Source organism: Sitodiplosis mosellana, unplaced genomic scaffold (genome assembly GCF_009176505.1).
Source record: "Sitodiplosis mosellana isolate CC-2019 unplaced genomic scaffold, AAFC_SMos_1.0 Smas_scaffold_1, whole genome shotgun sequence".
In the NCBI taxonomy this organism is placed as follows: domain Eukaryota; kingdom Metazoa; phylum Arthropoda; class Insecta; order Diptera; family Cecidomyiidae; genus Sitodiplosis; species Sitodiplosis mosellana.
Window position 1 is genome coordinate 4,560,705 of NW_022595244.1, and position 72,089 is coordinate 4,632,793.

At 37.2% G+C, this 72,089-nt stretch overlaps 4 protein-coding genes across 5 annotated transcripts in view; 2 read left to right on the forward strand and 2 right to left on the reverse strand.

Annotated features, from left to right (window-relative positions):
- The window catches only part of LOC129568284 (beta-arrestin-2), a 54,336-nt gene extending 53,801 nt beyond the window's left edge, over window positions 1–535 (reverse strand). The window contains exon 1 of the mRNA XM_055445978.1: window positions 1–535. This exon is cut by the window's left edge and continues 473 nt beyond it. The gene's annotated coding sequence lies outside the window, so the exon portion shown is untranslated.
- A 7,451-nt stretch (window positions 536–7,986) lies between these two features.
- On the forward strand, window positions 7,987–10,692 carry LOC129564649 (actin, indirect flight muscle-like). Its single transcript, XM_055438789.1, has 3 exons — window positions 7,987–8,141; window positions 9,311–10,251; window positions 10,403–10,692. Exons 2-3 carry the CDS (start codon window positions 9,327–9,329, stop codon window positions 10,606–10,608), a joined length of 1,131 nt encoding a protein of 376 aa, XP_055294764.1. The 5' UTR covers window positions 7,987–8,141; window positions 9,311–9,326; the 3' UTR covers window positions 10,609–10,692.
- A 2,595-nt stretch (window positions 10,693–13,287) lies between these two features.
- LOC129572682 (sorting nexin-13) lies at window positions 13,288–22,430 on the forward strand. Of its 2 annotated transcripts, none has more exons than XM_055452703.1 (16): window positions 13,288–14,469; window positions 14,690–14,817; window positions 15,740–15,883; window positions 16,019–16,738; window positions 16,841–17,013; window positions 17,104–17,214; window positions 17,353–17,602; window positions 17,673–17,788; window positions 17,868–18,794; window positions 18,896–19,111; window positions 19,958–20,030; window positions 20,134–20,210; window positions 20,292–20,403; window positions 20,520–20,619; window positions 20,729–20,841; window positions 21,002–22,430. In XM_055452703.1, the coding sequence occupies exons 1-16, from the start codon at window positions 14,357–14,359 to the stop codon at window positions 21,166–21,168; spliced, it is 3,540 nt and encodes a 1,179-aa protein (XP_055308678.1). In that variant the 5' UTR covers window positions 13,288–14,356; the 3' UTR covers window positions 21,169–22,430. The 2 variants fall into 2 exon arrangements, with proteins under 2 accessions (XP_055308678.1, XP_055308670.1); XM_055452695.1 differs by having other exon boundaries at window positions 13,300–14,469; window positions 15,503–15,883.
- Window positions 22,431–25,422: 2,992 nt separating this feature from the next.
- On the reverse strand, window positions 25,423–56,140 carry LOC129580552 (zinc finger protein rotund-like). Its single transcript, XM_055471077.1, has 2 exons — window positions 53,706–56,140; window positions 25,423–28,602 (listed from the first exon to the last, which is right to left on the reverse strand). The coding sequence occupies exons 1-2, from the start codon at window positions 54,096–54,098 to the stop codon at window positions 27,352–27,354; spliced, it is 1,644 nt and encodes a 547-aa protein (XP_055327052.1). The 5' UTR covers window positions 54,099–56,140; the 3' UTR covers window positions 25,423–27,351.
- Window positions 56,141–72,089: the final 15,949 nt, after the last annotated feature.

Genomic DNA, 72,089 nt, shown 5'->3' on the forward strand with positions numbered 1-72,089 from the left:
AAAGTGATTATTTATTATTGCCTCAACAAAAACATTTTCACGTTGGAATTTGATTAAGTTTTCCTCGTTCTGTTTCCAAAATTCGAAATGTAATGTTTGCAACGCAAATGAACAACACACTAACAAGCACTCCAAACACATGAAAATCCGTTACGATAACGTAATTTGATTCAAAAACACTTTTCACACAATCATCCATAAAAAATGAACATAATTTTTTTTCGTCGTTTGCATTAAATGTTCATATATTCAATTGTAATAGTGCAATGCGTTTGTCTAATTCAGCGGAAAGCGATGGAAAATGGATATTGCACTATGATAAGATTTTCAATTGGGATTTCCAGTGAGGAAACAACTTCAACACATATCAAACTCTACTAACGATAATTTAAATGTACATTGTACATGTATGCACCACATAAATATAATTCGGTGATGATTTGGGCGAATTCTGTGCTCCACGTGATTTGGTGAACTCCGTACAATGGATATTTATGTATATCATGTCGGGAAGGGAATCTAACATCGACTGAACGGAAAATCCCTGCAACATACAATTTTATACGCGGTGATGGTGAATGTGTCGACGAAGTGTCGATGTGGAAAAGGGGAAATGCTGGGGCATGGAGAATGCATGATATTCAACAGTGAACGACAACAGTTGTCGGTCCAACCAAATAAAACAAACTGTTGAACGTTACTGTGTGAAAAGCGGAAAATTCATTCCCCACTCTATTTTTAACCAAGGTTTTCCCCGTTTAGCGGACAATCCATCGACAACAGTCGCTTTGATTGGTCTCACTTTAAAAGTAAACACAATGCAAATAGTGAGCATTTTCCAACGAACATTTCAATTAATCGGAACGCTCTGTTGTTTACCTGGCCTAAATGCTGTTATCTTTGGCCCAAACCGAATTTAATCGGCATTTAATGATGACGCAAGTAGCGTGACAAGACATTTGCATTGCAAATAATCTGCATATCGCGTGTAACCTTCATAATATCCCGCCGCTTTCACCAGCTGCCACTTGCTTTTTCGAATCAATGACGTCACATCCACCATATTCACCAGCACTCGATATTCAATTTTACATTTACATACTTCATGCCGTGTTTCTTCTTCAATTAAACCAACGTCGTTACGTTCGATTCGGGGGCATGTTGCGACTGCTGTGAATTTGGCGTAAAATTAGTGAATATTACAAAGCAACTTTCGGCGTAGCGGTATGGATGGTTGATGTTGTTGTCATGTGAGAAAATCATTGGATTGAGAACGCGAAGGATGATATATATCATCTGAATACATATAAAATATGCAAAAGTTTTACTTTATATTCCGATAAAGAAAGAGCAATTAGGTTTTTGCCCAACATACGTACACATTTGATTCATTCACTGTTTCTACTTCCATTTATGGATGGCATTTCACATAAGACACAACCATAAAAAACGTTTTAAAGTTTTTCAATTACAATTTCATGTCGTTAGCGACAAAACCATTTCACTGCTGTAGTACGTGTTTAAAGATAGACATCATAAGAATAACAAACCAAAAACCCGGCTCAAACTTTTATTGCAGCGTTAAATGTAATTGCCGGTTGGTTGGTGTGCGCACGTATGACGAGAGAGAAGAAGAGAACAGTGCCTGGTTTGTGTGTGTATGCTTCGATAATTTGCAGCTTATGAACGTATGAATTAATTGGCAACGCGGTGAAATCTTAGTCTGATGTGAGCACGCTTCAATTACGTCTGCCGCACACTTGCTACACTCTTTACTCTTCGCTTGTATTTCATTTTTGGCCATAGAATAAATATGTACATTGTACATCATTAGCAAAATGTAGTCCATTTGTCGAATTCAAACGACTTCCTTGTGGTAGTTGTATGTGCGGAGCGGCGCAAAGCATCAAAGACATTGAGATTTCCCAAAATCAAATGCACACGCAAACAAATAGACTTGAACATGAAACTCGAGTTTCAGTGGAATCGAAATGACGTATGTTTACGAGTTGTCAATCTGTTCGTTTTTTCTGTTGGCTTCGAAAGTGGCAAGTGGAAATGTGGTTTTGTTTGGATTGCAATGGTTTTTCAAAAACTCAGCGAAAATGGATTTCACATGTTCTCGTAATTTAGAGATACTAAAACTCATAAATGCTCTGGCTTTTGCTACTATCAACAAGCACACATGCTCATTTCGTGTTTGAATGTGAAATATGGCTGAAATTTCAGACGCGCTCTCCATATTGAGTTTTATTTTTCATTAGTTTACATACGAGTTAATTGGCAGGGATTGCATTACAAAACAAACATTTGCTTGTTTCACGGTTTTAAAATCCGAAAACTCCGCTCACGGGATGAAACTGTTTTTCCACTGTGAAAAGCGTGCAAATGAAATACAATTCATGCTACCACAGACTCATCACACATACACTGATTCTATCCAAGCCTGTTTGACGGTGTTATTCAATACACGTAACAGTTGAAGCATGCTATAAGCTATTATTGCTGTTGATACGAATTGGTCAAGGTCGTCTCGCATCATTTTTTGGCAGCTGGAAATTCTCCTTGCAAAGCATTTACCATGCACATCAAACCAAATTTCTCCCGTAAATCGGATCATCAGATGAAATGTCGGTCTTAATCGCATTAATTTCACGTGTAAAATGGCCCGCAATATTCTTCTCGAATCAATTGCATATGTAACATGAAAATTGATGATGGACAAAATGATGCGGTATTTCGGCATCAACGTATTTTTGTCGCACAGTCGACTTTTTGGGTTGACTTTGTTTTTCGCTAGGTTTTTTCGTGTGAATTCGATTAAGAATAATCAAATAAGTTCTATGAAGGTCAAATTAGAGCCACAGGTAAATTCCATAGCATTCCTTCAACAATTAATTTCCCTTTTTTTCTTATGCAATCGATGCGAGTCTTCTCAAGTGATGATTCTCTCAATTATTTGCAAATAATCGTCTTTCCGTCGATTGTCGTGAAGAAGAGGTAATGTGAAACGTAAAGAACCGGTGTTTGTGTGTGTGATACTAAGAAAACGAAGCACATTGCCCTCTGAGGTGTATTCACTTGGAAAATATGATTGAAATAATTTGTGGGCGAACGAATAAAGGGTTATTCATTTTCAAAATATAACTCAGATCACGGTGATGAAGCTAAAACAACAATAACACGTATTTCCAATGTAAACATAAGACGTAAAGCTTACTGACACGACGCTTGTGGTGATAGTTGGAAAATTTCAATCACATAAGCGTATGCATGGCCAATAATCAAGGAGCCATTCGCGCAAACCGTATAAGTCCTATGCTAGCGTGTCTGTATTGTGTGTATATATTGACCGCTCAACGTGTATTGTGTGTATGACCACTAGAGGCAGGTTGAATGTTGTCGTCAGTATGTATTTCATAGCCGCGCTTTAGATGATGGAATGAATTTGGTGTGCCGACCACGATCACGGTGACATTCTTCTTTCTCGGCGAGACAGTTATCTAACCTATGGATTAGGTATTCGTTTAATTATTTCTGAAGAAAAACGTTCATTTTTAATGTGGATTATGTGATTGCAGACATAATATCATATCCGTTCATAGGATTTTAACCCATGCATTCGAAATGATTTCAATTTGGTATTCAATTTCGGTTTGTCTTTTATTTCGGTGAAGATCTAAAGAAGTCTTACGGTGTGCGAGCAGAAGACGAACAAGAAGAGCTGCCAATCTGAATATCAATAGGCAATCCAGATAGCGACGGGATGGAATGTAATCAACTTTTATGGCACGATTCAATGCCATGGAATAACCAGATTGTCAGTCGTTAATTTTATTAACGAACCGAATGAATGCAGGCAAATATCTCGGCCGCTGGAAAAATATCTCGCCAGCAATTAGAAAAAATGCGAGCTGATAAAGTTTGAGCATTAAAAAAAATTGAGCATAAAAAAAATTCGCCGATTTTTTTGTCCGAAAAACATAAACTTTTTAAAAAAACTTTAGCCATATCAAATTATTTTCTTCGGGGATACTGGAAAAGTTGTGGGATGGACAATCAACGAGTCGCATTGTCCATTTGCCGGTTGGTAAGGACTATGCAGAACATTTTGACTGGAATTTTTAATGAAAACAAAGTTATTTTTAGCAAAAACGAAGGATCCGAACAATATGGTGTTGGTGGAAAAAGCGTAAAGCAAAAACGAAAACCGAATAAAAATTGCGATAGAATCAATACGAGCTTTGCTGAAATGAAATGTAAATGTCACACATTCATTTTGCGACAAAAAAACCACTCTGTATCTGTTGTTGAACACATTTATGTGTGTTGCGCATTTGCACGTCGCAAAAGTGACAAAAAACAAGTTACGGCTGGATGAGGGGAAGAAAAATCAAATTTCGATTATTGAATTTTCTACTATATTTGATTTATTCACTTATGGATTTATGGATTTATCAAGCGGCAACAGAGGAACACGGGTATTCAATTCGCCGGCAAAGTGGTAACATTCCATGTTGATTTCATTACCTAAAGGTATAAGTATACTTATCGAACATTTATTTTTGTTTTTTTTATTCCATTTTTTATTTCGCCATGTGAATTTGTGCGTGAGTGTGTGTCGATAAGTTCCTATACAAATTCCGTAGTGTGATGAATTGAAATATTTATTATTGTACATACAAAAAAGCTCTAAAAATCGAATGGAAAGAAAAAAAACTGCCATTTTCTCCGAAAAAGGAAAACATTTTGATTTTTACACATACGAAACACCCTTCATCAGTTGAACGTATACATTATCGCATTTTACGATCCCGGTCGTCGTCGTCGTCGTCGTCATGTTTTTCGTCGTCGACTTCGTCGTCTTCGTTGTCTTTTCATGCATCATCATACCACGTACAATCGTGGCCCTTCATCAATTCAAAATAAGATTGCTCTTGAATATATGAATTACATGCATTGCTGAGGTGCAAACTTCTACCTTTCACATCTCTTTTTATCCTCTTAAAGGAGGGGAGTTAAAGAGGGAGAAACAGAAGCAAAAAAAAAACAATAAACGGAACGACAGTACCTTGATGTGAGTATCGTTGCCTACAAATCTCACGTTGGCTATAATGCAAAAGCTTCAGTAAGACCCTTGTATATTTCACCAAGAGACAATTCTGTCTCAAGTAACATGCAACTGCTAACATTTTCCCAGAGACAAGAGCAGAAGAAGGAGGAAAAAAGAGAAAACAAACACACAATAAGTTTCCAACCGAAGTGCAAACAAAGCGAGCGCTTCGTTGCCGTTCTGATTGTTTCCAGGTATTTCGATTTCAAAGTCAACGTAATTCGATATGCTTCACGTGTGCACCTATCAAAATGAATGTTCACATTCTGCAACGAATGTCAGCCAACTCATCTGTTTTTCTTCTTTTTCTCTTTGCGCGTCGTTGCTCTTCATACAATTTATAAGTAATAATGTGGAGCATGGCAAAACTTTCTGGAAAAAATGATAAAATGGAAAAACTTCTTCTTCAAACAAGAAAACCAAACAGAAAAAAAAGGAATGTCATGACTTTGCGTCATAGTTTTGTTTGCCTTGGGAATTTAAAATCGAAAAGTTTAGCTGGAGTGCAGTTTATTCGGTGGCTTTTTTGGTTGCAGTTTACCGTATCTACCCAAAATAAGTCTCGTTGCATTGCTGAAACTTTCTCTACTTTGTACGCTCAAGGCGAGAGCCACCAGGTTAAGTAGTGAATGGATTAAAAACAGTTTAAATATTGGAATGGTTTTCCCATGGATGTTGCAATCAAACCACTTGAGAGTAGAAAATGTGCTTTTCAACCGAATCAACTGCGGTAATTGTTGCGTTATCGTTCAATAGCTTCAATTGTTTAGGAAGAGGGGAGGAGGTTCCGCCAATTCTCTGAAGCATTGCTCTAAAATCAACTTCACTTGAACTCGTTGAAGTGTCGATAAATCTGTTCGTTCATTTAATCACCTCTAATTGATCAGACAACAGCAGAAAAACCGCAAGAGTATTCTGCTGCAACTGACGCACCCGAAGCAGACACCCACCGTTATGAAATATAAAGCGTCGATGGAACACTCCATCGATTTGTGCCCCGGTAACAGCACGAAGCGGTTTCCTTTTTATGTTCGCCTAAGTGAAAACTATTTCGCCCGGAACGGAAGGAACGTGCTGTATTTATTTCATTCAATTGTTGTGCATGTCTTACATTTTAACTCAATGTTGAAGTTGTTAAATCGCTTGTTATCGCATCGAACGTGTGTGTGCGCATCCGAGATGTGTATCCAAAAGATAGGTGAATATATCGAGCGTTACCAACGGTAAAAACGGTAACATACATTACACGGCGTGTTTGAGATTTTTCGTCTTTTTTCTCGCTGTTTATCATTTCGATCGATGCGGAATCCGCCCTTGACAACAGATCGCGGCAACTCATCACAACGTTTTATTTATTGAACATTTTCTCTCCCCGAGTGTGTGTGTGTGTGTGTAGCCTATTGTGTGAAAAGAAGTTGCTGGCACATTTTTATTGATTAGAATGATTTAACTAAGTGATGCGAGCTGTTTATCGATGAATCTCAGCAGGAGCAACACTGAGTAGTGCTTTTATATCCGTACAATTTTATTCACCATGAATTATTGCCATTGATTCATTTTCATTTAGATGCAGCCAGACAACAAGAACGCTTAAAGAATAATGGCACGTCACAATAGTTGTCGATAAAGTTAATACGATAAGAGCATATTGAGTATAGAATTTCCGCTGAACGATGAAAATAGCGATGACTTTGAATGGGATGTGACACAATACACGAAGTATTTTGCATGGTGGTGATGATGATAATAGGAAGATGTTATGTCGCTATTAAAGTAAATTTTCACATTTTCTTAAAAGACTTGAGAGACGAGATTTTGCACAAATAAATAGACAATATCGATTCAACAAAAGCGTATTGAATATTAATTCATAATGTTTCTCTTGGCATCTATCCGATTGTCACGCATGAAGACTTTCTGTTGACGAGTAAAATTCAATGGAACAAAAGCTTATGACAACACAGCAGTGATGGTTGGCAACCGAACGAGAAAAAAGAGTGGAAAACCAGGTGAGAGAGAAAAAATGGAGCTGAACGGATTCAATTGTACGGAATTTCATGATGTACGCCTGCAGTGTTAACAGTGAGACAGAAGCAACCTGTTCGAAGCACTTGTTGAATGTTGAGTGTATGATATGCTGTGAACGCCATAAGAAAAACTAATGGCATACGAAAAACAAAAGCGGCGCTACCTTCAAATCTCATTTGTTGCGGCTTGGAATCGATTTCATTTGTCTTGACACAATCGAATTTTCGCTCGATAACAAGAGGCAAAATCGGATTTTGTGTATATCGAAAGGCAATATCGATACTTGGGTTCGGTGTCGTCGTCTATAAATAACGATATCGGGAATTGGGATACAGTGCTGGCAACGAGGTGGGGGTAGAGAATTGAAATAAAAAGAACATTAAATGTCGACACATTTCTCTTGTTTTGTAAAGTGAAATTCGCATTGAATAGGCCACCCGATTGCGATTCGCAGTATTTTTTATCCGCCTGTGGTTGCGCTTATTTGTTTTTTTTTTCTCTTCTTTTGCTTGCTCGTTTCAAATGCGTTTCTATTATTGGCCACTGGCATTGTACATCAGACGTATAACGACATGTTAATAAATATCGATTCGCGACAATAAAATAACCGAATCGACGGGAATGCGATGTTCGTTGTATCGTCGCACTCAAAATGTGCAATGCCGATCCGTTTGTTTGCTTTTTTTCGTCTTTTATGCAAACGCTTACTTATTCGATCCTTCTATGGACTGTGTGCATCGCTTACAACGTAATCGGCCCCATGAGTTTTGCCGTGATTTATTACAAGACACGATTCTACAAATAGCCCAAACGACATTGCATTCAAAATCGAATGGCCGATTAACATACCGACCAGCAGAACTATAAATTGACGACGACATTTGTTATCAGTTTCATTTATTCGGTCAATTGTCGTCCGCATCACAGTGTTCGACTGGTCAAAATCGAGTTTTAAATTCAATTTTTCTTTTTTGTTCATCTCGTTGTTGAGAAGTTTTCGGTAAAAAAAAAATCGATTGAATTATAGCAACGATACCCTTTTTGTGTTGAACAATTTTTTTCTTCTGAATTTTTTTTTTCAAGAGAAATTTGAATTCAGTTGAATCTTTGAAATTTTCGTGTTTTTTCTGCGATTCCGTGTAGTATTATTGTAGTTTTATATAACATCATTTTATGTGAAGTGATTTAAATCGTTTTGCCATTTTATGGATTCAGTAAAGTAATGAAATTGCGTCGCAAGTTTCATAAATTCTGTTTATCTTCTGAAAGTCTTCTTCAAGCCAACGAAACGCTTTACTTTATTTCTCACGCAAGTTATCGTTCAACTGAAGTGAGGAAAGTTTTTGAGGGAAACAGCTTTGGATCCTTGATTCAACAATCAATTGTCTGATCCATTTGGTTGGTTCAAGCAAAGACATGTGTGAAACGATTTGCCACATTTTGAACTTGACTCCTGTAAAATTGGTCATTTCAACATTCTGACCCACAATCGAAATGTATCCATAGTATGGATTCCATACCCAGAAAAAGTGATTTAATTTGAATTAAACTTTAGTTGTACGATTTCCGTTTCATAATTAAATGCACAAAAATCAAATAATTCAATGCAACTGCATTCGAGTGAATGTAAAATACGCAGCTGCTGCAACATGAACTTTAAATCAATGGCTTTACAAATAAATGCACAGAACACTTGAACAAAACTCAAACAGCTCACTGGAGCTATGTTCATTTGCACATTTCCATTCTCTTTGCTTACCTCGACACTTCATACAACGTCATCTTGACAATTGGCAAAAGTTTTTTTTTCTCGAGCAAAGCAGTATTTCTTACAGCGTAACTTTGTATGCGAGGGAAGGAGAGAAAGATAGGAAAAAAAGAGTAACTGCTGCAACAACTACGAAACTAATGAACGAATAACAACTAGAATGAAGCTCATATTTACGAGCAAACTTCTTTTACTGCATTCATATTTCGAGTGTAAAGTAGCTGAGTTAAAGAAAACATAAAACCGAATCGAAACGCAATAAAAAAAACAGCACGAAGAAATGCAAAAGTGAAACTTTGTCGCATTTTTGCCATTTAGAAAAATGCGATTCGGAAATGTTGTCGCATTAAGTGGTTTTTCCATTTAATTTTGTTTCATCGTTTTCTTTTTGTCGCCTGCAGATTTTAATACGTCAAGATGTGTGATGATGATGCCGGAGCTCTTGTCTTTGACAATGGAAGCGGTATGTGCAAGGCTGGATTCGCTGGTGATGATGCGCCACGTGCCGTGTTCCCATCGATTGTCGGTCGTCCACGTCATCAGGGTGTGATGGTTGGTATGGGTCAAAAGGATTGCTATGTCGGCGATGAGGCTCAAAGCAAACGTGGTATTCTAACACTTAAATACCCAATCGAACATGGTATCATCACCAATTGGGATGACATGGAAAAGATTTGGCATCATTCATTTTACAATGAATTGCGTGTGGCGCCCGAAGAGCATCCAATTTTGTTGACTGAGGCACCATTGAATCCAAAAGCTAACCGAGAGAAAATGACGCAAATTATGTTTGAAACGTTTGCCAGTCCAGCTGTCTATGTTGCCATCCAAGCTGTGTTGTCATTGTATGCTTCCGGTCGTACGACTGGTATCGTTTTGGATTCTGGTGATGGTGTCACTCACACCGTACCAATCTACGAAGGTTATGCATTGCCACATGCCATCCTCCGTTTGGATTTGGCCGGTCGCGATCTTACCGAATTTCTCATGAAAATCCTCACCGAACGTGGCTACTCATTCACCACCACGGCTGAACGTGAAATCGTTCGGGATGTCAAGGAGAAATTGTGCTACGTTGCATTGGAATACGAACAAGAAGTTGCAACAGCAGCCGCTTCATCGTCATCGGACAAGTCATATGAATTGCCAGATGGTCAAGTGATTACCATTGGTAACGAACGATTCCGGGGACCGGAAGCTCTCTTCCAACCAGCCTTCCTCGGTATGGAATCGTGTGGCATTCATGAGACTGTCTACAATTCAATCATGAAGTGTGACGTTGATATTCGTAAGGATTTGTATGCCAACACTGTACTTTCGGGCGGTTCAACTATGTTCCCAGGTAAGTTTCCCTATTCAATTTTGATGTTGTATTGAAAAGTTGGAAATTAGTTCAGAAAAGCAGTACAAAAAGACTAGAATGGATTTTGAAGAAGAAAAAAACGAATGGTAGATAAATACATCCACTCACCAATGGTTTCATTCTTCTTCAGGTATTGCTGATCGTATGCAAAAGGAAATCACTGCTTTGGCTCCGTCAACAATTAAAATCAAGATCATTGCTCCACCTGAGCGTAAATATTCGGTTTGGATCGGAGGTTCAATTTTGTCATCATTGTCTACCTTCCAAACAATGTGGATCTCGAAGCAAGAGTATGACGAAAGCGGCCCATCAATTGTTCACCGAAAATGCTTCTAATTTAAACACTTGTCTTTCTCTCTCTCTTTCTCTTTTTTATATTTGTTGAGTATTAAAAGCAAGAATTTGAAAATCAATCCACAACGACTATTGACTTTTTATTTCACTCCTGTCTGTTGTGACTTTCGATGACTTCACACTTTTTGATGGAAAATAATTGTTTGTTGAGTTCATTTTATTTTGAAAGTTATCTCAAACCTTGACCTCATCAATCACAGTGGTTTCTGTGATTGCTTCCATTCAGATCAAAGCAACTTTGTTGAAAGTCGTTAAAAGTTAAACAGTTTGACTGCAAAACCAATTCAACATTTCAACAATTTAAGCAGAACAACGAAAAAAATCCTGAAGGGTCAGAGAATACAATGTGAATGCAATCAACTAATTTCGTCGGTTCATGGATGGACGCGTGATGAGCGATTGGAAAATCAATACTTCAGAATGTGAACAATTTCATTTAGTCCTTGTTATCAATCGGAATACGAAGCGCGTTCGCTTTTTTCAGTAGATGGTTTCTTGTGATGCTTGAATCAGCGCCAAACTTCTTGATTTACTTTTTATTTCAGTCTTTTAGCACATTTTTTTCCTCTTTTTTTGCCACCATTATACGGACGGAGATAACAACAAGTGGCAGAGCAAAAAAGCGGTGCAAAATACCCAAGAAGTAAACAACTTTGCTCGCCACTGATTCATTCTCGCTGGTTAGCACTGCGTTATTCAAGAAATAGTTTTTCCTAGCTTGTCATTATGAAAATACAAAGCATTCGGAATGGAATGTTGGGCAAAAAAAGTTTGAAAAGAAAATGGATTTTGTTTCAAAGACAAAAAAATGAGGGAGCAATGCAACAAAATGACAATGTTTTTGTAGCTTTGGCAATCATTTGGAAAAGTTTTATTTTTTATGATTATTTCCAACTCGCAAATGCTAACACTTCGAATGAACTGGGATGACAATGCAAATGTGCCAATGCCAATTCAACAGTTGCCGCAACGAACAAAAGAAACGGATAAAAAAACACATTTTCGATTTTTTGTGCGCAAAACTTTCGGAGTTGGATTTTCGCAATTTATTAATAATTGGTGCTTTCTATGAATTGCGGTGGGAAATAAACAGTTACAATCAACGAGAAATAGTGTACAATAGAACATTGATTTTCAACGGTATCATTGTAATATTTATTCAATATTGACAATATTAGTCATAGAACAATGCAACAAATATTACAATGATACCGTTGAAAATCGATGTTCTATCCACCACAACACCACCATATCATTCACACCCTTGACATTTATTGGCAGAACAGTCAACTAATTTATTGAACTGAGTTGGGGATTTTAATGTGTTTAAAATGGTGGTAAATATTGAAGCTGATATGGGAAATGAGATTCGGTAGAAAATTGCACAGTAAACAATACACACACTCACATGCATTGTATACGGTATGCTATAAAATCTGCTCATAAAACCGTTCGTCCACATCCATAGGAAAATTATCAACAACTCAAACAGATTATATGCAACTGGCATTTGTTTACTTTCGATTTAAAATTCACTATTGATTTACGTGTCATTATGAGAGCTGGTTGAACTAGCCTGGTTCAAATGCGTATTTTCAAGAGAAAAACAAATTCAAACTGGGAAATGTTTTCATTTCAAAATGTATTCATTTTGCATTGGATATGTGATTACCTACCAAACACATTTTGTGTGACATTGAGCAAAAAAATCGATAACGGCTTTGCATATTTTGCATCCGTGAATAAGTGAGGAGTTTAAATGTTTGCTTCCAGTGATTTTTAAGCCATTTTAATTCGCGATTTGTTCACTTCCGCTCATTATGTGTGTGTGTGTGCTCAGTTGCAACGAACAACGGACATTGAATTTTAAATTAAATTTCTGCTGACGGCAAAAAAAAGAAGTTAAGCAAACATTTCGCATTGTTTATATTTCTCTTATCAGATGTGGCCCATGGAAAGCGTCCATGGTGCCGGCCAATCGTGTTTTTTTGTCTGCAGTATTTCAGGTCGACCTTTTCAACGGTCCATTCAATGCACATGTATTATATTACGTGTTGCAATTATGGACAATTATAGAAATTCTATGAAACGAGTATTATGTTCAGTGACCGAAATTTAATATGTATTGAAATCATTTATTATTTATAATTGATTAAAATTAGTAACTACAACGATATATGTGATAAAATTTATCGAAGGCTATCAATGTAAAAATGTGATTCAAAACTAGGCTATTTATAGAGGGAAATATCGTTTTTCACATTGAGGCATCACAATATATTTACATAGATGATGATTTTATACAGAAGAAATTTGTTTTTAAAGAAGAAGAAAAAATTTCTATTTTTCCATTGTTAATTTTCTCTACTGAAAATCGATCCTTCTGTGTCAGTAAAAAACAACGTATGTGAATGAATTTTCATGGCAGTTCTTTCTTTTCTACACGGTAAAATGTTCCATTTTTAAATATTCACATCAAAATATCATATTTTCATCAAATCAATGAAAAATGAGCTATGGTTATTGAATCATCCGAAAGTTGAAACATTTTCAGTTATTTGCAACAAATGAAGCAGTTTCAATTCAAAAATTCCATTCACCAATTCCGCACGCCATCTGTATGATTCAAGTGAAATGACATGGCTCAGGCTCAGCTGTCATCGTCAAAACAACTGTCAACAGCGAATTGTTTTGTATGTGTTTTTTTTTCTTTTCTCTCTGTTTGAGGAGAAGAAAACGAGCGAATGTAGTGTGTAGCGTTAATTTGGTGTTGATTTTCATTTATTTTGATTTTGATAAGAGTATAAACCGTGCCAGGGGAATAATGAACAAAATTCAAGCTATTTAATAATAACGCCTATGGTGTTTGCCGAGAATTAACTGGATAAAATCACCTACATGGACTAATTAAATGTGTTTTAAGGGTATTTTTGAGTGGAAAATTCCAATCTGTGAGCGACGAAAAAAAAACAATCACCAACACAAAATCAATCAGTCGATTCAGTTATCGAATAATAACAGAAAATATCAACAAAGCATTTGTTCACTCGGTGTGTTTCATTCGGTTTGCAAAACAATCGTTCAATTGTCTGTGAGAGATGTGATAGAGAAAAAAAGGCAAATAATACGCACAGAAAATTTATTCGGATCTGAGTGACACGAGCACGCAAAATCGAAAGAGAAGGGAGCGAAAAGCAGGCAATTTTATCAAATGATGTGCAAAAAAGGCAAAACAGCTGCTACGCGTGATATTCCATCATGAAATTCGTGCTAATTAATGTGAATAGAATAGTTGTTAGCATTACGTGCAGTGGTCAGCCAGCGGCAGTGTGAGTGTGTCGTGTGCGATTTTATGCAATAAATGCTTACGACGGACGGGACGGTTTTTGTTTTTGTCTGTTTCGAAAGTGAACCCAACATAGTAACACACGATAAAAAGGAACGAAATATGTCAAAAACTAATAAAATTGCATTTTTACAGCAATAGAAATTGCTGCGCGAATTGATTTCTGCCTGGTCTCAAAACGGTTTAATAAAAAAAAAAAATCTTTCGGCTGTGCTTATTAAGCGAAAAATTGCATTACACATGGCAATGGTTGGAAGTGTTGTGTGCGAAGAAAAAGGATTCGACGGCAATAATTTGATAATTTCATTGCTCAGCAGTTGATAATTTTATTGTTTGTTGCGCTTGGCTCCGCGAAACTCATCACAGCCAAAAAAAATCGCGATAATGGAGTATAAATATTGGAGCTGGCTTTGCGTTTGCTTGTGCATTTTACTTAACATTTTCGGATTTTATTGGCTCTTCGTATTATTTATCTCAATGCTATGCTTTGCTCTCGGGTAAGTTCCAACTGTCGATTTTGGTTTTTGTTTAAGTAAACGAAACCACAAATAGAAAGAAAGAAAATTACATTGAGATTGTTTACGCAAACGATAAAATGATTTTGAATGGAATTTTGGTTTATAATTGGCTGTACTACTTCATGGTCAATAGAATTCGATTCGTTTTTATGATGATTTCTTAATGTCGATGAATTTTCCTCCCCATAAAATGCCATAGAACTGTGACGATTGTGTATTTACATCATACGGGCGAGAAACACATTCTAGAACATCGGAAATCACAAAATCTAGCATTCGATCAAGATGACCCGTTGCATGCGCTCAAGGCCCTTGGACTGAATCTAGGTAAAATCGATCACGTCTCAGTGATCAAACAACATGTTTTTAACGCCCGCATTTCAACTGCACTCATCACATTTACTGAAAAAACAGCAACAACCATCACATTATTTAAACAAACGTGCAAATGCTTACATTATTTTTTTTACGTAATAAATATGCTACTCAGTAAGTAGTAGTACTTACTCATGCACATGCTTAACATACTATGTGCCGCTTATTCGTTGCATGATAACATTCATAAAATTCATTCAGATTTTATTTTGTTTTTATCGTTCGCTCTTATTATCGCTTAATTACGCTGTTAATTTATCTGCACATGTTTTCTCCCTCGCACATTGCACCGTTCGTGACTCTTTATCGTATTTAAGTCGAAAGTTCAGTTGTTGTTGCCGTTGATTTTGGCTTCATTTTATCATTTCGGAACTTCCGTTGTAAATAAACGAACGTTTTTTTTTTATATTTATGATCTTATTTTGATGCCGCCTCACACACACAAACACTCTTCTAATTGCATGGCGTGATACCACCACTTTCGTTCTTTTCCTTAATTTGGTAATTGTTTAATCTTTTTCTTTTCCTTTTACTTAATTTTAAATTTATTTTTCTAATCTTGAATTTTATCGAGCTGGTGTTTGGTTTTGAACGGATGTTGGATGAAGCTAATGTGTTTTGACTTTTGCTATTTCAGATCATGATGTTAAACCGATCATTTTGCTATCTCCTGATGTACGCATTCAAACCGAGTCGAAAAAGCATAAAAACTCTCCGTTGCAATCGGATTCACGTAAAAAGAGCTTAATCGACTCAGGCATTGAACTATTGTTCAAAAAAAGTGCTAAAACTGTTAAAGATGGTGGTGTCATTGCGAATACATCACAAAAAACGATTTTACATCCATTATCAAGTGATTATAAATCTTCTGCAGAGACAACAACCGTTCCAGCTAATTATGTTGATAGGGAGGGATCGAGTCAACATGGTGCCAATGCCACAGACGAACATTATAAATGGAAACTTTTCGATTCGATTAAAATTCATACGGATAAACGACGTTCGGTTGATCCAACAGGTGACAATTTTTTCTTTCTGTTTAGCAGAAACATTCTGTTCATTCTGGCTGTTTTTGGTTCTGTTTTTTCGGTTTGTCGATAAAATCCAATTTGAATTTCAAATTAATTCGAAAAATGTTTTGTCTAATTTGCAGTTGACGTTCACGTAGGTGAAGAATGTGGTGCACCGCAAGTGATCGAAACGACTCCAATTTACAAATTGCACAATGATTCAGCGGTGCTAGATCAGCATGGTTCGCCAAAGAAGAAATTTCGTTCGATGCTCAGCGGCAATAAGCAAATCGATCAATTGCTTCACACCATTATAAATTACATACTGCGGGATTTCATCGATTCGTGGTTCTTCTCACTGAGTGACAACAAAGAGTTCAGCGAATTTCGAACACGAAACTGTATCGAAGAAAGTGTACAGAATGTTTGTACTCGGGTGAAAGGTGTTCAATGGATTCCATTGATTACAACCAAATTAGTCGATATTGTTGCAATGCACGCAAGACTCTATCGAAAAGCCAATACCACACTCAATTTGCAGCTAGATGAAACGAAATCGACATCATCTTCCGGCAGCAATCAAAGTTCATTCCAAACAAATAATTCATCACCACAGCGTCGACCCAGCAATGCCAAAAAAATGAACCGACATCGACGCAACAAAAGCGAAACTGATCTCAATTTAGGCAATCAACGCACGTTTGGCAATTCCAAATTCTACGATTCAGTGGATCAAGGGCGAAAAAAATCCAATAATGACAAATCACCAGTGGGTGATGCTGGCCAAGCCAAACTCATTACGGCTTTTTTTAATCAATGCGAACTATACAGGGAGGAATGTTTGGATGATGAAGCTCTGGAAGGTAGAGTCTTTTTTTCAGTGGATTTTTTTTTTTGAAGAGAATTTCATGGCCATGAACCATTTGGCTACTTGACGTTGAACCATTTCAATTCCTAATTTCCAGATTATTTGACGCGTTGCATGGAAACAGTGCTATATTTCACAATACCGGAAGAAGATTTTGCTTGTATTCCATTACGAATGTTCCTAAGTACGCTGTTGGCCAATGTTGTGTGCAAACCAGTCATTGACATGCTTTCAGAGCCCGATTTTATAAATTTACAAGTTGCCAAATCGGTAAGACAAACGTTGCGATAATTTCGTACGATTAAAAATGATACGATTTAGATATTGAATTGATGACATGTTTTATTCGATTCCTTTCAGTTGACAAAAGAACCACCGAGCAGTGAGATTTTCTTACGACTATTGCGCCAATGTGATGATGCAAGTGAATTAAGGGCCGTTCGTCAACTCATTACAAAAGAAATGGATGCGGTCAGTAGAAGTCTCTTTGAATGCTTTGAGTTTCACTCTTTGAGTGGAAGGAAAATTTCTCGCATAGGAAATTTTTCGAATTATTATTTTGATCTCAAATTCAATTTTTTTCTAATCCAAAATCGGTCCTCACTGTAGAAATACAAGGATCCAAATGCATCGGCCGAAATGAGCAGCTTAAAATATGCGCAGAAAATGATTGATTTGCGCTTGAGTTACATGCAAAACAATAGACGTGAAACGGATCGTGATTGCAATACAATGGCCAATTTACCAATAATCCCACTAGATGAGCTGTTGAACAAAGAACTGACGCTTTCATATTATTTGGACTATTTGAGTGTGTTGAACCTGCAGCGTTATGTGATATTTTATCTATCGGCAAAAGGTACCGGTTTTTGTTGTGTGTGTTTATGTCTTAAATTCAGAATTTAAATTCGGTTGATGAATGTTCACAGAATGGAAGGCAACAGTTGTCCGATATACGGTCGAGCTCCAGTCGAATAAATTGAAAGGAACACGCGATGATGTGATCAAATTGCTTCGCAACAAGGCCAGTAATATTCATAAGGAGGTAAAATTCAGCCATTCGAATTGAATACACACAGAGACACTTGAATTCATTAAAAACGATCATTTTCTCTATTGTACAGTACTTGGAGCAATCGTCGGCAAATGCGTTAAATATTGATTCTGGTCTCATTGAAACACTCAACATTCGCTTGAATGATGTGTCAATCAATCCGGATCCATTGTGGTTTGAATCGATCTGTAAATATGTCTATGAGAAAATTAAAAATGAGGATGTTTTCTTGTCGAATTTCTACATTTCTACACAATATCGAAAGTTGCTTTTGGAGTTGGAATTTTTAAGTAACTTTAATGTAGACGGTGAAATTGATTCGAACACCGCTACACAGTTGTTGATGAACGCACGGGATGAGTCGTCTGTGTCGGTTGTAAATTCCACTATGTTGAACCAGTGTGAAACGGGAAGCGATAGCAATTCCGGTGATTTGATGTTTGATGATGAGATCGACTTTATTGCGTTAGATGGAAATGGCAGCGATTTTTTGACAGTGAACACCGGACAAAAGGTGTCGCCAATACATCAAGTGACAAAAGCCAGTGAAGCCACGGAGAAAACTGGGGAAATGGCAAAAACTCCCGAATCAAATTTACTTGATATCATCGGAGCCGGCGTTAGTAAACATTATCGCTCGCACAGTGACTGCACCGGTCTTATCCAGAACATCGATGATATTCGAATCGAACCGCTGACCAAAGCATCCGGTTCGTCTCCAACCAATTCCAACGAATGGAACAAGAACAAAAGTGACAATGAAGAATCTCCCAAGCATGTCGTTGCCAAAGGTGACATCCATAATGAAAAAGTGACATTGATCTGTCCACAGCATCGACTCTCAGCCAAAATCCTTAATACGGCCATTAATTGTGAAGGACAATTTGCCGTTTATGCCATACAGGTGACGGTCATCGAAGATGATCAACAGAAAAGTTGGCATGTCTATCGACGGTACTCACGATTTTTGGATTTGAAAAAAGTGCTGGTGAAACGGGTGAGCATTTTCTCTTTTTTTTTTCATCAGAATTTAAATTATCGAAAAAATGTTTTAAAATGCTGAAAATGCATACCTAACCAAAAATGTCCAAATTCCAGTTTCCATCGATATCACAAATCCCATTCCCAGCGAAGAAGACATTCCAAAATACGCAGCGTTCGGTGCTGGAACATCGTATGACGTTGCTTAACGAGTTTCTGAAGACGATCAGTATGCGGGCCGATGATAACGATGAACTAAATACGATTTTACGCGATTTCCTTGAGCCAGACACAAACGATAAAAAGATCCATGGTGGCGCTGTCATTCGAACGGTAATTTAAATAGTGTATATACATTTTTATTCTCTTGATAAAATTCCCGAGAACAGTTCATTTGGCCATTGTGTGTGCATTTGTGCCGATAACGTTGTCCAAAGATTGGTTCGCTTTATCACTTGAGCCATTTTCGTCTGTTTCTAATTTGTAAGAAGAAAACCAAACGATTCGTTTTCATTTGAATATTTGCTTGGGTTAGTTTTATCATTTAAGTGCCGCGTTTACGATACACGCAATGCAAATGAAGAAAACCGAACAAACTTTGTCTATTAATTAGTATGCAAATTTATTGGTAATTCAACAACAGTTATCATATACGCTAGATCTGTATGTCGCATGATGTTTTTTTAGCTGCGTGATCGTGGCTAATCAAAAATTCATTTTTCTCTCTCTCTGCCTCTCTCATTCGTTTCTAAGAATCGAATGCCAAAAAGAATAGTAAAACAAAATAAAAAGCAAAAGCAAAACGAAAAGAAGAAGAAAACGAAACGAGAAAAGTGAGCGAGGTAGAGAGGAACACACAACACCAAATGATGAAGGTTTAAAATTCATACAAACATTCTATTATTATTTACGATGGATTTTTATTATCGGCCCGCCGTTTTCATTCGGAATAAAGAATGGCAAATAAGCAATATTTTGTGATTGATTAAAATGTGATATGAGTCACAGAAAATTGCACGAAACAGAATATATATGTACCGGTGCAAAAGATCGTTTATCGGTCGATTTGATGAAATAAAATGAACATTCTTCGCATAAATCATGTAAATGTGGTCGTTTTGGCCATTTGTTTCCAAATCAAATTAACTAATTCTTTTTTTTTCTATTTCAATTTTCCAGATTGAAACGATTGTAAATCCATTTAAATCGGGAATGCGTACCATTAAAAATATGCCGGACACACTGGTTGGAGGTAATTGATTGACCTCTGAAAACATTTAGTTTACAGGTTTTTCTTTCTCCATCGCGGCTTCTATTTTCAATCGTACTATTTTTATACCATTCGATTTGGATAGGCATGGCACGTATACTGTTGGGTAAAGGACCCACCAAAGAGACAGCTTTCTTAGATGTTACACCAATCCATCTGGAGGTTTGCCACTGAGCTACTTTATTTATGTGCATATATTTAATTTCCACTTAAATTTGGGTCAAATTTCTTGGAATTTTCTAGCATTCATCGGAATACCCGGCGTTGACATCAGCTTTAAATTTACTCGACGAAGTGTTTGATTTACAAGCACGATCGCAATGGCTTCGTCGTGGCTTAATTAATCGACTTTTGGGTTAGTTTCCTAGTATTTTTGTAGAACTTTTTTTTGCATTCATTCGTGACGGTTAGATCTGTTAGTGTTATACGATCGGGCATTTGCATTTAAATAAAATATGATTTAATTGACAGGTGCTCCATGGGTTAGTCAAGCGGCAAACAAACGAATCACACAAGCAACTAAAGCGGCCATTGAATTGGAGAAAATCGAGAATGTGCTGAGCATCATATTGTAAGCGATTTTGCGTTCTTTTTCGCATTCGTGCTTTCGGTTCATTATTCGATCAGTTTGCTTATTATGACTTTTTTTCTTGTTTTTGTTGTTGTTGTTGCTGTTGCAGAAACACGATTTGGCCGGATGGCAAGCGATCAAATCAGACGGTTTCACGCGACGAAAACACCAAATTGAGGACACGAATGGCCGCGAAAGTGGCACTCTTCACTCTATTAGCAGGTAATGAGCATGTTGATAAAACTGATCAAAACACTATTGCCACGATTTTTGTTTGTCTCATTTTCTAATGTGCCATTTTTTTTCTTCTCATTTTTGTTTTGATGTGCCTCCTCCTTCCATCATTTACCGATCAATTTCGACGAATGTTGGAAAAATGAAGATGATTTAAAACACGTCGTCGGATCAGAGACAACGAGATATGGTTTGTTAAACTCTTTCTCCATGTGGCAGCATAAAACTCTTAATAAACGGCTGGTGCTCGTGCTGTTTAATGAACTTTTAACAACGCTTTATCAAACCGACGATTTAACCAAACATGTGAAATAAAGCAACCGATACGATTCCTGGATGTATTGAAATCAGCGTCGTGGAAACAAATGAGAGGATAATTTACAACCAATTTGACAAACTGAACGCTCTGAGATTATCTCTTTGAAATAGTACAATTACATATGAGATGCGCATACAATGTTACCATTTAAACCAATTTCTGTTGTTTCTCTGTGAAAAGGGTAATAATTTTTGTCACTACAGTTTTTTCTCTCTCCCTCTCTCTCTCCTGGGTCTAGTTAATTTGATTTGGTTTAATGACGATAATGTGCTCTGGTTCTGATTTCATTTTCTGGTACAAAAATTAATAGCAACTTAAGAGAACACTGAACTGTGAATGTCATGGAAAAATTGCCGCTATTTTTTTGTTGTTCTATTTTTAAATAAATTCTTTTTGAATGGACGAAAATTCCAAATTACAACGAGAATACGAGAAAAGCATCGATCGTTTCGTGTGGAATGAAGTAAATTGTTAAATTGTCTATAATTTGAGTTCCATTTTTTGTTTGAAATTATCACTGAACTACCTGATCGATTTGTATAATGTAGATAAAGCACCCTGAAATTTGGTTCAACTCAATAATGACTCATCGACAAACAAATAGCAAATTAATATTAATAATAACGATGAATTCAATGTGACCAAATGTGTTGTATCAGAAGGATATATCATTTTTTATTTATTACCACATCCCAACAATTTATTATAAACAAGAAGATTATATGGTGTGTAAATATCAATGTATTTTACGTTTATTTTCTACATGGAAAATGGTGTTTCTGAGTTTACTATTTCAAATTAGGTTTTAGATGAAGTTTTAGTTCCAATTTCTTTTTATTGTGGCTGATTTTCACTTTAAACTGAAGAAAAAATATCCATTTGTTTGAAGATCTGAAAATCATGCAATCATTTTGTTAACTGAAAATTACCATTGTTATTTGTGATCTTGTTCTTAATGTGAGCTAAGACGGGACATCGATCCTGTTGCATACATTTTATGAATGAACAAAGTTTATTTTTTAAAATAATTTTTCGAGGCTAATTATCTATTACTGCAAATCCTATTTTTATTTTTGTTCACAATTGTGTTGACCATTCTTGTTTGTTTTTTGCCGAATAAATTCATTGCCATAGCTGTAACTTCACTTGAATAAGCAACAATTTTATAAATGTTCAATAACATATAGGAAGGATGATGGGTTTGAATTCTCATTCATGTTGTTGTGCAATAAAAAAATGAAATTTCATACAAAATGAAGATATCGACTTTTTCTGCGCTTTTTCTTGAAATGACTTCTTTTCCTCTTGCATTGAATTTTTTTTCGTCTTGAATTTTGATAACATTTCGAATACGGAACCCATTTTGATGTACTGTGAAGCTGAAAAAGTTGCCAGGCCTGCTTTGCTGCGTTATTATCGTTTGATTTTTTAACACTTTTCTCTTGAAAATTTTCGCAAATTGATTTCTACTTTAGAAAGCGATTTTTGGTTTCAATGATGCCAAATGATGGTTGTCCAGTGTCGACACAGTAGACTCCACATGTCACAACTACAGTTACACGACTCTTTTAATCAATGATTTATTAGGATTTCTTTATTATATGATATATGTATTTATATAAATGATACTGTATCTCAAAAAATAGTGTCACTTCATAATGCATATGGTATTGAATTGGCGCACCTAACTCGAAAATCCAGTTTGCTTTTTGAGATTATCATAAGTAGTTGGTTATATGCATTCGAAAAGCCAGTAAAAAGAAGATTGATCGAAATCTAGCGCTGGATTTATGTGCCGTTTAAATGCCGATAGATATCAACTAATGAAAATGAGCGACGTATGAAGAACGATAAGAGCCTCTTAAAAGTGTTGTTGAGCAACAAAAAAAAATTTGTCTGAAACATATATTTCATCAGTGAATTTTAACGAATTCTTTGGTTTCAATTCCAAGAAATCATGGACCTAGTCTTATCTCAAGCAATGTTAATGGAAGAGAGAGAATATTCATTAATAGAGATGAATATTCAAATCTTGGCACTGGTTTTGCGAATACCATCATTATAGTTGAAAATGAAGCGTTGACAATTTTTGGTCCACCCATAATATAGGTGGAGATACGACGCAAAACACAAAAGAAAGCCACACAAATTTCTAATTTACTATTCATTTATCGTTCGTCTTTCTTGCTGATTGCTTTTTGTTTCTGTTTGTTTGTTTTTTTTTCAACAGAAAAAAAGACAACTGGACTTCGTTTATTTGTTTTTATCATACCATCTTACCGTGTCTACGGTGAACGTGAGTGAAATAGTTCAACGACGCGCAACTTTAATTTAAATGTGACAAATAAATTTGAATTTTGTGTTTGGTGCGAGCAAGCGAGAGCGTTCGAATCGCATGTGGGTCTCCATCGTAAAATGTGTGAATGTTGTGATAGCGTATGGTGCGCCAGCATGCATACGAACTTTGTTGATCATGTGCCCACATTTTGAGTTGTGCGTGCTTGTCTCACTTACCTATATCCATGGTGAGGCGCGCTACGATCCAACGTATCCACACAGTTTAAGTAACAAGCAAAGTATTTTTTCTGACAGTGTCAGTATTTCAGGTGCAGACCAGCGAATGTAGAAATGATTTTTTGCCATTTAGTTATCGCGGAAAGAGAGAGGGAGAGAGAGAGAGAGAACAAGAGACTCTCTCACAACCGTTCACAATTCGCAAATTGGCGCATGAATGACATCATCACTTTATTTATACAAATGGTCGACTTATAGCAATACACGATCGGTTTCAGAGGCGGTTCGTCGCTCTCTTGCTTGGCTTTGTTTTTAGCTTAAGAGATCTCTTCTTCAAAACAGTTCGAACACAAAAAAGAAATTTACACAAATTACTGTTTTCTAAAAAAAAAAGATAAGGTAGCGGTCGTCCACACATCAGTTTGTTATCGGTTTCGTGTGACCAGCAGCTGAGAAGTAAATCATTTCCATGTTTGAATTATGGTCGACAGTTCCACGAATTAAAGGCTGTATTCAACTCTATGTTTGTTTTCATTTTGCGACCATATGCGGTGTATGTGTATTAGTCTCAGAACTCTTTCTAAGTATAGCTGTGAATCTTCTTTCAGAAATGATCGGCAAATTTGCGATTGAACTCTCAAGCGATCGTCAAATTTAGACACATGTGCCGTCGAATCTATTCGTATGAATGGTTTTCGCTGACGAATCTTTCGGAAGAGCGTGTGTACTTACATTTGCATGCTAAGCTGTCAAGCGAATAATTAGGTTCAATCACTTTTACGCGAATGAACATTTCGGTGAAAACACACATTCGTTTTGCGTCAATAAAACCAGCGGATTCAAACCACTATATCATTCAATCGAGATTGTCGCTGCATTGTCAATTGGTGACAAAAAAAATTAATTAATTTGGTTAGTTCATTCCATTTTTACACCAAAATCATTGGCCAAAATTGAATCATTTTCTCACACGTTCCAAATTTTGAACGGGGAATACTAACGGCGTCTCGACTTTCTATGTGATGATAATGTTGTTGTGTGTTTTTTTGCTTCAAGGAAATTAATAAAGTCAATTTATCTCTCAATCAACGGCCTCGTTTATTCTCCTCACCATTTTTCGATCGAATCGATTGTGAGAATGTGACTTTTGTCGCGGCGTCTGATTCTCTGTGTTTCTTTTCATTTGTCTAACATTCAGATTAACCAATCGAATTAAAAGCGGTGAATATGCATAATATTGCGACTGGCAGAGTGAAGATGAATGGTAAACGAACATAATCGGTGTGTGAAACATTAAAATATGAATCGAAATCAACACTCCATCGAATTTTCCAGCCATGCTTTTATCTCCGTTTTTAATTGCTTGTTTTGTTGAACTAGCTCAACAAAAAACAACAACGTCGACTGAGAAAGAAGAACAAAAAACGCTTTCGCATCTTATTATGCAAAGCATTTTCTCTTTGTTTATCGATCAAATACATCTAATACGTTGACCGTTAATCATCGATTCGAGATCGATATTATTCGGCATCCAACAGAGTGGGAGTGAAAATTACAAATTCATTTGCATTGACAGTGTTTTCCATGTTTGAAGCCAACATACTTTGACGTCTTTTACCTATAACAAACCAATTTGTTTTTATGTTCGGCTAACCAGCTGAAAAATCGCTGAAAAATCGAAAAACAGATGAGAATCGCCAAAAATGACTGAGACACAAAAAAAAACGCAGCTCAGCTAATATTTATGCAATAAATTTCCTTTATTTACGATAATAAATTGTTTTGTATTCTTTCTTCAATTATTCAATAATAAAGATTTTTTGTTTTTCTCTGTATGTGTATGTGTGTAATTTTTTGTTTTCCTCTTACACTCTCTTAAAACGTAATCACTATACTTTAGGCTATAAACTAATTTAGTAAATATTATTGTTGTTGCTGTTGTTGTTTGTTGCTGTTTCGTCTCTTGAAATATTGTTTATGCAGTTAAAGTTTTCTTACAAATTCATTATCAATTTACAAATTGATTTTACACATATTCCCTAGTCGACAATACATAGACTATATTGAATGGATCATGAAGTTGATTTCACCGCCCAGATCTCGATGAACTTGTGACATTGTGTATAATATGAAATAAAATAAGTATTGAAAATGTTGGTGGCTTTTCCCTTGTGTTTTTGAAAACTTTGCTTATTATTTTTCTTTGTGCCAACGCAACAAAAAACAACAACGAAAGAAATTTAAAAAAAAAAATCTGTCAATAAATTTCACAAGATCCGCTCTAGTCAAAATTAGAACTATTTACTTTTATTATTCGCTATTTATTTTACTCCTTTTATTCAGTTTTTGACATTATTTCAACTTAATTCAACGCATTTATGTTTCTCTTGCAAAAAAATGAAATATTTTTTCATATTTTCTTCTCATCTAAAGATTAAATGTGTGTTTTTCATCTCCATTTTTGTTTGCTCTATTTGAATTTCATAATTTTAATTAAAACTTATCAATGAATATTTGTTTGCCTTCAAATTACACGCAATGTTTGTAAATTAAGTAATTAAATGAATGTTTCACATGTTTGTCTTGTTTTATTTTCTTTACAATGTTTTTTGCATGAAAATTTCTTTTCATTCATTCGTTCGATCGGTCGGGAGCACGTTTCTATCATTGATAAATATATAAACTTTTTTCCGCTCCCGATTCGTTCGTTCATTTTTTTTTGCTGCCACCGAGACGTGCATTTCATAAACTTTACACTGCTTCGAGTCACAAAGAGTTGGTTTTTTTTTTCTCTCCATTTTTTCCATAGAAAAAGTGTTTCATTTAACTCGTTTTGAAATTCGAAACTGGCATTTTATTTCTTTTCAGCCATGTGCTGTTGTTCTTCTCCCTTCTTCGCTGTTACTTGTTTCAAATCTAAAGTGAAAATTGCTGATTTTCAAATGTGTTGCACTTCAAAGTCCATTCTAAGAATGAATTGCGGTCGCAAATCGACTGACTCCCTTCCTCATTTTCCCATTTCGGGTCAATCGTTCGATTTTAGTTTTGCTTGCAAAATAAATTCTAGGTGTCTATGTTCTACATGTCATACACTCGTTTAACTGGTTATGGTACAAATTGTATCTTGTTTCTTTGGCAAAAAAAAAACACAACAAGGACATTTCGTACCGGATTTTTGTTTGATGTTTTATATCGAAATCAATTCAATTGATGCGCATTAGATGGGAAATCGATTTGGTCCTGTTGTACAATTTTTGCTTTCAAGAGTACCATACGTCACATTTGTCTGTTTATCTCTTACGACTATTACAATTTCGTATTTGATTTCATTTTACTGAGTTCTAAATACAAATTTACATATTTTCCACGATTTCAATTCGTGTGTTTGTGGGTGTATTTGTGTGTGGGTGTGTGAGATCTCAACCTGTATCATACATATTACATATATATTATGTTATACGGTAATCAAATGTGGTTAATCGCATAAATTTTATGTACCACACAAAGTAGAAAAAAAATGCATTTTTATGTCTCTCATGTTAAATTAAGCAAGCGTTTTTTGGCTTGCAATGGCATTTTTCATTGCAGTTTTTCTTTGAAATAGCTAGTGTATTTGCTTGGTGTGAGGGAGGTTGGACAGCCGTGTAACGTAAATGCTTCACATTTTATTGTCCCTTGTCTTTGACACCAGCACCAACACCGATGCCGAGCAAATGTTCACCTGGGATCATGCCGCCGGGAGCGCCTGGTTGGTGTGCATAGTTACGAATGTTGTGCAACGATATCAAGTTGTTTGGGAATGAATTATTGACATTTTGCTGCAGATTTTTATTCGGAAAATCGTATAGATACGGCCGTTGTGCCATCACCGGATGATGACCCAGTGAATTCAAGTGCATCGTATTGATCGGTGTGAATGCCGATGCTGAGGTGGTTTTTGTGATTGAAGCGGCATCATAGCTGGGTGCAACGGACGATGCGGCCGCCACAGCAGCAGCCACATTTTGTGCAACCAAATGCTGTGCTAAATTGGTGGCATTTTGACGTGAAATCACCAAATCTTCGCCATTGTCATCGTTATTCGCATTTGATGTGCCGTTGGCACTCGATCCGTTCAACCTGTGATGATCGTTGATTAAGGCTCGGTGCTGATTTTGCAAATGATCACTGTTATTCTGTTGAATGGTGAAATCGTATTGATTTTGCTGTTGTTGCTGCTGCTGCTGTTGTTGCATTGCTTCGGCCAGATTGGCGGCCGAATCGGGGCTCACTTTTGGCCAGTACGGATGTTCTGCATTGATCGGACCATTTGTTGAGATATTCAAATTACGGTTCATTGCGGCCAAATTTAAACCGGATGGAATTGACGGCCGCTTATCAGGGCGTTCAGCATGCTTTTGCATATGTTTCGATAGATAGGTCTCTTGCGTATACGATTTTCCACAATACTGACAGATGTGCGTTTTTAGGTGCTTCGATTCCTTGTGCTTTGGTATGTGTTCGAGAAGTGCGGTCTCGTCGGTGAAGCATTTGTAGCATGAATTACATTTGAATGGTTTGTCAGTCTGATGGCAACGCGAATGCGATTGTAAATTTGACAATTGTGAGAATGCCTTCTGACAGCCCGGATGACGGCACTTGTACGGTTTATCACCGGTATGGGTGCGAATGTGTTGCTGCAAATGTGACAATTGTGTGAATTTCCGTTGGCAAATCTCGCAACGATATGGCTTAATCCCTAAATGGATGCGGGTATGTTGTGACAAATAGCTGGAATTGGCAAACGCTTTCGAACACTGTGTACATTTGTATGGTTTGGCCTCGCGCATCTGAAGCTGTGAGTTCAAATTATGTTCGCCGCCACCGTTGCCACCGCCGCCGCTGTTGCCGCCATTGCCCTTTGAATTATTGAATAACTGTAAATTGAACGGAAAAAAAAGAGAGAGAGGGAGAAAATTTATAAAATGTTTTAATTGAATTCATTACTAATTAAAATTGATTCTGTGTATAATTTATTGGTTGTATTCGTTTTATTAGTTGACCAGGCTAAAAATAATATCATCGACCGTCCCACCGAGAGAGAAAGAAAAAAAAAACCATATTCGAATCAAATACCGCATACAATTTATTATTCAAAAACACATATTTAGCATTTTCGTCCCATTCCACGTCGCTGGAGCCGCCGTCGCACGAATCAAAAACACAAAATAAAATATGAAATTGTGGAGAGCAAGAAAAAAGCGAGCGAGAGCGAGAGACAGAGACAGAGAGAGAGAACGAATGGAATAAAAAAAACATGGCCAAAACAAGAACTACTCGTTACGAGTATCAATGATTTGCATTTGCTTAATCAAAATATTTGTTTCATTTGCATTTCATGTTTTTATGCGCGTTTCGCCAAAAATAAAATCATATTCCCATCGAATCGATACGAAACGCGATCCAAAATATTATTATTATACTCATTTTTTTCTCTCTTTTCGTTTATTTTTTTTTTTCAAATGTTGGTTTAACGTATTTATCAATGCTTCGTGGTTTATGTTACGCGAACAGTTTTTGTCTCACTCGCAAAGTTTTTGTGCTGCATCAAAAGTTTTATTGTCCATGTTGATGAGAGATTAAAAACACATAAATATTTGTGAACCCATAAAAAAAGGCAACCATTTTTTTCTGTTGTGTTCATGATCCGAATAAACGGCGAAAAGAGTGATAAATTCGCGGATTTTATCAAAGAAGCAGCTTGTCGCAGATTTCTGATTTCGGTTGTAAAACTGTACAAGTAATAATTGCCATAAGACAGATTAGCGGCATTTTCGTTCGAATGAAAAATGCTGTTGAGATGCTAGAGTCGCGTTGCCACAGTTGAAATGTGGTGCTTTCAGAATGGAACTATTATTTTCGATTGAGCCCATTTCCGCTAGATTGTGTATTAAAATCATCGATTCTTATCATAAAATTTTGATATCATATCGGTAACTTCGATCACGTTATCGTCACTGATGATAGTTACTTCTTTCCAATTTTATTTCATTTCTATACGCTATATTTCCGCGTCATAACTCACGTTCCATCTACTCAATCGTTCGTGTGCTTACACACGAGCAAAGAAATTCCAAATAAAAAACTCAATTGCATGTTCAGACCAAACAAAAATGTCTGATATTTGACTAAGAAATCACACTCTAATTGAATATTTGACCGTTTCCATTCAACGAATACACTCATGCAATCGTCATTTAAGTAATAACCGATCGAATATATGCACATAAAAAAGTGACGGAATAAAAAAAGAGGCAATAAAAAAGCGCGTGAGAACCGTGTACACACTGAAAAATTGAGAATAATAAGCAATAATTGGTTGAACAAACAGACTCGACAGTTCAAAAATGCTCATTTAAAAGAAAAATACAAGCGCATAAGAAGATGGAATTAAAAGCCACGCATATTCGATGGCTGTCTGAACGAACAAAACAAATCGGTTTGTCGTCGTATCTCGCGCTATCCCATTATTTGTGTTCGAGTCATACGGCAGCAAATGAATCATCGTGCGTTGTGTGCTCCGTTGTTCAAGTACGTAATGTTGAATAAAATCAATTTTTTCGGCCAAAAACGAAAAGTCCGAAACGAAAGGTAAACATTTCAAATGAAATATCTTAAAATCGTGTTCTCTGTGACTTCGATTTTGGCTACTGTACAAATAAAAAAGCCGCAACAAACATTCAACCAGATCGATTGTGGTTGTGTCGCGTAAATTAATTCAAATGGTTTGTTGTGTCACGTTAGCATATCGCTGATAAGGATGGAATCGATCGCTTGGCTGCGTGTCTCTTTTTCTATCTCTATCTCCCTCTTTCCCTTCTTCCCTCTTTCACATGCTCTCCCATGCGGGTGTGCCAGAATTTGTTGGTAATCGGATCTCGATGTGCATTCGCTTCGAAACAGCAAACGTTTCGCATTTTGAAAATCGAAAAACCCCTGACAAACACGAAGAAAGAGAGAGAGAAAAACACACAACGAAATACAGTTCAGTGAACTTCAAAGCGAATTATCGTCGATTTTCGCATATTTCTCTCTTTGTGTGTGTCGGACTCACTTACACCCAGAAGATCATTTCTAATTTTATACGTTTTTATCGTCAAATCAACTGCAAAATGAAGGAAATTTAATGAACGCGTTGAATTCCACGCAAAGTTTCTTGGTTCAAATCGATTTGCTGCTGAATTTTTACTCAGGCTGCAGACTAACGAACCGACGAAAAAAAAACCGCCGCCACATTTTATATATGCAAACTATTCGCTGTGGCGCGATGTCTCTAACTAACAGCACGCCGCTTGTGCGCTTCGCTGGAAAAAGCGAATCCAAGCCATCAGCAATGTAAATTGTACTTTGACGTTTTTAATGGCGTAATTAAAATGCAAGTGATGTAATTTGGTAAAGTCGATTCGTATACACGATACACATGCTGAAATTGCTGCTACGCCAATCGAATTGACACACATTCGAATGAATCAGAGGGAAAAAAACACACATGTTATACCACATGCAATTTGTATGGCAAACACCTGTGAATACTCGATAGATAAATCATGCGTTCGCCTTTTTCCACCGTCTCTCTCTCTCTCTCTCTCTCTCGCTCTCGTTCTATCTCTCTTGGTCTGCTTCTCAAACACATTTTTAACAGTCGAATTAATTTAGTACTAAAACCAGAAACCGTACACATTAAACGAACACTTTCGTGCTACGATTAGAGCAAAAAAAAGAAAGTTTGATGTGGCGATTGCCTCAATCCAAGAACTGTAATAAAATGATGTTGGCCAAATATTTTTTGACAGTCGACGAGATGTCAATCCAGCTCAAGAGTTCGTTCAATTCGAATTTACATTTAGAACATCATCATTTGATGGATGCATTTTATAGCTGTCAATGTTGTGCATTTGAAATGACATTCGATTTAGAGCGAACACAGGCGTAGCATCATAATTTTGTTTGGTGAATCGTAAAATCAACAGGCGTTAACAACAAACACAATAAATCTCCTCGAAAAAAGACAGTTTGGATAGAGGACAATGAATACGCGACAACGGGCGAAATTGGAAATTGTGAGTAGAATCAAATATTTTGTAAAGCGTTTGTTTGTTACTTTGCATTTTCAAAAAGTGAACAGTTTCCAATAAAAATCTCTGTAGGACAGTGTTAACCAATTAGCATAATGAGATATTTCGATTGTTTCTGATAGCAATACAAACGTTTGATCCCATCGAATGCGACGATTCATTCGTCGTTCGTGTGGGGAACACCGGCTGAACGTGAAAATCGAAAAGTGTTGAGCGTGGAAACGATCAAAATGCGCATGCAGGAGGCAATCGACAACAAGTTGCGTAAGCTGCCAATAAATGTGACCAATCCAGATGTCAAGCCGTTGTACGAAGCGTTCAAACGGGATGTCCTGAATAACGCATACAACAGCCAGTACACTTTAAGAGTAAACGATACGACCAAATGAATGCTTCGTCCGAAAATTCAAAGCTAATCACTTTTGGTTAATAATTCTCGCTTTCGATTTGGTTAACATGGCAAATAAAATGGTTTGAATTTGCGAACAAACGCAGTCGTTGTCTTTTTTTCTTCGCTCGTCAAATGTACACACGTCAAACAAGATATTGTCTGGTTTTTGTTGTGAATCGTCATGGTGACTAAGGAAACATTTTCGGTGCTGTTGCGAGAGTGAGAGAGAGAGAGAGAAACGGTTTATTAGCTGGCATTCATTGATAACCATACCGTTGGTAGGTATTGAATTGTAACAACTGCGACGTTGTTTCGCATTTCGATCGCGATTTGGGGTCTCAATCACTTTGACATGCTTCAGGTAATTGAGTAATAAATATATTGTGCTTCGTTTCACGAGACGCATTTGGGATCTGTTACATAAGTGTCATTTTGTGTGGTGTGTTTGTGTATGTGTGTGTGGCCGTCAAATCACCATTTATACCGTCATCGTCGTCGACGAAAGCAGACGAAATAAATTTCACAGTCCAATCGTATAAGTACACATTTTATGCATTATAAATCGCGAACACATAATTATTTTGCGGCGAAAAAAAGGAATCGCGGTCGGCGATGGCTTTCAATTTTTTGCATACATTGCTAAAAGTCTATCATTAGATGACGTATAGAAGAGAAGCGCATAGAAACAGCAGCCACTTGAAATAAAAAAAAAACTGGATCTTGACATTAACTGTACACAGTCAGATCTATTTCAACAGCATTAGATAGTTCATCTTTGAATTTAATCATCTCAATCTTCCACTTGCGAGCAATTAATCTATCAAAACAAAGATCACTGGGTGCGAAAAGGAAGTATAAATTTATTGCTGGTGTACCTCAATTACAATGCCATTTGCTCTGCTTGCTTGCTTGTGTGCGACGCACACTTTGCGTCGACCATAGATCGCTTGACGCAATAATTAGTCGAACCGAACATTTTTAAGTGTATTTAAAGTAATTTCCTATTTTAAAGTGAAGTTTAAAAAAAACTGAACCCATTTCGGAATAAATCGAAATAATTACAATTATGATGGGGAATTTGGTTTGTGTTCTGGGTATTTTGTGACGAGCAAAATGTGCGCTACTATTTGGAACCGTTTTAATGAATAAAGTCATTAAGGAATGAGTGCGCGAATGTGGTTGATTCGGGCTCCAAAAATTGAACGTAAAACTTGCTTCGCCGCGAGTGTAATTAGCATAATTCAAAAATGTGATCGCGATAACACAGCACCTTTTCTCACTGTTGCTCTATACATTTGATGGTTAAGTGGCCGTGAATTCATTAGAACATTTGAGTTCGCTTTTTGTTTTGTGTTACATACTTTGTTGTCAAAATGAGCCATTGTTTCGAGCCGAGTGACATTTTCCGTGCACAAAATGTGAAATTTTTGAGAGACAGAGTATCAAAATTATCCAGATATTGGTGCTGTGGCTGGCGAAAGATCGTTAGAAAATTTCACAAAACTAGAAATTAGTCATCATCATTATTATTTGCTTTCGCCCGGCAATTAAACAAACACTCATCACCCGAACAGTAGAGGAGAACGTTGACATGAGCTTGTATGCAAACAAATCATTCGCTTGCCGAGCCGAGAAATGACGAAAACAAAAATGTTACAAACGATGGTAACAGTGAACAAATGAATTGGTTGATTGGAAAGCAACGGGAATCAAACAAGATCTACTGTCTCTGTCTCACGCGAGCCCGGTGTGTGTGCGACTGCATCACGGAATATTAAAAGTGTCGCATATATTATGCCATCAATATTAATATTTTGTTTCGTTGGTGTCGAAATGTGTGTTTCTCATATAGCAGCAGCAGCAGCAACAACAACAACAGTGGCGGCGGCGGTTGAAAGCGCCCTTTTTTCCGAATCCATTCCACCGTTTTAATTATTATCTCAAAAACCGGTTTTCGGATAACGCGTTACTCACTCAATCAGCCAAAAGGTGCGTGCACGCACTTCGCGAACGACGACGCTATTTTTAAACAATTATGGACTTAACGAATGAACGGAATGGAGGAAAAAAAAATTGGGAATGCGATTTGGGATATGCTTTCGGAAACAATCGGCAATACGATGGAGTAACACTCTTTTTTTCGATGATTGAAACAAAAGGCAGTAGGCGCAAAGCAGTCAATGTGTGCATATTCTTTATACCGTTTTTTTCGTTTATTTTTTTGTCATTTCATTCATCATCCGAATTTGTTTTTATTCAACAGAATGTATACAATGATGATAATGTTTTGTTTTGTTTTGTTATATTTTTTTTTCATACTCTCTGTGCTACATGTGACTCTCGTGCTCGCGAGGCTCACGCCTCATTATATCAGCTCAACATCGTACGTTTCGAATGAAAATGCAATATTTTGTTTATCTTTCGATGTTACTCATTTCTTACTTAATTCGACGGATCGCTTCCCACTTACATCTGTTTACGCGGTACGTGTTGTGTCGCTTGTTCTGTTCACAGTTTGCCGCGAATGCGACAACGGTTCAATAATTTATGAAAATTATTTTCACAAAATGATAAGCAGTTTTATTTTATAGCGTAGAGCCAGCGATCAACCGGTATCTTTTTTCGTCTTTGGTATTTATTTTTTTCTCCACTTGGTTTTCTCTCTCTCTCTCTCTCTCTCTCTCTCTCTCTCTCTTTCTCGTAAACTGGGCAAGCTTATGATTTGTTTATTTACGTCAAAAATTTGTTGTTTCGTTAGCGCCGAAATGCTTGCAGCCCAATGAAATTGTCAATCTTTGGAATTTAGCAGCGTACGAGCCAAACGCGCACGCACACGCACACGCACATACGGAAATATGTCGAATTTTTAATTACCCACACGGAATCCACACACACATACACACTGAAACCCTTTCTTCATTAATGCCATGTGAACGGTGAATAATGTTTATCAGCGCTTGAAAATTACTCGATTTCGAAAAATTTCAATTCTAGTGGACAAATTATAATTATCGATATAGCGATAAAGGCCAATAAATAACAAGCGCTTGAACGCTTGCGATTTACGATGTCGAACATAACCGTTTCGATGTAGCGATTTATCGGTGGAAATGAGATAATCGGAATGAACTTCGGCGACACCATGTCATGGCGTTTGTTTACTTAGAAATTGATTCTATATTGGTGTATGTTTATTTATAAACATTACGTCGCATGGATTGGTCTTGTTCGATGCTTCGATTTTGAATCGAAAAATGAAAAAAATTAGTTGAGTCAAATAGTGGCTGCGGCAATTCGTAGCTCGAATTTATTTCATGTTTTCTTAACTCGTTTAAGAGATTTCTTATCGTTACCTGAACGAAGACAACAACAACAAAAATATAATAAACACATGAAGTTTTTCAGCTGCTGCTGCTACCATAGCTCAACGCCAAGCAAGGCACAACAACTCATTTGCATAAAAGGCAAATAACAATTATGTGAACACATAAGTCTATTTACTCGGCCCGTACGAGCATATTGTGTGGGCCACTCTATATTTCTTCAGTGCTGTTACTGCCGGTTGTCGTTCGCTTGTGACCGATTCTATTCTTAACGCTTGTCGTGAATATTCTTAGGAAAAGACGAACAATTTACATAGATTTCCGATTCGATGGGAATTCGGGTAAGTGAAATGAGACACTCGCATATGGGAGCGAGTGAACGAGTGAGTGAGTGAGTGAGTGAACGAGAAAAGGTTTAGAAACCGACCGGAATTTATATTTGGTTGGTTGTATGGCATTGTTACTTTATTTATTTTTTTCGGTAAGTTTTGATTTCAATCAAGTATGCGGTAGTGAGAAGAACATACACATACACACACTAAATGTGTACAAAATGATAAGGTTAATGCGAGTTTTTATGGCTTAGATCCGCTATCCGACAGACCCACAAACCAATATTCATTTGGCGCTCTTGGTGTGAAAAGCAAAACGCACATTCGACAGTTCAATGAATCCAATTCCGTAATTTGATTTTACGCTTTGCGAACAATAGACACCAAATGGGCCCGAAAATGAAATATGCAAAGTGTTTTTATTCTGGTTTTCACAATTCATTTGTGCGGCCAATTTTTATATGGCCACAATACTCATCAACCATGGAAATTGAAAAGAATCGACACGAATTCGAAACAATGACACATTGAAGTGCATGGAATTGACAGAGGAAATAAAATAAAAACAAGCGTAAATTATCAGAAATGTGTACGCATTGATAAACACAAAGGTCAATGCGTAATTCGACGCAGAAAAAAAAGAGTCGTCCACAACATAAATATCGAGTACAATAATAATAAATAATAGCGTGAGCATCGTCAACGCCGAACACATCATATATAACCAATACACATTTTCTTCTTTTATCAGTTTAAGACTTTGAACCGCCAACCAAGAATTCCAAACTCATTCATACGCGCGTACAAAGAGCAAATTAAATGGCTAAACAATGCAATCCGTTATTTCTGCATTTTTCGATCAAATGACAAATGTACAGAAAATCATACACTCTCACATACACAAATATTGCACGAAAAATATGAAATTCGAAATTGAATCGATTGACTGCTTTGGCAATGCACGAATTATTCGCTGATGAATTGCTGAAAATCACAAGTCGCACGTTCATGTCGTGACAATTAATTGATCAATGTTTACAATATGATCATAAATCGTTTTGTGTCACACTTGAAGCACAGTCGCTTGCACATTTATCACACATACATACACACTCACAGACTCACACTGGGCACACAACTATTCGTAGAATTCCAACGAGAGCGTAATTTGCTGAAACGCGCGCCATATCGCTGACAATGAAATCATATAACTGTCAATTTGATTACATCCAATCTAGGCATAGTTGCGCAGACAAACACGGACTCAAACAAACCACAACAGCCTTGCGGCTGTTGGTTGTTGTGTGAACCAAGTGAAACTCAAGCACGCAATTGCCTTCGATTGAGTCCGATTTTTGTTGGTTGTCTCAAGACATCGTAGCGCGAAATATATATATACTCCCTGCATACACTGTTTTTTTTGCTGATTTCATCTTCAAAAACCGCTTTTTTTGTCCGCTTGGCTTAATTTATTGGCTTGGATGTTATCGAGATAAAAAAAAAAAAATAAAAAGAGAGAGAGAGAGAGAGAGAGAGAGAGAGAGAGAGAGAGAACGAGTCCAATGTATGTGACAATAAATTCATTTCATTCTCTTCGAATCGGGCTGAGAGCGACACAGACTCATTTGCGAATTTGCGCTCATGCAAATCGATCACAGAGTAAATAGCTTGTTTCCGATGTTAGTTGGAAGTAGCGTGTTTGACGCAACGCTTCAGTGCAGAATAAAAATATAAAATGACAATGTCGACAACGACGACGACGACGATGATGAGAATTGGCTTGTATATCAATTTGAAAATTAGAGTTATTAACCAGACATGCCCTTTATCTGATCGCCTCTTCATATCGCGCTCGTTCTGCTCGCTTCTTTTGGTCTGTCGCCTGTTCACTCTATCTCGAGTGCTGCTGCATAAAATGTAAGACAAAACAACACGCAAATACGCCGTACATACACGTACATCGTCGGTTCGGTCACTCTTCAACAATGTTGCAAAACATTTCTATTGAAGAGGCTCTCTCGCCAACGAAAATATATGAAGAAGAAAAAAAAACAAACACACACAATATAATTCATAATTTCGCTTCAGTGGCGCTTGTTATATGCACTCGGTTGCCATATTGTTCCAACAACGAAATGTCGAATTCGTGCATTTTCAAGAGCCGACGCTGTTTTGGGCAATGTTCGACGATTGTTGCTGCTATTCATGTTGTTGTTGTTGCCTTTTTTCTTTCATTCTTTTCACATACAAATGCAGCGTATTCAGTGTGCCTGTACCGCTGTTCGGTTGCTTTAGTTTTTATTGTTCGGCCGCTTTTTTTTCTCTCTTCCTCGATAAAGCATTTGCGTGTTCTTTAACTCGCTCACAACAGGCACAATCCAAATTTCGTGTGTACTACACATTATCGTGCGACATTCGTGCAATCGACGGACGAATTGCGACTGTAGTGGAGACACAATGCAAACGTTGAAGCGTTAGCTTCAATTTTATTTTATTTTTCCTTCTCTTGTTCACTCCATTCCGACTTCTATACATCTTTTGTTTATATATTAGTAATGTAATAAAAATGTTTTACATGCTGCAAAAACTATTCGGTGTTTTACCGTTTGGTTCAATGAATTTTTTCACATTTTGCACGGTGGTTAGAGTGAGCGAGACACAATGAATGACCTGAGCCACCAACCAGCAGGCACATTTTTATAATCACAAAAATTGAGTTGATTTTATGGAAAAATTGTGGCGAACAACTCTTAACAAGCCCATTTAAGTCATCGTTCCTTTTTCGCGCTAGCACTCGCTCACTTACTCGCTCCAAATTATTATGTTCGCCGAAATTCATGCAAATACATGATGACGCATCATTTGCTGCTGTTGCTATTCTTGCCATTTTTTCTTCAACACAGCAAATTCTTATTAAAGCACAAAATTGTGCGCTTGTTTTTAAACGAACACAACAAAAAGAAATTGTGAATCGCTTTTATCACGTTTTGTTCAACGAAACGATGATTACTTGGATCCGTGTTGCATTCTACGAATAATAACTTCGGTGTGGTCAACCATCGCAGCGATTTTGAGTAAAATTTTATGCTGTAAAATATTTGCGACACTTGAAACTTGTCGACGTGCCCGTCGATAGACATGGAAATCACCCGTCGATTCCATGGATCGAATTTGGACCGGAATGCAAATAATTAGATTTTCGAATCGATCAAAAATCGGCATGGGGCAAAATATGCACACAAATAAATTTTTCGTTGAATTTGTTACGTAAACACCGAAAAAAAAACTCATAAGCAATCTGACCAATTCGCTGCAACTTCACACGATTAGTCTTTGTCGTGTATGTTCGTACAGTGGCTAGGTAAGAGGAGAGTTGTTGCCTGAATAATTTGCATCACACACACACATCATCTCTCAAGCTCATTATAAATTTATTATGCTAATAGATTGATATGAATAAACGGTTCGATGTTATGCTTGAAGTAAAGTAGCGAGTTCACTGCTCACATTCGATTCATGTGAATATTTGTTGTTATGGTTTTTTCTTTATTTTTTCGTCATAAAGCTAACTTGATCGCTGGCTGAGTGCTTACGTCGCAAAATGTCCAAGTGTGCAATATCGAAACAATGTCAGCAACAGACGCGATGTATTGCATACACATGGGGCGCGTGTGTGTGTGTGCAAAGAGCAAGAATGGCAGAGCAATGTAAGACAGAGCCCGAACAATCAAGAAATAAAATGAAACGGAAAAAAGCACACCGCCATGCAATAACCAATCGAAACGTCCGAAAAATTGAAATAGAAATGTATTCATTCGACCCGTTTCAATCAATTATGTGTGAGTTAGTTTTTTTCTTCTTTATTACTCTCTATTGGAATTTATAAATTTTTCGTTTCATATTTCAAGCAGAAAATTTTAATAAATATCTTTTTTTTTTTATATATATATTTCTCTTTTCGTTTTGTCGTAGCATGAAGTTTTTTTCTTTCCTTCGATATGCTTCCTCTTCTTTTTCTTCTCTCTATGTATCGAATTCGTAAAAAAACACATGCCAAAATGCGACTCTGATTCCAGTATTTTGGTTGAACGAAGAGAGAAAAAAAATAAACACCGTTTGGAATATTTCAAATGTGTAGGCAAAATTCAAACCGATTCACAGTGAGTTAACTAAAAATAGAGTGTTTTTTTTATTTTGATAGTTTTACTGATAGAGTTTGTTGAAACTATAACTAGTGGCTATCCAAAAAAAATTATTCAATTTCGCGCAAGAGTCATCCGTTTTGTTTTGACTTTGTTTGTTGGTTCGTTCGCTGAATGATTTTTCAGTGTTTTTTTCGGAATCTATTAAATATTTTATGACTTGGCAAAATGTATTTAATCCTGGTAAATTTGCAGTGCTTACAATATTAATCGAGTGTGTTGCATTTTGGTTGAGGCCGAAAATCCGGAATGTTTCAGGGCAAATTCTATCGCATGTATTCAATCTAAATATGCAGTTTGCGTTTTTCATCCACATTTGGCCAAGAAAGAGAGATCGAAGACGAAATGGAAAAACGAATTAAAGAAGTAACAAAGCGAATGTAGCGTCAATTTACCTGCCTGACTGTAGGGAGAGAAAGATGGTAATGGGAACAACAAACGAAATCACCTCATTTCGGAGTTGCGAATGTGTGTTTTTATTTCGGTTTGCATGTGTCATTTTTATCAATTGGCATAAATCAAGATACATACACACATCCACATGCACCTCGCACCGGGCTCTCCGGCTGTAAATGCGGATCAAATTAACAGCGTCCAGCACCGCAAATTACATTCTGGGTTCTTTACTGTTTACTTTTCCTTCTTTTTTTTACTTTTAATTCTTTTTCTTCTAAATGGACAACTGCGTTTGTGCATGAACCAATTTTAAACCCATGTGCCCGGCCACTAATGCAATCAAATCGTACAAAAGAATCGCACCCAAAGAAAGAACCACTTTGTTGGTGCTGCTTTTCGGCTTTACGTAAATGTGATGCATTGTGTACAAATTTGAAAAGTATTTAATTTTCGGCGCTCTCTCCCATCCCAACTGCTGCTGCTACGGTTGCTCACAAAATCGTGCAAAAAACTAATTTGCTATTTCATCAGCTACATATAGACGATACAATGAAAAAACGACCCCGAAAAACAAATGCGACTTAGACGCTAAAAAGTTAATCTGTCAAAAATGTATCCGATTTGAACCACCGCCAACTGGATGGCAGACGACACAAGCACTCGGCTATATTTTTTTTTCGCCGAGGAGTGAGACTTGATTTTCCAAAATTTATGTGACAGTCGCAGCAATAGCAGCAGCAGCAGCCGCCGCATGCCAAATCCAATTCAATTTAGTAGTTGTCATTACATAGTTTACTATTGCTCCGCGGTGAATTGTCTCCCCATTTAGCATAATAGACGAAGTCAACTCGTGTGCGGATGCATGTGAAATTGTAGCTCATGCTATGCTATGTGTCGTTCTCTATCTAGCGTTGTCTATATTTCTGCTGGCGTTTTGACTGAATGTGTGTGTGTGTGCGCGAGTGTTTTTTTTTTCATTTTAGTTTACTTCGTGGAAACATAAAGGTAAATTGAAGAGTCTTAATGTGCGCACGAAGTTTATTTTGTGTATATATATATATATATATCGAATTTAATGTGAGTAACGATGCATGGATCTGCGCCCATCGATTCGTGTTAAAGTAATGAGAATATCAACTTAAGCGCTTGTCAGTGCGCCGTGTGTATATGTGTTTCTTTTGTTACTTTTTTTTACACAAAATTATGAACGAAACATAAAAATTTAATATGTTTATATCTACGTATCGTAGCTGAGACGAGGCACACACACACACGGGGCTAGCGAGCACACATCATACACAATATATCACACATGTATCGCTTGAGCGCAGCTAGTGCACAACAACAACAGTTGAACTGTGAGTTTCGGAAAAGCGAAAGAACAAATTTATTCATTGTTAATTTGTGCTGAGCACGAAACACGTTTAACTCAAATTATATTACATTGTTGTGCATGGTAGTTGAACTGTGTTGTGTCGATTGTCGTTTCCACCTCTCTCTCTCTCTCTCTCTCCGTTTCTGTCTCTCACTCGCTTTTTTAAAGACTTCTCGATTCATTTTCATTTAGAATAATGGGATTTGCATTTATAGTTCCCTGGTCTGGTGTTTCAAATGAACGTAAAACGATGGGTATGTGTTTCAGAGTCAACCTCGATGTTTTGGAATTGAAGTACCGAACTCGTAACTTTCTGTCAATCTACCACCAAAAATGGAGTTTAAATGACGAAATCGCAAACATTGTGCAAACATATGGATTATTATGATTCGCAAGCTCGAGTGTCAGACAACATGTCTATGCCTGCTAATGATCCATAGTTGAATGCTGGATTTGGGAATCAAAATTCGCTATCAAATCATTGGCATCAGCAGTAACGACGTGCAATGGCAAATACAAATAGACGAAAAAAAAAAATCAAACTAGACGCTAGATTTGGATATATTCGCACCAAATTCGTGCAATGAAGTAGCAAGAGAGAAGTTATTGGACCCCATAAAATGTATATTTCCATAATTAATATGTCAGTTTGGTGTTTGTATGTTGTTGCTTTTTTTCTGTTCGTTCTCTTCTTTTTATTTTTTCTTTTTTATTTTTTTTTTGCACCGGTTTCTTTCAAGCAGCAAGTATTCAAGCGAAACAAATCGCCACATATCAACATGTCAATGTCGAACCGGCAACAGCAGCAGCAGCAGCAGCAGCTAGTTTTACTCTTTGTACATGAATTCCACGCATTCGAATCCTCTCTCACAATATGCCGTTTGCAGTCTCTCTCCCTCTCTCTTCTTTTCTAATTGCAATCGAGAAGTATACAACGTGCGCCGGTTCTACACCGCGCTTAACTGTCTCGTTGTCAAAGTGAATGCAAAAACAGATCCCAAGTTAATTATATACATATAAAACGACGACGATGACGATGGCAATAGCAGTGGCAGCAACAGCTATGGTTGCCAAGCACGAACGGCTTACGAACACACGAAAATACAAAACGAAAAGAACACAACACGAAGAAAAAAATAAAAAAAAATCGTACACTCTAATGAAACACGAAAAAAAAAACAAAATTCACTTAGGAAATTCAAGCGCTGAAACGGTGAACCAACGACACTGACTGCAACCAATTCCAGTAGCCGTGGCAAAAAAGCAATCGAAACAGCATTTTTTCACATAATACGAAATGTGCAAAGGCGATTATTTTTTTTATTCGCTCATATTCCGTCTTTTTTCTTCTGCTGGTCTTATTCGCTGTTTTTCGAGTGTGTGCGAAACGCTCGCCATAATAATGTCATGCATCATTTTTATGATTTAGGTATTTTATGTCCCCGCATAATGATTGTAATTAGACAAATGGTTTTGGTTCAGTTCATATTGGCGTTCGCTCTCAGTTTTGCCGATTAGTTTTATCGGAACGATGTTGAAATCCACAAATTACAGTACCGTTCGATTTAATTGTCCAGAGATATATACATGCTGTTTTTTTCATTATACTGTAACGACAAGTGTATGACATGTGATGGATCGCAGGCGTTTATTGAAAAATAGATCCACAAAAGAATGAATGAGACCGATTACCGATATGTGGCACAAGGAAACAAGAACTCTGTTGTCAGCTCATTTGTGAACGATTTGCCGAATTGAAAACAGCAAATCAAATATATTTGTCAAAAATTCCAAACGAGATTCCCGGTTGCGAAACACATTGTGACAAACTATACAGACACTCACCGAGAGACGAGAACATATTGAAGTGAATTTAATGATTTATTCCACTTCATCAATGCACGGAGAGTGAAAAAAGTGTCAAAAGTTTGAGATTTGATTGAAAGAAGACACCATCACAGCTCACTCTCTCTCTCTCTCTCTCTCTCTCTCTCTCTCTTCCGAATGTGTCATAAGAATTTAATTTCAATACTCTCTGCCGTATATAAAAAAGCGGCACCAATGAATATCTGAATTGTATTCGGTGGCACACAGAGCCTATACCATTCGTATTTCATATATTTTACATGTAGATATGCGCGCGTGTACACACAATTTCATGTCAATCAAACAAAGAGCAGAAAGAACTAAACCAAACAAACGAACGAAAGCAAAAGAAAGAGAAGAAGAAGAAGGAGAAGAGAAAAAAAAATGGAAAATGGCATCGGAAATTTATTATGAATTTCCCGAATCAATTTTTTTTCTTGTTCGATATTCGTTTCCGTCTTTTTGGGGGCGATGGAATTCATTCAGAATCTAATTCAATATTCAGAATTCGGTTGAGGCGCAAGAATGAACGAAGGAAAGCGAAAGAGAGAGAGGAACACAAGGTAGGCAGACAGGCATAGCAGCAGTACCGAAGAAGACGAAAAAAATCGATATTTATGATGAAAAATTTGACAGTTTCAGTTGCTGGTGAACGGGCAAAAAGACGGTCGTCTCAATTTGAAGAGTTGGAAAGAAAGCAGAACACCAACACATAACCAGCCCGGAGAGTTTTGCCGAAGCATTGCTAAATGCTTTGCCTTTGGGTGGGTGCTGTTTGAACAATTGTACACAGTGTGCATACATAGAATGAAACTAAGAAATGTTTTTCTCTCTCTCTCTCTCTCTCTCTCGTTTTTTTCTCTATCGCTTTAAAATTCAATAAATATTCGAAGTCCTACATAAATTATCATTTTTCAAGGCTTGAAGAAGCATTTATCATAATCAAATCAGTGTATATGCTTTTTAGCGTTCGAACCAGCGAATTAAGTTTGAAAGAGAGATGCATCACACCCGCATTAAAATAATACCGAATATATATATATGCTTTGTTGTTTGCAATACGTACGTACGTATATATGCACGGTTTTTTGGGCAATTTGAAAAATTTGCATGCACGCGCCCATAAAATACAGTCACCGACAAGCATAAAAATTCGCATTGCTGAAATTGCTGAAAAAAAATCAATGAACTCGTCACACACCGCAGCAAGAGAGAGAGAGAGAGAGAGAGAGAGAGAGAGAGAGAGAGAGAGAGAGCGAGCGAGCGAGCGAGCGAGTGAACGAACGAATGAAATAAAAAGTGTATGTACGAGCCAGCCAGCCAGCAGAGGAGCATACTTTATTCGCCGACGGTATAGAACCGACGAGTACATGTAGATTATATTCTCGCTATTGCCATTCTGCCGAACCACACTTATACACATGCATCCCGCAGCGAACGAACATATCCGAATGCTGAAAAAATGTGCTCATCGCGTTATACTTTTTTATTTCGGCCGAAAAAAGCATATTTTTTTTCGTGCTTGCGCCTAGTAGTATAGTGTATATTTTTTTCTGGTTGCTAACGCGTCGTCTCCATACACGCACACTATCTAACAATCGCACGCACGCACGAACTCTCTTTCTCTCACTCATCGCTCTCGGTCTCTGTCTCTCTCTCTCCCTCCGTGTGTATAGCCGAAATGGTGAATAAAAAAAATGCTATCATATTTTTTTGTTCATTCTGCAATTGTTTGCCGAAATGATGAAGGGAGCGAAAAAAAGAAGTGAAATCTATTTTTTGTCCCTTGCTCTCGCTCTTGCTGCCCATCCGGCTATGCTGGGCTGTGTTGGTATCACTTGAATTTGAATTGCATAAGTAGTGGTTTTTTCGGTGCACACAAACAGAACAAAAAAAAAAAAATTCCGAATTGGCATGCTTGGGTAGTGAGAGCATGAGAAGAGAAGGAATGGAGAAAAAAAATTCGCAAACAAGAGCGGATGATTGTGTGAAAAATGCTTGAGCCGAGAACGCGCCTAATACAACTGCTAATGTATGTATTTCAGCTCATGGTGTATGAGTTGATATGTTTTTTTAGCCTCCGCATTTTTTCTTCTGTTTCGACGCATATGCGAATATTTTGCAATGACACATCGCAGATCCATTGTGTCGATTTATCGAATTGATTGATTCCGACCAATAGACAATACACATACGGTAGCATGATGGAAAAACAATTGCTCGATATCTTTTTTTATTGCCAAATAACAACGACAACACCAACACCATTTCCAATAAAGAGTGATATGGCGATTGTGGTGATATGAGTGTGTGTGTGTGTGTATGTGGCGTTATGAAGATTGGGGACGGAAACGATGTTTTCATTGCGATAACCATTTTATTGGATCGAGTCGGCTGTGCCGTTGTCATCGTCGTTAAGTGGAGTTTTGGTTTTGGTACCATGGCCGACAGAAAAAAAAATGTATATGCAAAGAAGAGGGATAGAGAGAGCTTCTAATCAGCAAAGCATTTTTCGTGTCTTGACCCGCCGATAAAATTGCATTGCTCACCATAAAAAAATTGACATGGATTCGGAACATTTCAACGATATCACGAGTTGAAAATCGATGCCACTTTTATTATGGAATGGTACATTGTTTTCTTTTAATTTCGAATGGGGGAAAACGAAAGAAAATAAACGGCACCAGAATGAATGGTACGCAGAAAAATGACGGAAATAACGAACGGAAGACAGAATAAACAACTTCTAGGTATTCATCATTCGATTCCTTTTATATTCGCTGCATTTCGGACGAAACAACGAAAAAAATGTCTTTTATCTTTCAAGCGAAAAAAACGTCGTCGTCTTCGTCGATGATAGAACAAGACGTAAGACGAAACAAAAATGCGGATCCGGTTTCTATTTGGTTTTGTTCGTGGAAAGGTAATTTCCACATCGATTAAAAGTGTATTGATTTTTGCACGAATGAGCAAAAGGAGAAGGAGAGAGAAGAAGAAAACGCAGCGGCGCATCGAACACGTCAAAGAACAATAAAATTTTACTTAAAAATCACTTACCACAAGAAAGTGAAATAATGTTGTTTTCTTTCCATTTCATGGACTTTTTTATTTACGAGCAAAATATTGTGTTCTTTTTTCTCTCTCTCTCTCTCTCTCTTCATTTGTTCGCTTCGCCGCTTCGTTCGCACTTCGATCCTACGCGATAGCAGACATCTCTACGTATATTCATTGTGTATTTGTTTTATATTGAATTTTCATATTTTCTGAGAATCTTTTTCGATTCAGTCCGTGTGTGTGTGTGTTTTTTTTTGTTCATTCGCTCGCAAAATGCGTTGAATAAATCAATAAAATTTATGTGATAAAGACATGCGAAGCATGAAATTTCTCTTGAAGATATTTCATGTTGCGATGTAATCAGTTCTAGTCGATATTTTGTTGCCGATTGTAATATATGCCATATCATCATTGGAGTTCAATAGCAACAGCTCATAAACAACAAATCACGCGAAATATATTTCACAAATATTTATATATGTATAATCCCATATTTGGCGTGTAAAATCGATGCAAACCACTTTTGGAGTTCGATGCGCCTCTTTCAATCCTCCGCATTCTCTCTTTTTTTTCTGTATTGTGCGTACAAAGTGAGCCACTACACAAAAAAATAACTGTAACACGAACGGATTTCAATTGAATCCGACTGAATGGAACGAAAACATTATGCCTGAATTATTTTGTTTGCGATTAACGTACGATATGCGATTCGAATGCAATTTTGTTGTAGTATGTTGTAATTGTCGTCACACTTGTGACTATATCGAGGAGAGAGAGAGAGAGAGAGAGAGAGAGAGAGAGGAAAAAACGCAGAGAATTGCGTACACAGTGTTAACACAAATCGCCGTTTTTCTCCATTTTTTCTCTCGCTCACGCTCACCCTCTTGCTCGTTCTGTCTCGGTTGAGGTTCATGCATTCGCTGGAATGGAAAATCTCGAACAAAACAACGGAAGAGGCTGTTACAACAATAAAGAGCATCATTGCAAAAAAAAAAAAGGGACTTAAGGCAACGTGAACACGTGAATTCAGCCGATTGTTGAGTGAAGGGTTGCAAACAATAGAGCATCTCATCTCGCTCCTCTATTCGATGATTCTTTTTATATTCGATTGTAATGCGAAGAAGTCAATCCGCATAATTGCAAATGGGCTTGTTTTTATGTGTATTGGCAGCAGCGAATGGTAAAAAAAGATCATAATAGAAGGAATATTAGTCAATGTGTGCGATTGGGATGCATTATGTTGAATGGGAAATGGTTGTTAGTGCACTTGAAAAACTCATTTCTTTTATGCGAACATTGTAATCGATGGTATGATTTTCGTACCTCCATGTTAGCAGAGAGCGAGTGACCGAGAAAGAGTGAGCAAGAGAGAGTGTGTGTGTGAGAGAGAAAAAAGCCAGTTGAGGTGACAAACCGAAAATAAAGGAACGATAATGAGTCAAATATTCGTGTATTCAAGTGTTGTTCACAAAAAGCCCAAATGCACTGTACTCAACGTTTCAGCACGTAAAGTTTCAAGCCAATTCATTCAGAATTTATCGATTTGCTTTCACCAATATATCAAACTAAAAGCCGAGATGAGAGTTCCAACAACAACACCACCACCGACGATAGCAAACAGTCTCATTCGACATGTTCGATTGTAAAACACAATTAATTGTTTCGTCATCGAATTGTGTGTATTTTATTGAGTTCGATTTCCGCCGGCACCAAACTCTCTCTCTCTCTCTCTCACACACAATGTGTCACGCCACTCTACCGCCGCAAGTGCAAACAAAATTTTGTCTATTTATGTAATAAAGTTGTTCATATTTCGAAAAAAAAAAAATATTTCATCTCGTTTTGGCTTGCCACAATAAACACGATGTGGTGTGTTTCACTCTCTCTCTCGCGCCGCTCTTTTTTTTAATCAAATAATGACAAGCAAAACAAAAATTCACATTTTATTTGCACAGAGTTCGATTGTTTGAGTTTGTAAATTAATTGAGGCTGACACTTTGTACCAGCTTCGAGAGAGAGAGAGAGGAAGAGCAAAAAAAAACAACAAAAGCACAAAACAGGCGGATAAATAGAAGTTCTATGAGAAAAAAACGACATATAACAAATATATTTGCCCGTTCATTTCACTGTTCCAGTGGCATGTTTGTTGATGTGAGGTAGCAACAGCTCCTCCACTTGCGGCACCAGAATGTTTTTTGTGTCGAAGAAAAGTGTGCCATATCGTGTATGTGTTAGCGAAAATGTTGAACTCGCAACTATCGCATCTAATATTTAGCGCTGCTTGGGATGCATTAGGACAAAGAGAGACCAAGAGCGAGACACAACCGTATTTCGGAATCGAGATGAAAATAACATTAGTTAGATTATTAGTTGTCCAAAATTAATGCGATGATTCAATTCATGTCAATCACGGATGTGAATTTTAATTCCCATGGATTGATAACACTTTTTTTTAATCAACTGAGTGAGCCCAATGTCTACAGAGAACGAAACAACAACAACAAAAAATGCAAAGTGCTGCCAAAGATAAAACGAATTCTTGTATAGACTTGTTGGAACGGGTCACATAGATCGATAGCGGATGATAAGCGATGCCACAAAATGTAACTTAACGTCGAAATTTAAAAACAAAAGCGAACCACATACACACCCAATTAAAGCGTATTCGTCATCAATGCAAATAAATTGAGCGTGCTATTATGGGTTCATTGTTGGTTTGTTTTCTTTTCTTTTATCATTCTCTGGCTTTTGAAAGACGATAAATTGAGATTATGTTTGCATACATAAAGTATACATTTGAATGGAGTCTGTATATCATCATAATGACTGGTTTCCCATTCGTCAAAGGCGTTGATAAATCACAACTCCAATTAAAGTGATATAATCGAGCGAATATGATACAGAGAGTGAAAAAAACAGTCTGCCAAAACTTCGACTAGCACATTGTTTCGACAGGCATGCTTGCCTAGATTCAAATGCTGAGAATTGAAACGGTGCATGTTGATGAAAGAAAAAAAATGCCGATGCGAATGACAAACACTCTGTTTGCTGTTCACCAAACTATGCTTTCGTGATTCGCATAATGAAAAAAACAAAAATCATTTAAAACCGAAGCGAAAAAAAGTTTGTAATTTGCTTGTGAATATGATTTCTGTGGACGAGGTGTGTGTGTGCGAGTGAGCGCGTTCTTGCATTTGCCATATCCGTGCGAGCGCTCGCGGACACATACCAAATTGTATACTTTTATAGGTTTTTTTCCTTATTCTACTTCTGCATCGACAGCTCGTTTTTTGCACTCTTCGTTTGAGCTGTGCTTTGCGTGTGCTGCAGATGTCGACATTTTTTTCTTCGTTCGAATTCGAACGAATAACTGGAGAAGAGGAAAAAAATCATACACACACACACACGACTCTGGCGATTACAACACACAAAGAAGGCGAAGAAATAAAAAAATACCGAAAACGAGAATCGGAATAATACACAAGTCTGAAAGCGCCTCCGACATAATCGTGTATGAATTTTTTGGATTTGTGCACACTTTAACACATGCAATTCAAGAAATCGCAGTTTTAAAATCGACTCTCTTGCCGTGTCTCGAAAGCAAGGCAAGCGTATAAGCGTGGCGAGGCAAGGCAAATTCAGCGCTCGAAGGCAAAATCACAAGAAAATACGGCAAATCGCTGTTGCTGCTGCTGCTGCTGCTGCGACGACGACGACGACGAGGCAGCCAAATATTTTTTTGGTTCTTGCCAACTTTAATTTGCACGTATGTAAAGCAATAATATTGGAATGCTCAAGAGGCACTTTCGGCTGCCGCGCGTACACTTTGGAATACATCGCCGCTTACGAACGCAAACAAACAGTACAACGGAACAAATAAACTTCGAATTCGAGACTATATACGACTATATCGATGTCATGGAGCGCGCGAAAATTGCACAATTTCATAAAATAAAAATTGTTTTTCGGTGCAACGTTCACTAGTTTATAAATTGAAACTTGGGCCATCCGAAACTCAACGAGAACGACGCCAAAATGTGAATGCAATAGAGAAGACTCGTCTTGAATTTGGTTTTATCAACAAAAATCTTCATTTTTCTCTATTTCTTCAAAAAAGTTTAAACGAGTGTTTGGTATGATTACAATTTCGACTTCTTCAAATAGACGAAGTTTATATTCAACAACAAATCTTCAAATGGAAGTGAAGATTTTCGCTTTCATCACTTCAAGTTGCGTTCAAATTACTTGTAGTACTTTACAGTATTCGAGTCGACAAATAGTTTTTGCTTCTTCTTCTGATCAATCAAGCAAATCGCACCATATGACCACTAGACGCCGTCCACTTAAACGGTCGCTTGTTGTTTTTTTTTATTTGGTTTGGTGTTGTTTGCCCATATTTATTTTTTCAAATTTTCCTATATGAGGCCTGCGTTTGCTGTCGATTCATCACAAATTTTTTTCACTGAGTCGATAGAGTTGTTTGTTGGAAATTGCAGCAGTGCATAAACGAGTTCTTTTTGTTCTCATTTGCTGAGTACACAGAGTACAATGTTCATTGGATTACAGCGCGCTGTGTATGCCTTTATGCAATGGATGATGGTAGTTGTGAGTACGATGTTTGGCTTGCTGTTGCTGCTTTTTTGAGTGTGTTTCGTCGTTCTTTCTCTGTTCACCGTGACTACCGCCGTAAAAACGTGATTCTTTTTGTAAACAGCCAGCAATACCTGTATGCGAACAATGCACACACACACACACACACAAATATACACGTGAAGCAAAATCACTCGCACAGCGATTACGCGAAGAATACGGCTTAGCGCGGTAAATTCGACTAGAAAAATTATTTAAAATATGGCAGCAAATACGCCCAAATCATCCGCTTTTATCAAACGAAATAATTGTAGCGTTGGAGCTGCTTGAAATTTTATTACCATTTTTTTTGTTCATGATATTTCACTCGTTCGCCATGGCAAAAAGGTAACTAACTACTTGAGCATTTAAGATGCATGCTCAAGTATTCAATATAAAGCCTTCGAGGTGTGCTTTTTTCAAGAAAATCATCAAAGTATCAAATCAAATTTCGTGTTCAAAAATGATCCGGAATCATATACACGAATATTGAAAGAGAGAGAGAAACGAAGAGGAAAAAGTGCGCTCAGCACATATATGGCATGCAAGAACGCATCAGCATAAGCACAAGTACAAACTTCACATAAAAGGTAGAATTTCACAAAAAAAGGTGTACTTTTTTTCGACACTCGTCGTCGTAGTCGTTTAACTTAAAAACTCTCGATTTTCTTATACATGCAGCGAAAAAAAGCGATGTGTACTTGCAAAGCTGTTGTATATGCCATGTATATACTTGCATATACATGTTATGATCGCGGCAACGGTGACGCTATCACAGCAGTACCCGAATTGGTGTGTCGTTGCCGCAACAAGCATAGCATAGCCAGTTAGAATAATGACGCGTTCACTAACGTTCAATCTACTTGATGGGCTCTGTGTGTAAAGCGAGAGAGAGAGAGAGAGAGAGAGAGAGAGAGATTTTCGATTTCGATTCATGACCGAGCGCAAACAAGCAACAAAAAAAACCCATTGCATGTGTATACTGTGCCACCGTCGCCGCCGCCATCGTCGTCGTTGTCGTCTATACTGTAAACTCCTAAGCATGAACGAAAAAAAATAAGATTTTGGTCGGCGTATGTATGTGCGCGTTTTTTTTTGTTCGTTCGTACGTTCGTTCGTTCGACTCTCGACTGTCGATTGTGCAAGTGTTTGGTGCGGAAGAAAGCGACAATGCGATTTTTTTATTCGGTCGAAAACTGTACCAACGAACACGAAAGGGAGACAACGATATACTTATAACAGGCGTTTTATCAAATGGCAAAATGCTGTGCGAGCAAATGCGCGAATTTACCGATGACACGAAATTATACTACATTTTTATGTTTTAACATGACAGACAACGCAAACCGTAGACTGAGTCGAGCGCAGCGAAGAGAAAAAAAACGAATCATCGCATTAAAAAAAATGAAAGAAATTCATAAAATATGAATATAAGCTCCCCGACGCATACACAGTCAACACAACAGTAGTGATATGAGCCAATATGCTTAGTCGCACTGTGCTCAAGACTCTTGATAGGTACTTTAAGCGAAGGAAGTTTCAGTTATGTCAAAAGGAGAATTACATAGCAACAGAAAAAAGTGCTATCAAGAGCAAAACGTTATGTGAATAAAAAAAAATGTCGACGGAACAAAGTGAACCGTGCGCCACCAAAGTTCGATTGGGTACTTATTTAGAGAAAAATCGAATTGGAGTAAATGAAAAAAAAAATTATGGATTTTCTCGGCGGTAACAGCAGCATGAAAATAAAGCAGAATCAACGGCACAACGAGATAATGTAGAGATGATGAAGAGAAAAAAAATAATAATTTCTGTCACTTTTTTCATCGTATTCCTTAAAATGTGCTTGCAGAAATCGCAAAAGTCTAAGCGAGAAAAAAAAATCTTTTCAAGTTGAGCCACCGTTTTTTTTTCTTCAAAGGTGAACGCGAGCTTGTGATATATTTAATTTACTAACACCGCGTCATTTTCTTCGTGATATTTTCTCTCCGGAAATTATTTCGTGCGATTAATATTTTGACGTTTTTTTTTCCTCATTCGATCTGTGGCCTCTCATCCGTTTTCGTTCCACGTACTTGATTCGTTGTTATGTTTTCATCGCATCGAATGATGATTGAACGATATTCACAAAAGGTGCAGATTAGGTCGATGGTATTTGATTCAAAACGGATTAATTTCGTTGAGATAAAATTTTCATTTCTGATAATGTATATTAATTGACAACACAAAACGGTTTTTTTTGCGTCGGAGATAAAAATTGGTCAATACAACCACATAAAAGCTAAAACAAAAATCAATCGAATCTAGACAGAGAGAGAATTAGCAATCGATATTTACCTTGGTTTCAGTCATTTGCCCGTCATTGTTGGAGAGCGGTGTTGGCGGTGTCGATGGTGAGCTATATGCTTTTTGATCTGGTTGTTGATGAGATTGATGATGTTCATGACGTCCAATGTCCACATTGTTTCGTGCATTCGTGTTATTATTGTTATTGTTGTTATTGTTGGTGTTGTTCACATCGTTGTTGCTGCGTCCAACCAGATCGATGCCATTGGCCAATTTATTGTAGTCCAGCCGATCATGGTTTCGTAAATCAATGTTGAATGGTTTGTAGTCGTGCATGAGGGTGCTCATCGGGCCCAATTGTAAAACACCGCGTTCGTTCATCGAGCGCAGCTGATCGATGGATCGATGAATGTGACTGTAGTCGGGTCCAGGTATTTCCGCCATCAGAGGTGAGCTGTGATGATCCAGCCCAAAACCGGGCTTATATTCAATTGTACGACCCTCCAGTTTAATAACCAACAAAAACTTGTGTAAAAATGGTGTTGGCCCTTTATTTTGCGCTTATCACGGTTTTATGCCTTGTTCAACAAGAGATAGTATGGCTTTTGTGTTTATGTTCGTTTTTTATTTCTCAGAATACAGTTTTGCCCACTGATTCACTCGAAATTCCAACTCAAGCGATTCCACACCGGAAAAAATACTCGAGATAAATCGGCACAATTCACTTTCAGTTGCGATTATTTACCATTTGATGGTAATTAACACGTGATTAGGCTATCAACAAATGATAATCTTGTGCGCGCAAAACAATTTTTCTAGAGAAAAATCTTTCGGATATATACTAGTTCTGCGTCAAGTTTATCGGAAATGATGATGAGGGCAAGGCACTTTTGTATTTTGTGTGCTGACTTTTTCGAGAAAAAATCTTTTTTTTCGCTACGCTGATAAGTTTACGCTTTGTCACAACAATTTTTCGTTGATTTGAATTCCCACTGTATTAGTTCTGTGATTGTGTGTTTATTATTGAGTATTGCGCGCACAGAAATGAATGTTTCACAATTTAATAGGCTTTAAATCGCCGTTGAATTCGTTCAATGAGCGGATAAAAGTGTTCGAGTCTATCAAAACCCATATGAAAATCATTCGCGGCGAAAAATAATGAAGGAAAAAAATTCCCCGTAAATATTCTACGAATGAAAAGAAAAAAAATCGTCCAATTTTTCGGTGCACTTATTTTGAAACAGCAACGTTTTGCAGGTATATAAACATTTCGTATCAATCATCAATGCGCAACGGAATGCTTTTAAATATTTCAGTTTTTTTTTTCTTCTTCGGTTGTGAAAATAAAATCTAAGTCAATGATTTTTATATTTGTGTTCAGCCACCGCTAATGTGTTGTGATTCATATAGAAACGGATATTTTTAGAAAGAAAAAAAAAATTGAAGACGCGCCTCGTAAAGTAGCCTCGCCAGTTGTTCTGTTTTTTATTGAAAATTTACAGTTTTTTTTTCTTTGCTCTTGCTCGTTCAGTTCACATGAAGATGAATGTTTTTTTCGATGTCAATTCGCGCCACTTTCAGTTTATGTTATGATCACCCGCTAATTCACTATGAAAAAAATGTTTCGTTCGAAAAATGCACAGAAATTAATCTGTGTCCGGCTGAGTCGCGATGCAGTTTCCAAATGCTGGAATAATTTAGATTTTACTTCACACAACAGCGCAGAGTTCACAATTTTCAGTTCATAAATCACAATGCTCGCGCGATTTTCGATCGAAATTTATACACAGTGAAAAGTAACGATTTTTTTTTCAATTTACTTTTTGATTCGCGATTAATTTTGGCGCCAATTTGATTTAATTAAAATTGATTGGCTCTCGCGTTTTTAATATGTATGTTGGAAAAATGGAGCGATTTAGATTTTTTTTTTTTTTTAAATTACACACTCATTCCAAAAATCTGTTTTTTTTGTATGTCTTATTTACTTGTGCTTTGATTGAGCCACCGCCGATTCATTGAATACTATTGAGTGCGGTGAGACGAACAATCAAATCAAAACCAAAAGACCAACGGAAAAAAAATTGCTCGCATCGAATAATGTGTTAATCATTACGAAGCAAAAACTCGACTGGTTTAAGAAAAAATTGTTTTTGGTCCTCGAAAGGTTTTTTTTTCGTGTGTGCAGTGTGTCTCTCGCTCTCTTCTCTGTGTGTTGTTTTCGGTGTGGTGTTTGTGTGCTGCTACTGTTGTTTGTCGTGTGGCTGTCGTCGGATATAAAACATTTTTTTTCTTCATCTGTATTCGCTCCCTTTGCCTTCGCTTGTATAGTTTGATGTATATATGCATATGTGTAGACCGAAAAAATTACTACGATGTGTATTCAAGAGTTTTTATGAGAATACGGAACACACCAAAAAAAACCCATACACATTGACACAATAAAGTCGGAGCGGCTTACATTCATCGTGTGTTGTACAATGTTGTACAATCGAACACACGAGAGTGACGTGCACACATACACATAGAGACATAATACACACAGGGACAGAGAGACACAGACAGGCACATTGGCGCAACTACGGGTATGGCATACACAAAAACCATGCTCGTAGACCGAGACCGCAACGAAGCGATTGGCGTTTGTGTGCGTCGGAATGGGATGGTGATACTCGCATTGGCTGCATATCAGCGTTCAACTCACTTCATCCTGACAGAAAGACGGTTCATGTGGCGTATGCAGTACATGTGTGTATGCAAAACATGGAAGAGAGAGAAGAAAAAAAAACGGTGCAAGTGTGCGTGTGACACAGTGAACGAGAGAGAATCGCTCGGACGCTTAGCACGTACGGCAAACAGAGAACGCACCATATCGAGAACATGGATGGGAATACAATGTTGTCTGGTGTGCGCGCGAATGAAACAAAACATCTCTCAAATAAAATTCATTGAATCGTTTTTGCTGCGGTGCTTCGGCACACTTACACATTTACACAGTGTGTGTGTGTGTGTGTGTGTGTGTGTGTGTTTTCTTCAGGCCGATCATCACACTCGGCGCTCTTCTTTTTTCTTCCGCTGTATGGGTATTTTTTTTTTTGTTCTTCTCTCATGCAATACAACGTAATCGATGTTTGCTGGCTGCTCTGTGCACCGAATTGCTTTTAAGTCTATGTGCAGTTTTTAAACTCTCGCTCTTAGTACCACAAACACATACACACACATACACCGTTGCATGCACACAAAAACTGATACCAATTCATCAAAAAAACATATCGCCCGTTTTTATACATGTAAAATGCAATGCACGGCATTTTTCCCCTTTTTTCCTTCTTTCTCTCTCGCTCCGTTTCCAATTCGAAAAAAAAGCAAACCATTTATCGCATTTCGACTCATTTGATTCATAGATTTTTTATCGCTTTCGATGTGCCAGCACCGGAATTATCATAAACATGTTTTGTGGGCACATCACGTTCGCCATCAAATACTCATACCATCACGAATTGTGCGGCACAAATAGCGAAAATTGCTCGTTGATTTGTTCACTTAAATTGCAAATTCACAACAAAAGACCATTTTTTCTACATTCTCATTCGTTTGGCCAAACATGTAACAAGTGGATGCTGTGCAGTAGAATTCGCTTTTTACGGTTGCAAATGTCAAGAATCGCTGCGAGAGGAATGATTCTAGATTGTCCAAGAATGTTAGGCTGTTGTCATGAGTTTTGGCGATTTTTTTTCCTACAACTAAACACTTTCGTTTTTATTCTTTACTGTGGCCATCATTTGGCGAGTTTGAATGCGAGAGAGCGAGAGAGAAATAGAAGCGATAAAAAAAGGCCAAAACTTTGAATGAGAATCATGTGCGCGCGTGCACAAATACAACCGATTAAACAAAGAAAAAAAAATTCAATTGTGTTGATTATAGAGAAAAAAGCGGAGAAAAAAACGCTGGTGTGCTTCTATTGCAGCGAGTGAGAAAAAAATTGGATGGCATGCATGCCGCCTAAAGAAACGGGAAAGAGATGTGAAATCGTCTCAAACGGAGTGCGGCACTTTTTTTCGGCTACACTCATGTATGCGCGCAAACCTGTGTGAGCAAGAGTATGTATTGGTTGAGCGCCACACTCCGTATATCTATCGTTCTGAATCATATGGTCGACGATTTAGTTACTCGTTTTTTCTTCGTTTCACTTGAATCTATTCTAATTTGAATGCCTCGCTCTTTTTTGTCCTGTTTCGTCACCGCATTTTTTCTCACTTTGTCGCAAGTCTCGGAGAGAGGGAATATCGGCCCATTTCTCCTCATTTTTTTCCTGTCTAAGTCCATGTGGCTGTATGTGTGTGTGTGTGTGTGCAAGGAGTAGCATTTTTTCCAGACGTGATGCGTGCACAATAACATTCGATGAAGTAATTCGGTTTGGTTTAACGTATTTGCTCCACCGGCACTCAGTCGAAAGAGACGGAAGACAAAAAACCGTGTTTTTTTCTCTGCCGTCGTGCCGTCGTCGTCGTCGTCGTCGATGCTGTGGTGAGAGTATATTTTTTCCACAAAAAAATGAGCGATTCATAGTATCAGACATGGACGGAGTTTCCATCCTTGTCGCACCATTGGTATTGGCCGTGCCAAACGCACTACGCAACAGCGGGATGAACAGAAAAAAAAACTTTGACAAAATACAAACACTCTTTTTGGCTGTGCTCTCCATTACGGGCAACACATTACGTTTTTATTTTCTTCTTCATTCTCTCCAATCTTTTGCTTTTGATGGAGGAGCGTACACAGAAGCTGTTTAATGTTTGAAGGCACTCTTTTTTTTCTGTTCGCAAGTCAATTCTTTGGTTTTTTTGTGTGTTCTGTATTCCATTCACGTTTGTCTGGGCTCGTTTTGTCTTGTTCTGTTCTCGCTTCTGTGTCGTGTGTTTTTTATGTTGTCCTCTGTTTTATTTAAATAAACATTAATATTTTATTGGCTTTTTTCTCTCCGCCTGGTCGGCTGGTCTTTGGAATATAAAACATAAATCGGAACGACAACGACATGCCTACGATAAAAAACATGCGTAGATGAAACTGTCTCTTTTGGATTGTAAACTCATTTTTTTCGTATCGACTTTTTGAGCGCATATCTTTAAAGATCAGGCCAGTTTCTGGCATTTTTTTCCTTTCTCTAGACGAATTGATGGTGTGGCGCACACGTCTATTTCAATTTTCTGGGTCATTTTTCAAATTGATTCTTTTTTCTTTCGATTATTTTTGTTTTTGCTTCGAGCCGTTGAATTCATGTCATCACCCTGGACACATTTCTTTGCACCCGTTGCAGCCACACAAACAGTAATTTGCAAATACAATCGGAATTCCTCTCCGCTTGCGATGCATACACCTTTGTGAAATGTCGAAAATGCAACAAAGTGTCATTGCATGCGGCATACCGATTAACTTTTTGTGGCAATCGATTTTTTTTCTCTCTTTTCATTTTTTCATTGTGAATCCGAGTATGTTTGGCTTTTTTCCCTCTGCTCCTATATATTTCAACGTTTTTTTTCCTCTTTCGTTACTTTTTTTTCGCTGTGATTCTTTGCCCCTTTTTTGTTTGATTTTTTCTTATTTGCCTGTTGTTTTTTTTTCATACTAAACGAAGTGTGTGTTTGAGCAATGTTTACATTTTTTTAATGTGAACTTTTTTTTCTGCTCTTCGTACGTGTCTCCCATTATTTGAACTTGACTTTTTTTTATTTGGCACTCAATTTTTTACGCCGTTTTTTATACAATGTGCCAACCAACGAAATGTTTACATGAATTTAAAGAATTTCATTCAGTTCTGCGCTATGAACTATTTCTGTGTGTGTGTGTGTGATTTTTTTCTTCAATGAGATCAATCAACCACTGACCGATTTAATAAAATCGCGTATGTAAATTGAAGAGAAAAACACATTTATGACACCTTAACACTGCTCCCGTTTATTGCACTATGTGCAAATGCGCATCGAATTGATATCAGTCGATCTTAAAATCGAAACATTATTTATTTTGATTCAAAATCGTCGAATTTTCTATTTTTGTTCAATTTGGGGACTGAAAATGTAGCAGATGAGACGCCAAATTTTAGGACGAGCGTTGGTTTCGAATGAACATCGAATTTACGTCAGTGTCTACCTAAAAATGAAGAGGACGTGCACTTTCTTTTCCGAATGTTATCGAAAATGGCAAGATTTGTTTATTTGATTTTAAGATGTTTTTTACCATTATGAAATATAAACAAAATACTTGAATGTATTTTTATTCGAGTATTTTCGAAAAACAAAGGAACAAAACATGAAATTGGCAAAATATTTGAAGAAAGAATACTTGACGTTTTTTGCATTAACTCATTTTGTTCGCTCTTAAACTGGCGAAAAGAATTCTGGCTACGCAAATCGTCTTAATCATTAAGTCATAATGATTTCATTATAATCCTACGATATTGCTTCCTTTAATTCAATATTTCATCAAGTATTTATCTGTACATTTCTGGGGAAAATATGAATTAAACCAATTTTGGTTCCCGTTCATCTTGACGTTAGATACCAACGTAGCTTCCTACGCAGAAAAAACCCGATGGAAACATTATACCATTGCAGAGTAATAAAGCACTTGCATATTTAAAAATGGAATCGGTTGAGCTCCATTTTTTTTTCGTTGGTAACAAATTGAGGATAAATACGTACAATACCTTTAAATGTTTAAATGCATTAAAAAGGCGATTTCATCACAAAAAAATGTACGGGCGCTTCGATTGAGAATGTAGGGTAGAGTCGAGTTCGCCATTAAAAAAAATCGACGGTTGCCAAGCAGCGCGCAATGAATAAAAGAAGAAACGATTCGAATTTGAAGGCGGGTTGTTAAGAGCTAGGCATTGTTCTCACATTGTAATTTTTATTTTTCCACTGCTCGAAATATTGTATTCCACTTATTTCGTTGGGTTTTTTCTCTCATTCTCTCCCGTTTCACTCGATAATTTCTAGTTGTAGCTTGAAATTACAGACAAACCAAGCATCACGCATATATTAAAAATGAACGGTAGTCGATGGCAATGCCAGTGACAGCGATAGAAAAATTCATATGCGCGAATCGAAAAAAAAAATCCGGCGGCCCCAATAAGACAAAGGAGGACAATTTCACTCGATATCATATTTGATGGTGGCCGGAGAAACGAACAAGAGTACTCACTCTTGCCACACACACAAAATATCATAGATCGAACAAGATGATAAACAAACGGGCCACAGCGAATGGTAGGGGAGGAAGACCCAAAAAAAATACAAATACATAATCGAGCCACGAAACCTCGTTTCGAATGTATCCATACAGTAATATTCACAACTCACCCTCGGATATTCGGATTTTTTTAATTAAAACTTTTAAAGACAAGCCAAACAACGATGGAGTGGGAGATGTGACTCGACAACGGCCAACGCCGATAAATGCAATCGAAATGGCGAAAGAGTGAGTGCCATTCGGAAGGAGGATTAAACCAAACGAACGGGCGAGGGGGTGAGCGAGCGAGTAAGACACGCGTGCGAGTGTTCGCAGGAAACCAACATCACCGCCATTGGATCGTAAAGACAATTTTTCATTTTATATTCTCTTTTTTTATTTTCCTTCTTTGGTCGTCGCCGCCCGAATAGTGAAACTGCCACGGCAACAAATACAAAAGGACTTTAGCGTTTTTTTCCCCTTTTTCCTTCGTTAGCTCAATTGTGAGCCCAGTTCGGAGCGACAAGGAAAAAAAAAGTTTGCACTCGAAGCCTGACTCATTTGCTCACTGTGTGGCTGGTGACGACGGCATTAGTTGGTAACCGGATATCAGCACTTTGGACAAAATCATTGCTCTCGTTGCCAAAATGACAAAGATAGCGACGAAAACACAAGCGCCACTTGTCCATAAACTCGAATGAAAATTAGACGTAGAAAAATTAAAATTCAACAAATGGCGACCGAAGTGAGTCTAAGGAGAAAAAAATCATGTCCAGTGTACACACACAGCCGCTTGCCGCAAAAGATAAGAAACGTGCGGATGAGAAAAAAATTCATTGAAAAACTTCAACATTCACTTCCAGATGACTGAGTTCCAGCTTCGTTCACGATGAATTAGAATAATAAAAATCAAAATACACGCTTTATGCTAACCACTTGGCAGCGAGTTGAGCGGCGAAGAAGAAAAAAAATTGTCATTAAAGTTCCCGGAAAAACGTGCAACATTCTCTCCGCTTGAATACTCACACAATCACAGAAGCATCACTCGGTTCTTTTATGTTTTTAATTGAAGAAGAAGAGAAAAAATAGCGAAGATGAATATTAAAAAAAACCCTTCTCCTTGTCGTGTGTGTGTGTGTTTGTGTGCCGTTGTGGTAATAAAGTTAGAGAGACTCCAACAGCGATAAAAAAGAGATAATTTTTTTCTGTCGTTTTTTTTAAAGCACGTTTTACGATTATCAGTGCAACACGCAGTTGCCTGCGTTTGTTGGGTGTGCATCGGTCAACAAAAATTCGCTCATTTTTCTTGCCAGCACTTTTTCTTCTGCCGGACCCAAATTGCTTACACTTAACATACGTCAGCCAATTTAAATTACATGAAATACGGTTTAAAATGAAAAGCCTTAGCTTGTCGTATCACATTCTTGTAATTTTCCTTCTTCCAATCACGGAACAAAGCGTCGACGGTGAATAAGCAAAAGATCTTTAACAATTGACAGAGGCCAAAAAAAACAACATCTAAAGCACACTTCGAAGTGTCGTGAAGTTCATTTTATCCGCACTAAATCAAACGATTGAGGTATTGACTTTGTGCCGATGGTTTCGCTTTATTGATTTGAGTTGAACGACGAACAGATCGGCATCGAAACGGCACAACGACCGTCGATGAAAAAGCGAGAGTGAGAATGAACTGGGTTGTGTGCTTGTGTGTGTACGATTGCCGAGAACAGTTTTTTTCGTCAGTTTTTTTGTTTTCTTATTTTCGGTAGGCCTTTTTTTCTTTCACACATTTGTTTAACTTCTGTGACCAAAGCGGAGAAGAAGAGGAAAAAGAACGGTATCGTGCCAATATTATTTTCTGTAAGCGCCATGCTCTTTGTTCCTGAATGATGATGATTTAACCTCTAGTTTTTTTTACTCTTCGTTGTTGCTTCGATTAAACAAGAGCAGCAAAAAAAGGTGTTGAATGAATGGGGGCACGCGTTCAAAATAGTACGGTTCTATGAAGATTCTTTCTCTTTTTCTCTCTTCAAATGTTGTTTCTTTTCAAATCTTCATGTTTAAACGACTAAAAATGAAAGAAAAAGTTTATTGGCTTTTTTATCGTGTCGTTCATATGTTGGAATCAAATGACATTTGTGAGTTTTATAAATAGACTCAAATTTTCTACCGAAACTCTTTTTTTTTATTCATCCCATACGTTGATTTATCATTGTATCTGTCGCGATCACAACAACAATCGCTCTATATTTAGACATTATGGTCGTTGGTTGCATAAAAACTGACCATTCGGTTATCAATTTTGAAATTAAAATATTAATCGTTTCTATTTTTGTCATCAATTATAATAATTATAATGGCTATAGCCATTTATAAACAAACAATTTAATTGGTGGAATTTACCGTATGACCAATGAAATAAATTTCATTTTATTCGATCTTTGAATTCTTTTTTCTATGCAAATAGTTTCAAGTGTGCATTCAACTCCGATCAAACCATAGGAGATGTTATTTTGGAAAGATGCCACGATTTGCGAGATGCGATTAAATGGCGATGCTAGTTGATTTTTATCGCTGTTTTTTTTTGGACTCGACTGCCATTATTTAATATCATTATCGCCGAATGGCGAGAAAATGATGAAATTTTTTTTATCCAAACATAAAATGTTTTCGATCGTGTTTGATTGACGGACCGTCAATGACGGTTTGCCATTTACTCGTTCATTATGGGTGAATCAATGTGAAATCGTCTTCATGATGCGATGAGCGGATTTTTTGGGCAAACAATGACGTCATTGTAATTTGTAAATAAAAATCTGATGAAGGTCATGAGCTAAATTTGCGTGCCAAAAACACTTATCGATTAACATTTTACCAACTTTCACATTGCACTAATGCAATCTGCCATGGCTCGCGCAACCCATCACAATTAACGTGTCGGTGGCAAAAATTTATCGATTAATTTCAGGTTTTTGTTGTGAAAACAATTGATTTCCAATTCAAGATCATTATCATCAACGATTTCCATTGAAATGCATACACCTCCTGCCACATTTAGCCAAAACACGAAAAGAACCGCTGGAATTTCTATTTCGTTTTTATTAGATAGTATAATTCTCTATTAGATACCATTTGATTAAAAATGCAAATGATGTGAACTAGCCTATATTTTTTGCCAGTGATCGTAGCTCGACTCTCTCAATTCGGTACACACACACATACAAAAACAACGCACCGGAGTGAATTGAATGAATAATTATGTTAATATATTTTAATTGTTGTTCGTTAGCTTTTTTGGTTGCGATTTTTCGTTGCACGATTTTATTGGGATGAGAAACACACGCACCAGGCGGCTGCGTTCTTGCAGCAAACGACTGCCACTCAAATATGGAAATTAGCAATGGAATTATTTTGCATGGCAACTCGTGCACATAATTGATTGCCAAAATGGTGTTCAACATCCGAATACGGGAGGATTTTCATCGATAAGCATTTAACATATTGTCAAATCAGAAAAAAATTTGCGCTGAATGGACTCGCGCTCAGATTTATTGAAATATTTGAAGTAGATGTATGGATTAGTGCCAATGGATCGAAAACGATGGAGTGAAAAATGAGAATGATAAATCAACGGGAATGTTGTTTTGATTTTTATAATAAAATTCTCAGTTGGGGCCGGTGGCTTTAAACCATGCTCCATGTCTAAATGTTGACACAAATCTAGACACGGAATCAATTTTGCAAAGAGACATTCGTATTTCTTTATCTTGTTGACTTGAAATCGACATCTAAATCTATACAACCCAAACCACTTAATCCTTTCAAGCAAACAAATTTTTTTTTTCTCTGCACAAAATTGTGCTCAAAGACATTCTTTTCGTGCCAGTACTTAAAAATGCGTAGTTTCTTTTTTGTACAGTCATAAAAAACAATACGAATAATCCTTTCTTTGGGTTATCTCTTTTTCCTGTTGCTGGTCTCAACATATTAGTCAATCGGTTCAATGTGCATGACAAGAGTGAGAAAGAGACAGAATAGACCGAACCTACAGATAAATTGAATGGTAGTGCAACATTGCTTTGGGTACGCAACAGGCAATAAACAGTATTTTTACGATAGAGCAAAACAAAAACGACAGACCCGACAAAACCAATTAGCTCGAGTGAGAGACACCGATGAGGAGTTATATGTAGGAAATGCAGCTAACCCAAGAAGACACAGAGAATCACCGATAATAATAACATAAGGAAGACATTTCTTTTCTTCTGTTTTCGGTTTCGCCTCTTTTTTGCGCTGTATGTTATCTATGTCATTCGGTGAACAAACAAACAAACAAACAAACCATAATGCACAATAATTGCTCGGTTTTATTTACGCCTGGCAGAGAGAGAGAGAGAGAGAGAGAGAGAGAGTGAAAGAGAAAAAAAATCGACCGAACAAAAGAACACACTGTAAACACGGTCGCATGCAGTGGGACAAACACATGAAAGCGGAAAGAGTTGCGTTTTTTTCGGGCTATGGCTCGAGAGCTGTTTTTTAATGTTGCAAGTGTATTCTTGTGTGCGGTTTGCCTTCTTTACACTGAAGATTCTTGTTTACCTGCAATTTTTATATTTGTCACTTACCGTTTGTATGTCCTTTTTTTACGACATTTTTTTTTTCTTCTTCTTTCGACGGCACACGAAAGTATCGACGACAACAGTCGAAGAACCTGAACGGATTTTCCGTATTTACTCGAAGTTTGAGTATGTGCTCAGTTTCAGGATGGTCGATTACATTCAAATCTTTCGGAATGTAACAACCAAATTAAAGTTTTGAATTTGATTTTTGTCCAGTGTCTTCATCGATGTCGTCGTCACCGTCAGCAGCAGCAGCAGCAGCAGCAGCAGCAGCAGCATTCCGCATGTTTTGGCCAGCTGTTTGCCATAAATAACATTTTATGAGAGAAAATTTCTTGCATTTACTGGATTCTGTAATGAGCCGATGTGAAGAAAGTAAATTGCATGGAAAATGGTATTCAAAAAATCCTTCGTCCCTCGTTTGTTTGTTTATGCCTCGTACTTTTTTATTGCTTTAGTGCACTTCTCGGTAATAAAATGCATTCGACGTCGACAACGTCGATCGTTCATTCGTTCGCATTGCTAACCATTTCCAAAGCGAAAGGATTAAGAAAGTTTTTACAGCTAAATTGTCAAAAGTTTGCATAACCCTTGCTCAATGCATAATATTTCAGTTGACTTTATGGGCCATTTCGTTTTCTTATCTCCTTGTAGAATGTGCAATAAATGCAGCAAATGACTTTAACAATTACCCAAATGATGAAACATGACGCAAACAAAATAAAGTATGCAGTTTTTTGGTGTCACCAAATGAAAAGAGAAGAAAAAAACCAGCACGTTTCATGCGTTTTTTTTTATTTCTCTTTGCGCTTCATTTGGTGTGCGATTCTTCATTCGCATGGTGGATTTGTGAATTCTGAATGAAGGTGAAATCACTTTTAAATGAAATTGTGAAAGCGTGGAGCATCAGACAGAACGAGATTTTATAAGCAGAAATCAGCAATATTGTTAGATCAAAAATTAGATGGAATCCAAATAAAATGCGTAATCTTCACTCAGCTACCTGCATTCAATTTTCAAACAAACAACCGAAAAGTCCATGTCGATTTTGTATGCAATCAAACGAACTGGCTTTATTTAATTTTGAGCACTCCAATAGACTACGTCAACAACAACAACAACAACCATGATGAAGACGATGACGACGATGGCATGCATCGTCATCGCTTGTGTCCTGCGCATCTATTTGTTATTGCTCTTGCTGTGTGTTTTTCGTGATGATGCTCCTTGAATGAGCCTCATGCATTGAATTTTCCCACGTTCTTCTCTCTCAATTTAATACACATGTGCTCGGTTATGTGTGCGCGTATCGTAATTCTCCAGTCCTTTTTCATTCCTCGTCTTCAATGCAAGAAGCGCAGACACACCATGTAATAAATACATTTTACTGCTCGAACGAACGAACTATTAAATAAAGGAAACCGGTATACGAGCAAATATGTGCTCATCTTAATGCTAGAGCTCTGTTCGTGGCAAATCAAAGAATGGAACCGTAGACAGTATATTTTCTGTTTTACCTACTGTGTGATGTAGTACGTCTGTGCTGTGGCAATGCATCACACATACACATGGGCATTTGAACAAAAAATCACAAAGATAGAGAGAAATCGGGCGAATAATTCTGTTCTTATTTCATTACTTGAAATGAAATGAGAGGGACCGGAATATGGCTTTCAATGAACACCGTCACGGTTAACAATGAACACACGTACACACTACAAAAGCCATACCTAATGATAGAGAGAGCGATGTTGCAAAGGAATTGGTCTGCATATTGAGCACATTCTTTGATGATTCGACTGGTCGAAATTCGATTCCAACCGAACGTAAGTGAGTTAATCATTTTTTTCCTTTCTGTACGTGCATGAGAGAAAAAAAAACACGTTTTTATCAGGTGACCATATTGATTCTTTGCATACAACCCATGTGTTTAAAGAGGCGAATGTGGTTTTTATGACAATTTTATGAGCATTTTGCTGTGTGCTGCCGATCCATAAAACGGCGTGCAAAATTTCACTAAATTCGCCGTTTTTTCTTTTGCTAACCAACGCACGTTAAATATACATTCTCGTAATGCAAAACAATAAACGCAAAAGTGCGTTGTAACTGATCATGCGTTTCAGATAATGCGGCAGATGTGGCCATAAACGTGCTGCGCCTTATTTCACCAAGTGTGATTTTGCATAAAATCAGCAGCAAGCAGCAGCAGCAAAGAGAGAGAGAGAGAAACCGACTTCTTTTCTTGCATAAACTTTTGCTTGAACAAGAACATCTTTTCAGTTACAGCCACCAAAATCAGCAGTTGGCATTTCATTCACTATGCAATGAATCGAGATTGTGTGTGTGTCGAAAGCGGCGGTTGATGACCTTATGATCTTGCGTTCAAAAGTTCACATAATATTTCTGCAAGAGATTCGTAGGGTGTCCTAACTTTCTTCTTCGACTGCTCTTACTGGAACAATCGACTTTGCATCAACGGCACAATATGCATCGCATATATGGGTAATCAATATTGATTTTTCAAACATTGATGCATTTTCAATTCGAATCACTTTCTTATGTAATAATGGAAAAATTCGTGGCTGTTGCACAAATCATAAGCTGGAATGACCAATCGATGGAATGACACTGAGATTATGCATTGTTTGCAATCCCTCTTTTTTCACTCGAATTTCAGTTACGCATACTGTGCTCGACCACGTCCCATAATTCATTTCAGTTTGAAATGCAAATCATCATCCAGTATCGTGCGCTTCAGATCAGTTTTCGCAAATCCTGTTCTCAACGGAGGGGAAATTCTAATGATTCATTCCGTTCACGGTTTTCTGGCAAGAAAAAAGTTTTCGAAACAAAAGTCGTTAGAACTCGATTGAGTTTTTACTTCTTATTTTTTGTGGGATTTCATCCAAAGAATCGTCATAACAGATACAGAGTTAACCATTTCAGATCCTTTACTTCATTGACAACTAATTGAATGAATGAATGAGAAAAAAACACTCTCTTCAATTGGTGATAATTTTTCGCTCGTAGCTACCTGTGCAACATCGACCTTTTGTACTGCAGTTGCATCATTTGCTTTGTTTTTTTTTGCTTCTCTCCATTTCACATAGAACCTATTCGGCGGTGCTCTTTGCTTTTGTCCCATTTTTTTCTTTCAATGTTTTGCACATGTACAAAACGAGGCAAAGAACAACAAGTAGTTTCCTTTTCAAATTCATTTCGATGTTTTCATTCTATACACAATAGAAACGGAGAAAATGGAAAAAATCTGCAAAAAATTGTGAATGCGAGTTTGGATTCAGTTGTTCAGCCGAGGTTTATCTGTCCAAAATCTTGTTAACAAAATCGAATAAACACAGAGAATTTTGATCAGATTAATAAGTGAGATAATCCACAATTTTCTCATCAGAAAACCAATGGTTCGGCCGAAGGATTTTGCTACTACTGTATCGACAATAATCGAAATGCATTTCTTTCAGCTCCGAATGAATGGCTTCGTATTCACAGGTTTGTATTTGTAGGCGAAATGTTAATCAAAAGTCACTAGACACCCGGAAACACCGGTACGTTTCTCTATTCTACTCACATTTTCACTGGGATCACACAATTTCTTGATTCGTTTGGATTTCAATTTCCTTTGCAATTTTTTTTCTCACACTAGCACGATTACATAAGCACCCAATTTTCGAAAAAATTAATAGAAATCTTTTGTTCACATCTCGCATTGTTCGTTGTGCAACTTCAACAGGAAAACAAGAAAAAGACCATACAAAAAAAAATTACCGGAAAGAAAATATTGGCCGTGTATTTTTTTTAAGGTTTCGACAAGTCCAAAACATATCTTGCATTTCCAATTGTTTTCATTGTTTGTCCATTCGAATTCAAACATCAACTTGAATTGGATCGGTTCAATTTATTTTTTGTTTGAATAAAAATATTGACGTAACTGATTTCTTCACATCGGTTTAAATTGGTGGAAACTATACTAAATTTGAATGAAGATTTCCGAGTAGAGTTAGTAGCAATTATTACCAGGAAGTAAATGAGTACCTAAAATGAATGTATTTCCTCGAATTTTCTCCTTTAAACGTGTAAAATAAACCAATTTTAAAACAAACTTCTTCGATCAAAGTCATTCGATCATACATTCACTGCTTTGAAGCGTCAAATCAATTATAAAGTGTTTGCACTCGATATTAACATGTTTGCTAATGGAGTTGTTTTGTCATAGCTTGTGTTCAATTCGATTTGAAAAAAGTGTTTTTATTCACAAATTTGCAGTCAACATCTTCTTCTGCGATTGTGTTCCAATGTTTTTGAATGGATGAGTTGAGGAATTTCATCATTCAACACGGTGATCATTGTCTCGGGCAATGATGATCGTCAATTCTCGTTGGTAGAATGGGCGAAAAAAGAGCTGAAATCACCATTACAGCGACAGTTTCGTGCAAGATAAAACGGGCCGCTTCAGCGTCAATGTGGCGTGGCGCATGAATGAATGAGTTGAATTTTGGATTTTGATCGGAAAATTTTCTGATTATTCATTCCGTCGATTCGGTTGGTAATATGAGCCGTCGAAATCAGCACGGCCAGTAATCAAGTAGTAGCAGCAGCAGACGAAGTAGTGGCGGCAAGCGTCAGTAATCAATATCTATACGAAATATGTATTAATCATTAAAAGTAATTTTCATAAATGGAATGAGATGACGCGTAAAAGATCGGTGCTTCGGCGTTCGAATGGATGGATCAGAACGGCAGCACTTATCCTCGAAGCGTCATTGCGATGATGGTGATTGTTGAGTTCAGCCACATCACCGTGGCCAAAGTACATCTTCTTCACCAAAATCACTAACGAACCTAAAATGCAAACAGCACATGGCTGTAAATGTACCATGGTTGCGGCAGCAACACTCGCAACAAACACACACACATTGCTATTAATAATTCTGTTCACTTTCGAAGCCGGTTATTTAAGTCGTCATTACACGGGTGAAACACGAGATTCAACACTTTGTATGCGCACCATTCGCCGGAATGAAAAATAATTATTTTCAATATTCACTTCGGTCGGGGCCCGTAAAGTAGCTGTTATTAGCTACCGAAGTTAGAATGAAAATTACATTGCACAAATGGATTCGATTTCGATGAAAAATGGAAAAAACAAAAGAACATCAAGCAAAAGAGTTGTTCATTAACCAGCAGTGTACCAGCAAAGCAGCACACATAACATTTTTGAAGTTCTAAAATGCGCGCACTCACCGTGATTCATTCGGCTTTTTACGTTTTCTCTCTCTTCATCTGCGTTTCCATTTGATGCTCTTTGTTGTTTTCGTTCCATTTGCGCTAGCCGCTCGAACGATCCTCAGAAATGCGCACACAAATTGCCCCGCTGTAATGTTGGTCATTATCCTAATCTATATGCATTCGCTAATGAATGAGTGCATCTGTGATTCAAGCCAGTCTCTCGGTGGGTGTAATTTTTCAAATTCAAAAAACTTCAACTATTTGACATTTGCCGTAAAAAAAAGAATGAAACAAAAGACTTGTCGGTGGCTGAAGGCCTTTGCTCACAAAGTTCAAACCAAGCATGACTTTTTACTTCGATTCTTTCCACTCTCTTTGATTAATCTATATTGAGAGATTGATAGCAATCGAATTTGGACACTAATTCCATTTGAGTTTTGGATTAAGACGCAGCCAAAATTCGGTGAATTGAATGGAATAAGTCTCTTATTCGTCTCGAGTACGAATTATTTTTGCAGACATCGACCAAAATAGCGGCTCATTACCTTTTTTCCGTGCAAGATTAAAGGAGAAAAGATAAAATTAGCTGAATGATACCAATCGAACCGAAAACGTGACCTCGTGATTAATATTATTCGATAGAATTGAATCAAGTACTGGAATCAAATCGCAATCGCAACCAAATCTAGCTATTTATAAATTGCTTGCATAAATACAAGTTATTAAGATATGAATACACTGAATCAAATCGAACTACAATGCAATTCGAAGAATTAAAGACCCACCGCAAAGTATAGCAACATTTGCAATGAGCCCCTTGTCATTTCCAAAAAACTGAGTTCAATAGCTAGTAATCTACAGACAATATTTGCTGTATTGAAATCAAAGATAAAAAAAATCAATTCAACTGGAAACAGGTAATAGGTGAGAGAGTGCGATGAAAAAAGGGGTATTTTTCTTTTGGCACACATATCACCAGAAAAATATCAATAACCATTTAGCAAAAAAAAACGATTGTGCGACATTTTGTTGCTTTTGTTTCCATTGTTTTGGTTTGGCATATATTGAACGCGCAGGGATTCCAATTGTAGCACATTTATGTTATTATTCGAATTAAGAAATGAAATCATTTGTGAGTCAGTGGCAATCTGTTGAAATGTAAAACCTTGACGCATAAATCAAAGCAATTCAATATATTTGACTGTGAGGCCTAGTATTGCATTGTGAATATGATTTGTTTGCGAATGGCTTTTGTGCGGCTGTTACAAAAGGACTCTTTAAAAAATGATTTTGTCCTTCGATTACCAATCATTTTCTGTTCGATATTTTTAAGGCGTGAATCGAT

What these genes read in the sequence shown, in the direction of transcription:
- LOC129572682 (XM_055452695.1), top strand. Translation starts at nt 14,357, where the DNA reads ATGGAGTATAAATATTGGAGCTGGCTTTGCGTTTGCTTGTGCATTTTA. An exon ending in ACGTTCGGTTGATCCAACAG is followed by an intron (nt 15,884 to 16,018) that starts GTGACAATTTTT and finishes TCTAATTTGCAG; the next exon opens with TTGACGTTCACGTAGGTGAA. An exon ending in ATTTACAAGTTGCCAAATCG is followed by an intron (nt 17,014 to 17,103) that starts GTAAGACAAACG and finishes GATTCCTTTCAG; the next exon opens with TTGACAAAAGAACCACCGAG.
- LOC129580552 (XM_055471077.1), bottom strand. Translation starts at nt 54,098, where the DNA reads ATGGCGGAAATACCTGGACCCGACTACAGTCACATTCATCGATCCATC. An exon ending in GGCAAATGACTGAAACCAAG is followed by an intron (nt 28,603 to 53,705) that starts GTAAATATCGAT and finishes TTCAATTTACAG; the next exon opens with TTATTCAATAATTCAAAGGG.
- LOC129564649 (XM_055438789.1), top strand. Translation starts at nt 9,327, where the DNA reads ATGTGTGATGATGATGCCGGAGCTCTTGTCTTTGACAATGGAAGCGGT. An exon ending in CGGTTCAACTATGTTCCCAG is followed by an intron (nt 10,252 to 10,402) that starts GTAAGTTTCCCT and finishes ATTCTTCTTCAG; the next exon opens with GTATTGCTGATCGTATGCAA.